This window comes from Chiloscyllium plagiosum, unplaced genomic scaffold (genome assembly GCF_037043375.1).
Source record: "Chiloscyllium plagiosum isolate Xiang-an unplaced genomic scaffold, Cpla_swu_hap1 HiC_scaffold_21, whole genome shotgun sequence".
NCBI lineage: Eukaryota > Metazoa > Chordata > Chondrichthyes > Orectolobiformes > Hemiscylliidae > Chiloscyllium > Chiloscyllium plagiosum.
The window spans coordinates 47,349,545-47,421,633 of NW_028270159.1; the positions used below are offsets into that span (position 1 = coordinate 47,349,545).

A 72,089-nucleotide genomic window follows, 5' to 3' on the forward strand; every position below is an offset into this window, starting at 1 on the left:
ACCCTCCTCTTGCAGCTGCTTGAAGCAAATTGCTGGAATATTGGCAAGTGGCTCCCCCAACTTTAAAATTAAACCATCATTTTATTTTGCTGGCATCATTGCTGAGGGGCTGTAAATCATAGGGTGGTCAGAGAATGAGAGAGAAATGGAGAGACAGAGAGAGCTGCAGAGAGGAGCTGATAGAGTGTGATTTGATGCTTGGGCAATTGGCCTTTAGGGTGAGTTGGTTTGTGGCTCATTCCAGTGGAGAAAATCCGGCTGTAATTTTAGAGTCATAGGGTTGTAGAGCATAGAAACAGACCTTTCAGCCCAACTCGTCCATGCTGACCAGATATCCTAAATTAACCTACTCCCATTTGCCAGCATTTGGCCCATATCCTTCTAGACCCTTTCTATTCATTTACCCATCTAGATGCCTTTTAAATGTTGGGACTGTACCAGCCTCCACCACTTCCTCTGGCAGTTCATTCCCTACACACACCATCCTCTGCATGAAAAAGTTGCCCCTACGTCCCTTTAAAACCTTATCTTTCTCACCTTAAGCATATGCCCTATAGTTTTGGACTCCCCACTCTGGGGAAAAGACCGTGTCTATGTACCCTATCTGTGTCCCTCATGATTTTATAAACCTCTATAAGATCACCCTTCAGCCTCCAATGCTCCATGGAAAACAGCCTCAGCCTATTCAGCCTCTCCCGATAGCTCAAATCCTCCAACCCTGGCAGCATCCTTGTAAACCTTTTCTGAACTCTCACATTTCACAACATCTTTCCTATAGCAGAGAGACCAAACTTGAGCATAGTATTCCAAACGTGGCCTCACAATGTCCTGCACAGCAGCAACATGACCTTCCTATTCCTATACTAATAAAGGTAAGCACACCAAACACCTTCTTCACCACCTTCATTACCTGCAATTCAACTTTCAAGGAACTATTTTTGAGAGCCTGACTGTGTTTAAATTCACTAACCAGGCTGTATGACAGCAATGGGATGTCACAGTGAAAGGTTTTGGATTGAGAGTGGGGCTGGATATCCAGCCATTTACATTATAGTATGGGGTTAATGGAACAATTCATAACCACAGAGGGTACCACATTGACCACAGATTATTTCGATGGTCTCCTTGGTCTGGGAAGCTGGGTTTGCAGGGCACAGATTTGGACCTAGAATTGCAATTGGAGCTCTATTCCTCTGATAGGCCCACTGTTTTCACCTTAAAAGGGGCCTATAAACTGCAACGCCATGAGGGATTCTGGCTGCATTGCAGGGTAACCAGGTGACAAGGTCCCAATACTGAGGCCATTACCATCCTTGCACTGGCAGCTCAGGGGAATGAGAATCAGTCACAGAGAGAGAAAAATATGCAGAATCCCTGACAGACTACCTCACTACCAGCAACGCGTTGGGATTTCAGTCAGTCTCCTTGTCTATGGTCTCATGGTCTATGTTAATAGGGCTGGCCTCTGGTTGAGATTCAGCTTGTCCTGGGGTTTTCCTCTAAATTGCTTGAGAGGCATTTGGAAAGAAATTTGCTGCTGCAGCCTCTTTGATAACATGGGCTTGATGGCTCTCTATGAGGCAGACTGGTCAAAGCAACCGTCTTCAGGCTTAGACTTCAAAGTAACTCATTAATATTGGATGCTGTTATATATGGTGATCATAGACACACTAGGTTCTGATCCACAGTTACATTAGGGAAGGACTAATCAAGCTTCTTGATATGTTCATTTCCATATGCTTGTGCAAGTCTTCCAGAGTGAGAGAGCACTAACTCCACCCAGACTGTATTGTTTATGTTCAGGGATGTGTAGCTCCATGACAGGTTGCTCCAGGGTCCTGAAGGCCTTACTCAACACAGACATTAGGCAAAGCAGAATCAAGGCTGGGTTTAGGCCCTGATTTTGAATCTAATGGATTTCAAGAGTGTGACACTCTTCAAGTTGGATAAATCTAGTGAAAGATGTGAGTATAGTGGGACCAATGGGGTCAGTGAAGTGAGCACTTTGTTTAATAAAGATTTGGTGGTATGCTCAGATAACTGTTGTGTTATAGAAGCATTAGGAGGTTAAGGAGATATGTTCTCTATTAGAATTTGAACCCAGGCCCTTCCTGAGTGACTATTTCTTTGTGCAGACAGATCTCGGATCTAATCTCATTACACCAGGTGAGATGAAGGGCTGGCTTGATGGAGTTGTTAAAATTATGAAAAGAGGGGGCAAATTAGAAGGAGGCTGATTGTTTCCAGTGGTGTAATTTTGTAAAAGAAGTTTGCAGTTTGGAGCTGATTAATGGCTTGAAGCTGTCGGAGATTGGTGTCTGACATGAGTCTTTGAAGGTTTGTGAAGGTTTGTAGCTCAGGTTGAGGTTTAGCATGTAGGTTTGCTCACTGAGCTGTAGGTTTGATATCTAGTCGTTTCATTACCTGGCTAGGTAACATCATCAGTGGCGATCTCCAAGTGAAGCAGAGCTGTTGTCTCCTGTTTTCTATTTATATCTTTCTCCTGGATGGGGTTCCTGGGGTTTGTGGTGATGTCATTTCCTGTTTGTTTTCTGAGGGGTTGATAGATGGTATCTAGATCTATGTGTTTGTTTATGGTGTTGTGGTTGGAGTGCCAGGCCTCTAGGAATTCTCTAGCATGTCTTTGCTTAGCCTGTCCCAGGATAGATATGTTGTCCCAGTCGAAATGGTGGGTTTTTTTTCCTCCGTGTGTAGGGCTACGAGGAGAGAGGGTAGTGTCTTTTTGTGGCTAGCTGGTGTTCGTGTATCCTGGTGGCTTACTTTCTTCCTGTTTGTCCTGCGTAGTGTTTGTGGCAGTCCTTGCATGGAATTTTGTAGATGACGTTAGTTTTGTCCATGGATTGTACTGGGTCTTTTAAGTTTGTTAGTTTTTGTTTGAGAGTGTTGGTGGGTTTGTGTGCTACTAGGATTCCGAGGGGTCTTAGTAGTCTGGCTGTCATTTCTGAAACTTCTTTGATGTATGGTAAGGTGGTTAGGGTTTCTGGCTGTGTTTGGTCTGCTTGTCAGCTAGCCACAAAAAGACACGACCCTCTCTCCCTCGTAGCCCTACACACGGAGGAAAAAAAACATCATTTCGACTGGGACAACACATCTATCCTGGGACAGGCTAAGCAAAGACATGCCAGAGAATTCCTAGAGGCCTGGCACTCCAACCACAATGCTACAAACAAACACATAGATCTAGATACCATCTATCAACCCCTCAGAAAACAAACAGGAAATGACATCACCACAAACCCCAGGAATCCCATCCAGGAGAAAGATATAAATAGAAAGCAGGAAGCAACAGCTCCTCTTCACTTGTAGGTCGTCACTGATGATGTTACCTAGCCAGATAATGAAACGTCTGGATATCAAACCTACAGCTCATTGAGCAAACCTACACCCATGAGTCTTTGATAATGCTGTATGAGCTGAGCTATTGACATATGCAAGAAACAGGGCACAATGACTTCATTTGCTTAGCATTTCCTGGTAACACTTTACATTTAAAGAGGCTGACTCAGGGAATCCTCCCGGTGGATAACACACATCACAGACATTTCCGTAACACACTCACTCAGCAGAGGGCAGCACACAATGAAGGACTGTGATTAACACAGCACCATCTTATCAGTGATCATCCATCATTCTCTTGTTTGTAACTATTTCATCATTACAGTCTCTGACTGCTCAGTACATGCAGACCTCAGGTTGCCCAGTCCTGATGTAATATGAGAATCTCTTATCAACAGATGTATCATTATCACTTGCCATTTCAAATTGGCTGTGATTTTGCAATTCCTTCCATTTATTTTCCTATTCTTTCAACCACACCATCCACCTAATTCTCCTTCCATCTAATCCCTCTACTTAATCCATTCCCCACCCCATCTAAACTTAAAGCCCCACTCCAATTTATCAACCCAAACCTTCTGACCACTACCCTCCTTGCACCTCTCCAATCACCGTATTAAACTGCTATGAGGCTTAATGCTCCCTGGACAGGTACAACATGAGGTTAGATGCAGAATAAAGCTACCTCTTTTAAATTGAAAGTAAATTTCCCTCAATACTGTACCCAACAATCATTCCCAGGGCACATTCTCTACAGGTTTGGATACAATGTGAATCTTCCTCTACACTGTTCCCATCGTATACTCCCAGGACAGGTACAGCACAGTGCTAAATACAAAATAAAGCTTTCTCTACTCTTCTAAACTGAAGACAAAGTTCCCTCTACACTTTCCTACAAAACACACCCAGGTTTATAAAATCATGAGGGATATAGATATGGGTAATGGTAGGTTTCTTTTCACAAGCATGGGGAATTTCAAGACTAGGTGACATATGTTTAAGGTGAGAGGAGAGAAATTTAAAAAATGACCATGAGGGATAAATTTTTCAGGCAAGGACAACTCACATGTGGAATGAACTTCCAAGGAAAGTAGTGGATGCAGACACAGTTACAATGTTTGAAAGACACTTAGATAAGTACATAAAAAGAAAATGTTTGGTGGGATATGGGCCAGTAGCAGGGGAGGTGGGACGAGTTTAGCTTGGGATTATGTTTGGACTGGACTGCTTCATCTGAAGGGTCTGTTTCCATGACTCTGTGGCTCTATGGGTTCATCATGGGGTTAAATACAGTGTAAGGTTCCCTTGACACTGTCACCATGAAACACTCCCAGGACAGGAACAGTACAGAGGTAGATATAGTGTAAAGCTCTCTCTGATGCTCTCAGTATCTTTACTGAGTGACCCAATGAACTGGAGACAGGATGGGACTTGCTTTACCTCATGGAGTCTCCAGACCGAGAATAGAAAGTCCCAATGCCAATTATTCATTGGAATGCAGTGTCCTGGTGTGATTGATGAGGGATTTGCCTGATCATCTACGTCCTGGTCCGAAGTTGTATTGTCACTACCTGCAGCCAGTTCCAGATGCCTGGACAGGAAGATGGAATTCCCCAGCTAGAGTACAAAGCTCTTTTCAGTTCCACATCCTGATAAAAATCTATTGCAATACTTAGCACTGAGAGCCTAGGGGCAAGTTGCAAGATTTATCTCCTAGCTTTCTGTTCATCTGTGAGTTTTCTGTATAGATGAGTGACTTTGAAGCCTCCTCTTGCCAAAAGCAGTGCTTAATGAGCTTGTCTTGTCAATGTCAGTCCCGTGCTTCCCATCTCATTTTAGTCGTGTCTATAATTGTGCACCAAATGTATCTGTGGATGTGGTGATGAGTTGGATTTTGAGCAGGAGTGTCTCTGAATGAAAATAATTTGAATAATAAATAACATTCCATACTCACATTGACCATTCATGACAAGTAATTGGCCTGAATGGGGAAAGGCAAGATACATTGAAGTCAATCTTCAAGAAGGTGGGAAAATGTGACGGACAATTGAAGCAAACTTTGCACATTTGCATGGCAGAGTGTTTGCTCAATAGTTAGTCATGCTTTACAGTAAGAGGCTTACTGGGGAAATGCTCAGTCATCTTCAGATTTTACTGGGACAGAGAAATGAGATAAAGGAAATGGATGATAAGTGACGTGTTCTGAGCTGATGAGAGAAAGTGTTGAAGATGATGTCGAGAACACAGTAGTCACCACCAACGCTCCTGAGATGAATCTTGCCATCCTGACCTCAGGTGGGAGAGTTATGGAAGGTTTGAAGTGTTTATACTCCTACAGAATTGGAGGCCACAATGTAGCACCTGATGGTTTCCCTCATGGTTTATTGGCTCAACAGAATCAGGATGAACTGGAGATCAATCAACCTTCTCTTTAGTTCATGAGAGAATTCTCCCTTCCTTGTTTCCTCCCTCACCTTCTCCCATGAGCTCCTGCAGATCTCCGTAACAGCTGATCATTGTAGCTCTGCTTATTCCTCAGTTCTTTATACAAAGGCAGCTCTCACCTACAACACCATGACCACCTCAGGAGTTCATGTTGCTCTAGCAACGTACGCATTCACAGGCATGTTCCAACCTGGAGCTAATGATTAATGATGGTGGGGGGGGCAATGCCCTGGTGGTATTATCACTGGACTATTCATACAAAATCCCAGGGAATGATCTGGAGACTGAAGTTGGAATCCTGCAATGGCAGATGGTGGAATTTGAATTCAATAAAAATTTGGAATTAAGAGGCTAATATTGAGCATTAAACCAATACCAAATGTGGAAAAACCCATTAATGTCCTTCAGAGGAGGAAATCTGCCAATCTTACTTGGTCTGGTAGCAATGTGGTTCACTCTTAACTGCCCTCTGGGCAATTAGGGATGAGCAATAAATGCCGCAGAGATGCCCACATCCCGTGAATGATTTTTAAAAACTGAGGGTAGAGACCTGAATTTTTTTCCAGTCTAAGGCTGACCAGGGATCTTTTACTGCCTGCTGTGAGCTGGAAGGCTTTACAAGTTGATCCTCATTGGCTGTGTTAGGAACGCATGTTCTCTTGAGCCAATCAGGACCTGCAGTGGGCCAAGAGCTTTGGACTCAGAGTCAGGGACAGTATCTGCTGCTCCACCTGTCTGATTGTCATATGCGGGCAATAAAACTGACCTGCAGTCTTTTCAAAGTAACTAAAGTTTTCTAAACATTATCAGACAAACTTTGAGGCTGGGTCGCAGAAAAAGATATTAGGACATGTAATTGAAAACTTGGTTCCCGATATACATTCTCAGAGGTGGATAAGAAGAAGAAATGGAGATGGGGAGATTAGCTAATGAGGCAGAGGAGATAATAAGGCAATTTCTAGAGCAAAGGGCCAGATAACTAAAGGCATGTCCACCGACAGTGGCCTGATCATAATCAAGAATGATCAAAATACCAGACTGGTGCAATACAGTCAACCAGTTGTAAGACCGGAAGAAAGAGTATGTTGAAAGATTGTGAGTCCAAGAGATTTCAGTGCACTGTGTAATTCTGCCCTATAATATGACAGCATTGTATAATACAGTTTCCGATATTTCTTTTGGTCCATGGCTAAACAGAGACTTTTATAAACACACCAAGTCTGAGTCTTCAATTCACACTGTGATTGAGTCCTTGTGCCTAGTTCCAACGAGTAACTGCTAAGAACTGTTAACTATCTCCTGGATATACATGGGCCCTCATCACAATTTTCAAAGAGAGATTTCAATTGGATCAATGGGTGCAGACCGACATTGTTACGTGGGACATCTTAGAAAAGGGGTGAAAAGTTTGAAGTGAGAAGCTATAAGATACTAAAAGGCCACAAGGGTCAAACACAGAAAATTAAAATTGGACTGAGTTTTAATTAAACTGAAACCCTTGCAGTTTTTTTTCGGTATCCTGAGTAATGATGGTAAATCACAGGAGATTGGGGCCTTTCTGTTATTCCCTGAATAACAGGTCTTAGCAACTTGTCCCATTGTGGCTGTGCATCCTGAGCACACTGTGAGCTATGAAGCAGCAGGTGTTTTACTTGGGCTTTCAGAAGGCTTTCAATGTAGTCCCACATTAGAGATTAGTTTATTAGACTAAAGCACATGGGATTGGGGTAACATGCAGAGAACTAGTAAGTGCAGGAAACAAAGATTGGGATTAAATGGAAATTGCTGGAAAGGCTCAGCAGGTCTGGCAGCACCTGTTACTCTCCTTCAAGATCAGCAAGGCCACCTAGTGTGGAACTGCAGGAGATGGAGGAGATACTCGTCAGGTATTTTGCATCAGTGTTTACTGTGGAGAAGTTTATGGAAGATAGGGAATGTGGGGAAATAAATAACAACATCTTGACAAATGTCCATATTACGGAGAAGGAGGTGCTGTACGTCTAAAAACACATAAAGGTGGATAAATCTCTGAGACCTGATCAGGTGTGCTCTAGGACTATGTGGGAAGCTGGAGAAGTGGTTGCTGGACGCCTTCCTAAGATATTTGTGTCATCGATTGCTACAGGTGAGGTGCCGGAAGATTGGAGGTTGGCTAATGTGGTACCACTATTTAAGAAAGGTGGTAAGGAAAAGCTAGGGAACTATAGACCAGTGAGCCTGACATTGGTGGTGGGCAGTTGTTGGAGTGAATCCTGAGGATGTACATGTATTTGGAAAGGCAGGACTGATTAGGGATAGTCAACATGGCTTTGTATGTGGGAAATCACTAACTTAACTAAGCATTTTGAAGAAATAGTGAAGAGGATTGATGAAAGCAGAGCGGTGGACGTGATCTATTTGGACTTCAGTAAGCATTCAACAAGGTTTCTCTTGGTAGACTGGTTAGCAAGGTTAGATCACATGGAATACAGGGAGAACTAGCCATTTTGATACAGAACTGACTCAAAGGTCGAAGACAGAAGGAGATGGTGAAGGGTTACTTTTCAGACTGGAGGCCTGTGACCAGCGTAATGCCACAAGAATTGGTGCTGGGTCCACTGCTTTTCATAATTTATATAAATGATTTGGATGTGAACGTAAGAGCTATGGTTAGTAAGTTTGCAGAAGACACCAAAATTGGAAGTGTAGTGGATAGCAAAGAAGGTTATCTCAGATTACAACGAGATCTTCATCAGATGGGCCAATGGGCAAAGGAATGACAGATTGCGTTTAATTTAGATAAATGTGAGGTGCTTCATTGTGGAAAGGCTAGTCAGGGCAGGACTTATACACTTTATGGTAAGATCCTGGGCAATGTTACTGAACAAAGAGACCTTGGAGTGCAGGTTCTTAGTTCCTTGAAAGTGGAGACATAGGTAGATAGGATAGTGAAGAAGGCATTTGGTATGCTTGCCTTTATTGGTCAGTACATTAAGTATAGGAGTTGGGAGGTCATGTTGCTGCTGTACAGGACTTTGGTTAGGACACTTTTGGAATACTGCATGCAATTCTGGTCTCACTGCTGTGGAAGGATGTTGTGAAAAATGAAAGGGTTCAGAAAAGATTTACAAGGATGTTGCGAGGGTTGGAGGATTTGAGCTATAGGGAGAGGCTGAACAGGCTGGAGCTGTTTTCCCTGCAGTGTCGGAGGCTGAGGGGTGACCTTATAGAGGTTTATAAAATCATAAAAGGGCTTGGATAGGGTAAATAGACAAGGTCTTTTTCCCAGGGTGGAGGAGTCCAAAACTAGAGGGCATAGGTTAAAGGTGAGAGGCAAAATATTTAAAAGGGACCCAAGTGGCAACTTTTTCAAACAGAGGGTGGTGCATGTATGGAATGAGCTGCCAGAGGAAGTGGTGGAAGCTGGTACAATTACAACATTTAAAAGGCATCTGGATGGGTATATGAGTAGGAAGTGTTTTGTGGGATAGGGGCCAAGTGCTGGCAAATGGGACTAGATTAGGTTAGGATAAATGATTTGGACCGGAGGGTTGTTTCTGTGCTGTACATCTTTATGACTCTATGACCCTCCACAGATGCTGCCAGACCTGCTGAGCTTTTCCAATTATTTCTATTTCTGTTTCTGTTTCTAGTTTACAATCCTTTCGATTTTTATTGGGAATAAATGGGTTTATTTCCAAGTCGCAGGCATGATTAGAGGGGTATGGCAGGGATCAGTGCTTGGACCTCAGCTAATCACAATATATATAATAATTTGGATGTGGGAATTAAATGTAAGGCCTCCAGAAAGGCAGGTAACGCAAAGCTAGGTAGGAGGGTGAGCTGTGAGGAGGGTGCAGAGATGCTTTAGTGTGATTTGGACGAGTTGAGTGATAGTAACTGATGGCAGCTAGTGCTCCGAAAGCTAGTGCTTCCAAATAAACCTGTTGGACTATAACCTGGTGTTGTGTGATTTTTAACAGAATAATATGAGTAAAGTTATCCACTTTGGTCACAAAAACACTGAGACAGATTGGGAAAGGAGAAGATGCAATGAAACCTGGGTTCTTGTACACCAGTGACTGAGAGTGAGCAGGCAGTGAGGAAGGTAAATGGTATGTTGTTTGTTATAGTGAGAGAATTCAAGTACAGGAGCTGGGATGTCTTGCTGCAGTTATACATAGTCTTGGTGAGCGCACCCCTGAAGGATCATGTGCAGTTTTGGTCTCTTTATCTGAGAAGAGATGTTTTGTGTATGGAGAGAATGCAATGAAGGTTTACCAGACTGATTCCTGGCATGGCAGGATTGATGAATGACAGGGTCAATTCAGACTATATTCACTAGAACTTAGAAGAATGAAGAGGGAATCTCATAGAAACCTATAAAATTCTACCAGGGCTAGACAGAGTGAAAACGGGAAAAATGTTCCCAATGACCAGGGAGTCCAGAATCAGGAGCAACACCTTAAGGATGCAGAGTAGGTGATTTCAGGTTAAGAGGAGGAGACATTTCTTCCCCCAGACAGAGAGAAGCCTGTGGACTTTTTTGCCACAGGAAGTGGAGGTTGAGGTTAAAATATTGAATGCTTCAAGGTGGAGATAGATATAGTTCTAAGGGTTAAAGGGTTCAAAGTGTAATGGTGGGGGCAAGTGGAACAGAGGACTGAGTTGGATCAAAACAAAAACTGCTGGATATCACAATGGGTCAGGCAGCACTCATGCAGAGAGAGTCAGCTAATGTTTCGAGTCTAGATGACTCTTCATCAGAGCTGCATGATCAGCCCCGATCATATTGAATGGCAGTCCAGAACAGATGGGCTGAAAGGCCTACTCCTGCTGTTATTTTCTATGATTACTGTTCCCTGTGTTGTTCAAACAGTTCCTTCCTCACTACCAGAGATTGAGAAGATTATTTTCTCAATGTCTAGATAGACAGGGTTTCAATCAAACCATCTGGGTCACCTGATTGATGTTGATTTAATGACAGGTCTCTGTCTAGAACATAGAACATAGAAAAGTACAGTACAGAACAGACCCTTTGGCCCACGATATAGTGCTGAACAATATAATAACTTAACCTATGCACCCCTCAACTCACAAAGTCAATGAAATGCAGTACACATGTGAGACTATCATTTGATTAACTCTTAAGTTGAGAGGTATGAATGAGGGATTCAGCAGCACGTGATTGATTGATTGATTGACAAATCACCACCGCTGAGCAAGAAACTTGGCGTGCCACTTGTGAAAAGCATAAAAGATGGACCCAATTGTTCCTGAAGCAAAATGGGCCTCACTGGATTTCTCGTCTGATTCCATCACTGCCCACATGACTCAGACCCCTAAAATTAAGCAAAGAACTTTTCACATCAGAAATCTGAAGCAAAACCAAAACTTCTGGAGAAACTCAGCAGGTTTGACAGCATCTGTGGAGAGAAAGCAGAGTTAACGTTTCAGGTCCAGTGACCCTTCAGCAGAAGGTTCTGCTCATGGTGTGCACAGGAAGACCAAACTTGGGTTAGTTAATTTGAGAAACCCTAACAAATTGGTTCAATTTGATTAATTAAATCAATCCCTGATTATCCATGTGACTGTTCCCTGGATGATAGGAGAATAGCTGGGACATTAACATGTGGGATACAGCATTAGGTGGAATCTAGAGAACACTGTGTGCATTGTGCTAAGGGACATGTACCATTTGTAATTAACCAGAGATACTATCCATGCTTTTCATACTTGCCGTTCTTCAGCACCATTTGGATTTAATGAGTGCGGTTATTGGATTCTGAAAGGTGTAGACCACTGGCTGCTTTGGGTGTCTGAATCAATTTAAAATAGATTTTGAAAACGCATGCTGTGGAGACATGAGAATGTTAATCTATGAATATCTGCAATCTGAGCTTAAGGAGACTCTTGGATGAGGTTGTGTTAATACTGTACACAACGGTGGTCAAGGAGATTTCTGTTGTAATAGTTATCCAATAATAGCTACGAAGTTTATGACTGGCTGTGGGTTTATTTATAAACAATAGGGGAACTTGCATTTTATTAAAAAATACTTCAATGTGCTTTATAACAGGGATTGATTCTCAAAAGAATGACTTTAGTTGTAAAGAGCTTTGGGACACTGTTAGACATTGCTAAAGAAGAGCGCCTTTTTATAAAAAAAAATTTGTGTTTGTTGACAGTGCTAAAGAAGAGGTTTTGTTACAGTCATCTTTCCCCATTTTCTTTCCTTAAGTCAATGCAAAGGGAGATGGGAATGCAAATAATAGACAGTCAATCACAATCTCTCATTTTACACCATGTGTCAAAGTTCAAATCCACACATTTTGATCTCCTGCTCCTCGGATGCTGCCTGGCCTGCTGTGTTTTCCAGCACCACATTTTTCAACTCTGGTACTCCAGCATCTGCAGTCCTCACTTTCTCCTAGTTGATCTTAACCTACTGCGAATCTTCTTGCAATCGGTGCGCCAAACTACCACCGCGCCTCCCTTGTCTGCTGGTTTGAGGGTGAGGTTGGGGTTGGAGTGGAGGGAGTGGAGGGCTGCGTGTTGTGAGGGTGAGAGGTTGGAGTGGGTGAGAGGGGTGGACAGGTTGAGGCGGTCAATGTCGCGGCGGTAGTTGGATATGAAGAGATTGAGGACAGGTAAGGGACAGCACGGGGTGTCCAAGTGGATGGGGTGTGTTGGAGGCAGGAAAAGGGGTCGTCAGAGGGTGGGCGAGAGTCCTTGTTGAAGAAGTAGGCGTGGATGCGAAGGTGGCGGAAGAAATGCTCGATATCTAGCCGCGTGTCGAACTCATTGATCCGGGAGCGTTGGGGGATGAAGGTGAGGCCTCTGCTGAGGACTGATCGTTCATCCTCAGAGAGGGGGAGGTCTGGAGGGATAGTGAAAATATGGCAGGGCTGGGAGCTAGGACCTGGTGTGGGGCTGGAGCCACACCACTACAAGGATCTCAGTGAGTCCTCCAGGTCATCTCCTCTGCCCTGAAGCTCTTCAGCCACGTCCTGAGACAAACTCGCTACCACAGTCACATCTCCTTCCTCAGCACCTGCCTACGGAACCGACTGACCCCGCATGGACTCCGGATTACATTCAAACCAACACAATTTGGACCCAACCAGGAAAACCTGTACCTGCAACAAATCCGAAGCCTCCAACAACAGCCCTCCCTCTGGATCCTCTGCTCCACGCTTCAAGCCACGCGCTGACACCTACACTCACTGCAGTCAGCCCTGCCCCAGCTCAGGACAACACTCTCCCAGACCTGCAAAGGACCTTTGCTGTTCTTCATCCTCAGAAGGATTCATACACTGAACAAATGTTTGTTTCCTAGCCATATCGAACATCAAAGAAAGTAAATACAAAAAATTTTCATGTACTCACCCCCACACTCCAGATTCCTCGGCCGTTCCAGAACCTTCTCGCGACCTCCGGAACCACTCAGGCGCCATTGCCCACGCGGCCACTGCAGCCACCACCGACGCGGCAAACGGTTTCGTCACTTCCGCCCCCCACCACCGCACGGACAACAGCCACCACCGACCATGCAGCCTCTGCGATCGCCACCCAGACAACTGTCTCCACGATCGCCAGGAAGACCATCGCCGACAGATACGCAGCTGCCACGGGATCCACGGCCACCGGGACCAGCGCCGTTTCTGCCCGGCGCGCCACTTCCGCCCCCGGAGTGGCCATCGCCACAGCCACTTCCGCCCCCAGTGACGTCACTCACCTGCTCAAGGACCACGTCGATCTCTGCCCCCATGACTGACTCTGCCTCCATGACTAACTCCGTCCCCACAACTAACTCCGCCCCCACTCCCAGCTCCAGCCCCACACCAGGTCCCAGCCCTGCCGTATTTTCACTATCCCTCCAGACCTCCCCCTCTCTGAGGATGAATGATCAGTCCTCAGCAGAGGCCTCACCTTCATCCCCCTACGCTCCCAGATCAATGAGTTCGACACGCGGCTAGATATCGAGCATTTCTTCCGCCACCTTCGCCTCCGCGCCTACTTCTTCAACAAGGACTCTCGCCCACCCTCTGACGACCCCTTTTCCTGCCTCCAACATACCCCATCCACCTGGACACCCCGTGCTGGCCTCTTACCCGCCCTCAATCTCTTCATATCCAACTGCCGCCGCGACATTGACCGCCTCAACCTGTCCACCCCTCTCACCCACTCCAACCTCTCACCCTCACAACACAGCAGCCCTCCACTCCCTCCACTCCAATTCCAATCTCACCATCAAACCGGCAGACAAGGGAGGCGCGGTGGTAGTTTGGTGCACCAACCTTTACACTGCTGAAGCTAGACGCCAACTCGCAGACACCTCCCCCTACTGCCCCCTTGACCTTGAGCACACCTCACACCACCAAACCATCATCTCCCAGATCATTCATAACCTCAGCACCTCAGGGGATCTCCCATCCACTGCCTCCAACCTCATAGTCCCACAACCCCGCACCGTTTCTACCTCCTGCCCAAAATCCCCAAACCCGACTGCCCCAGCCGACCCATTGTCTCAGTCTGCTCCTGCCCCACCGAACTCATCTCTGCATATCTTGACACTGTCCTGTCCCCCTTAGTCCATGAGCTCCACACCTACGTTCGGGACACCACCTACGCCCTCCACCTCCTGCATGATTTTCGCTTCCCCGGCCCCCAATGCCTTATCTTCACGATGGACATCCAATCCCTGTACACCTCCATCTCCCATCACGAAGGCCTCCAAGCCCTCCGCTTCTTCCACTCCCGTCGACCCAACCAGTACCCTTCCACTGACACCCTTCTTCGACTGACTGAACTGGTCCTCACTCTTAACAACTTCTCCTTCCAATCCTCCCAATTCCTCCAAACCAAAGGAGTAACCATGGGCACCTGCATGGGCCCCAGCTATGCCTTCATCGGATATGTGGAACAGTCCATCTTCCGCAGCTACATTGGCGCCACCCCCCACCTTTTCCTCCGCTACATCAATGACTGTATCAGCGCTATCTCGTCCTCCCACAAGGAGGTTGAACAGTTCATCCAATTTACTAACACCTTCCACCCCAACCTCAAATTTACCTGGACCATCTCCGACTCCTCCCTCCCCTTCCTAGACCTCTCCATTTCTATCTCGGGAGACCGGCTCAACACAGACATTTACTACAAACTGACCGACTCCCACAGCTACCTAGACTACACCTCCTCCCACCCTGTCCCCTGTAAAAACGCCATCCTATATTCCCAATTCCTCCGCCTCCGCCACATCTGCTCCCAGGAGGACCAATTCCACTACCGAACAACCCAAATGACTTCTTCAAAGACAGCAATTTCCCCTCCGACGTGGTCGACGGCGCTCTCCACTGCATCTTCTCCACTTCCCGCACCTCCGCCCTTGAACCCCGCCCCTCCAATCGCCACCAGGACAGAACCCCACTGGTCCTCACCTTCCACCCCACCAACCTCTGGATGCATCGTATCATCCTCCGTCATTTCCGCCACCTCCAAACAGACCCCACCACCAGGGATATATTTCCCTCTCCTCCCCTATCAGCATTCAGGAGAGACCACTCCCTCCGCAACTGCCTCGTCAGGTCCACACCCCCCACCAATCCAACCTCCACTCCCGGCATCTTCCCCTGCAACCGCAAGAAGTGCAAAACTTGCACCCACACCTCCTCCCTCACCTCCCTCCAAAGCCCCAATGGAACCTTCTATATCCGTCGTAAATTCACCTGCACCTCCACACATATCATTTACTGTATCCGCTGCACCCGATGTGGTCTCCTCTACATTGGGGAGACAGGCTGCCTACTTGCGGAACGTTTCAGGGATCACCTCTGGGACACCCGGACCAACCAATCCAACCGCCCCGTGGCTGAACACGTTAGCTCCCCCTCCCACTCCGCCAATGACATGCAGGTCCTTGGCTTCCTCCATCGCCAGACCCTGACCACACGACCCCTGGAGGAAGAGCGCCTCAACTTCCGCCTAGGAACCCTCCAACCACAAGGGATGAATGTAGATTTCTCCACCTTCCTCATTTCCCCTCCCCCCACCTTATCTCAGTCCCAACCCTCGGATTCAGCACCGCCTTCTTGACCTGCAATCTTCTTCCCGACCTCTCCGCCCCCACCCCCTCTCTGGCCTATCACCCTCACCTTCACCTCCTTCCACCTATCGTATTCCCAGCGCCCCTCTCCCAAATTCCCTCCCCCCTACCCTTTATCTCAGCCCGCTTGGCACACCAGCCTCATTCCTGAAGAAGGGCTTACCCTGAAACGTCGATTCTCCTGCTCCTCGGGTGTTGCCTGGCCTGCTGTGTTTTTCCAGAACCACATTTTTCAACAATAATTAAAATTGCCCCAGTATGCACCAATAGCCTTCTAACATGGTCAGCTTTATAACAACTTGTACTGATAGAGCATGTCCAACATAGGCATCATCCTAAAGTATTTCCCCAGGAATGATGGGAACCAAGTTGAGATGAAGAAGTCAGATGAGATGCCAGGAAACTTCATTTGAAAGGCGAGGTCTGGAGAGATGTGGTAAAATGGAATGTTCACAACAAGTGTCGCAGAGAGTGATTTGGAAATGATTTCATTTGATTTATTATTGTCACATGTACCTGAGTACAGTGAAAAGTTCTGTTTTGTGTGCAGTATGGGCAGACCACACCATACACGGGGCATTAGGGTAATAGAACAGAGCAAGGAATACAATGTTATGACTGCAGAGAAGGCGCAAAAAGAGACCAACATTAAACTTAAAATTTGAGAGGCCCGTTCAGAAGTCTAATAAGAGCAGGGAAGAAGCTGTTCTTGAATCTGTTGGTATGTGTGTCCATACTTCTAAAGATGACAATGCAGGATTTAATGTAAGAGGAACAGTGGAAGAGTGTAGATACAGGATGGGAGGAAGCTGTTTGACAATTCTGCTTTTATAATAAGGAGACTGGTCTTAATAATGTTGAAGTACGGAGACAGGATAAAGATGAAGACAATCATGGTGGAAGAAGCAATAAAAGAAATGTAGACATTAGAGCAGATGAGATACTTCATTGAGTCATAGAATCATAGAGATGTACAACATGGAAACAGACCCTTCGGTCCAACACGTCTATGCTGACCAGATATCCCAACCCAATCTAGTCCCACTGCCAGCACACAGCCCATATCCCTCCAAACCCTTCCTATTCATATACCCATCCAAATGCCTCTTAAATGTTGCAATTGTACCAGCCTCCACCACTTCCACTGGTAGCTCATTCCATACCCGTACCACCCTCTGTGTGAAAAAGTTGCCCCTTAGGGCTCTTATATCTTTTCCCTCTCACCCTAAACCTGTGCCCTCTAGTTCTGGACTCCCTAACCCCAGGGAAAAGACTTTGTCTATTTACCCTATCCATGCCCCTCATAATTTTGTAAACCTCTATAAGGTCACCCCCCGGACTCCAAAGCTCCAGGGCAAACAGCCCCAGCCTGTTCAGCCTCTCCCTATAGCTCAAATCCTCCAATCCTGGCAACATCCTTAGAAATCTTTTCTGAAATCAAACATAGAGAGGAAAAATGCTCTAGTCTGGGTGATAAGAGATAACAAAGAGATTACTATTATATACACTGAAAAAAATCACTGGAAAAGGGAATTGTAAGAGAGAATGAGCAGGTAATTACTGTTATTAAAATGAGCAACAGGAAACCTCTAGAGAAATATTGATTAATCACCCTAATGTCAATGGTAGGAAAGATAATGGAATCCTCAATCAAACAGTTGTAAACTGAAAATATAGCAAAGAATTTTTGGCACAGAAGGGAATATCAGGCTTGACCAAACGTAGTCATGAGAAAGCCAGCCATCAGCCAAGGAGAACCTCCTTTAATCAGAGAGTAGTTAGAATGTGGGATGTGCTTATGGAAATAAATGATGAAGGGAGTGAATGACAAGAGGGGGAGGTGAATAGGAGGATATCCTGATATTGTGAGCTGAAGAGAGTGTTGGCAGATTCCCCTGTGAAATATAAACAGTATCTATCACCAGTTGATCCAAGCAACTTGGTACTATGCTTTAAGCACTTTGGGGATACATCTTTTAAAAATAAAATCAACCTATTCAGAAATGTTATGGCTTACATCTGGAGCAGGTGGGACTTGAATCTAGGTCTCCTGGCTCAAACATGACCACTGTATCACAAGACCTCTTTGTTGGGAACACTTGATAACTCTGTGTGATATCAGCTACAGTATGTCAGTCAAGTGATGGACATAGTTCCTCAAACTCATCACTTTTGACAGACAGGTAGGTGCTACTGCTGGAGCCAAGTTGACACTGAGGGAAAAGCAGAAGTAAGAACTCGAAATGTTGGAAAGATGCAGAATAGTTAATCTGTCAAATCTTATTTATCATTTCACATATGCAAGTTTCCACCTTGAGGGTGTGTGTGTGTGTGTGTGTGTGTGTAGGGTGCATGCGTTTGGGTGTGTGTAAGTGTATTTGGAGGTGTGTGTGTGTTTGAAAGGTGTGCATATCTGAGGGTGTGTGACTGTGAGTGTATTTGGGTATGTGTGTGTGAGTGTAGCACATAGAACATAGAATCAACAGAGCACCCATGGGATCTCTGAAATCAGAGTTCTTAGCAGAGACAGGAATGCAGAAACTCGAACAAACACCATTGCCAACCATCCAACCCAATTTTTGGGTCTGCTACGTGGATGACACCCTCATCATCACTACTTGAAACAAATTAGAGGAAACCTTCAAGGTCATCAATAATAACTTTACTGCCGTAACATTCACTAAAGAGGGGGAAAACAACAACAAACTGCCATTCCTAGATGTTACAGTAGAGCAAACAGCCAATGGGGAACTTTAAACCAGCATCTACAGGAAAACAACACATACAGACCAAATACTTAACTACAGAAGCAATCATCCCAACGTCCACAAACAAAGCTGCATTAAAACATTATTTCAACAAGGCACCACACACTGCAACACAGAGGAACTACGCAGAGCAGAGGAAAATCACCTATCTAGTGTATTCAAAAAGAACGGATACCCAATGAACACAGACCACTGATTTCTCAGCAACAAACCCAAACAAGCAGACAGAACACATCCAGAAACCCTAGCCACTCTCCTCTACATCAAAGACATCTTGAAAATGACTACCAAACTTCTCAGACTTCTTGGCATCATGGTTGCCCACAAATTCACCAAAACACTAAAACTTCAGCGAATGAACTTTAAAGACCCAGTTTAGACAACAAAAAAACTAATGTCATTTACAAAACACCTTGCAAGAACTGTAACAAACACTACATTGGACAAACAGACAGAAAACTAGCCACCAGGATACATGAACATCAACTAGCCATAAAAAGACATGACCCCCTCTCACTAGTATGCTTACATACAGATGAGGAAGGACACCACTTCGACTGGGACAACACATCCATCCTAGAACAAGCCAAACGGAGACACCTTAGAGAATTCCTAGAAGCATGGCATTCCAACCGGAATTCTATTAAAAAACACACTGACTTGGATCCAATTTACCACCCCCTGAGAAAAAGAACAGGAAGTTACATCACCACAGGACATGACATCACCGACCCAAGGAAACCTAAACACATAAATAGAAAGTGGACCATACCACCAACGCTTCACCCGGAGGCTCACTAATGATGTTACCTAGTATGGTGACGAAATGTCTGAAAACGAACATTCCAGCTCAGTGAGCAAACCTATATCCATAGAACACAGTACAGGCCCTGCGGCCCTCAATGTTGTACCGGCATTTTATTTTACTCTAAGATCAGACTAATCTACATACCCTGCATTGTACCATCTTCCATGTGCCTGTCCAAGAATTGCTTAAGTGTCCCTAATGTATCTGACTCTACTACCACTGCTGACAGTGCATTCTACACATCCACTACTCTCTGTGTAAAGAACCAACTTCTGACATCTCCCATAAACTTTCCTCCAATCACCTTAAAATTATGTCCCCTCGTGATAGACATTTCTGTCCTGGGAAAAAGTGTCTGCCTATCCAATCTATCTATGCCTCCCAACATCTTGTAGACTTCTATCAAGTTACTTTTCATCCTTCTTTGCTCCAATGAGAAAAGGCCCAGCTCCCTCAACCTTTCTTCATAGGACATGCCCTCCAGTCCAGGCAGCATCCTGGTAAATTTCCTCTGCACCCTCTTGAAAACCTCCACATCTTTCTGAGAATGGGACAACCAGAACTCAACACAGTATTCCAAGTGTGGTCTTACCAGGGCTCTTTGAGTGTGTGTGTGTGTGTGTGTAGTACGTATGACTGTGATGTAACGACCACTTTTGGAATGTGGACTAAAATGAGAAAAGATGTTTCTTTAAAGCAGGGAAGCTGTGTGAGAAGGTGTTGGAGTTTTAAGAAGTTCTGGAACCCATTCTGAGTCGTCTACATAATGTCGCCCTCTTTGAGTGGCGCGAGGGTTAGTTCCAGAAAAGCTGGCACCACCTGGATGTGTCCAGTCTTTTGATTGGCTTTGCAATTGGCACCAGTTGTGTGGGCTCAGGAGGGCCCAACATAATAACAACCATTTGATTGGTTCCTGGGCAGGTGGCGACAGATTTGTGTGTGAATAATGCAGCAAGAATTCCAGACACGGCCGACTGTCTCTATGGAGTTTGCACATTCTCCCCGTGCCTGCATGGGTTTCCTCCAGGTGCTCTGGTTTCCTCCCACAATCCAAGGATGTGCAGGTTAAGTGAATTGGCCATGCTAAAATGCCCATATGTTCAGGGTTAGGTGCATTAGTTGGGATAAATAGGTTAATACGGTAGGAGAATGGTTCTGGGTGGGTTACTCTTCGGAAGGTCAGTGTGGACTTGTTGGGCCGAAGGGCCTGTTTCCACACTGTAGGGATTCTATGATTCTATGCAGAAAACAAGAGAAGGCATCCAGCTCTCCTCTCCGTTCTATGTAGAGAAACAAAAGAAGATTGCTAGTAGCTAACTACTCTCCCTCAGCTGTTCTCCATAAGCTGTTCTCCCTACAAATCCTTTATAGAAATGGAAATGGGAAAGAAAACACCTTCAGAGGCATTGAACAGGCACATTTTCAACAAGTGAATGGGAGATTGAGAATTGGGGAATCCACAACATCACATCATCAGCACCAAGTCGGAAGACCATCAGGAATAGGAACCAATTTAAGCAATTTGGCATTTGAATCCACTCCAACATTCAATCATGGCTGTTATGTTTCTCAACCTCATTTTCCTGCCTTCTCCCTGTAACCCGGTCCCCTCACTAATCAAAGACCTATCTAAGGATGTCTTAAATACACTCAATGACTTGGCCTCCATAGCCTTCTGCGGTAGTGAATTCCACAGATTCCCCAACCTCTGGCTGAAGAAATTCCTCCTCATCACAGATCTAAAGGGTTTAATTCTAGAGCAATTGAAAGAAATCAAAAGTACACAGACGGCATCTGTGATCTGGACTGGTGCCCAAACTCGGCTTCTCTGATTTTTGTTTTCTTTCCCCACCCAGAATCCTTGTGCCCTGTCTTGTCTATATGCATGTCTGTTGGTATGTGTATGGAAATTTTGAAGAATAGAATGGTCGAGTTTTCGGGTTATAAAGTTCACAATTCATGTTTCTTTTTTGCCATTGGTTAAAAACAGCGTGGATTTAACAAAATAGTTATTTTCTTGTTAATGAAAAATAATGAAAATACATTTTCTTTTAACCCAAATTAAACAGTTAGGCAAAATTGGGCAATTTGATGGTTTAAAGAAATTTATATTTGTGCCAATTTTGTGAATATTGTAGCTTGACTTCCAGCAATTCCTGTAAGGCGTGATAGTGTGAGTGTATGTGAGTACTTTCGTACACATGAGGGTGTACGCTTTTTTTGCAATATGCTTATCAATGCTTTCACAACCTCATTATACCTGTCTAGCTCCAGCACTGCACGGACTGGGCTTTCCCCTATGCAAGAACAAACTTGCACAGATGTTGATTTTGGGATGTTAAAGTGAGCTTAATTTGCCTACATCTGGTTAAAGCAGGAATCCAATTGTACTTGTGTTTAACTCATTGCTATCTTGACTCAGAGATAGATGGTTTATCTCTGAGGCAGATAATTGTAAGTTTAAGACACATGGAAAACTTGAACAAATACTGAGGCCTGATTCAAGAACTGAAAATGCTGGAGTAACTCAGCAGATCTGGCAGCATCTGCGGAGAGAGGTTCAAAGTTAACATTCTGAATCTGAAATAACTCTTCTTCAGGGCCAGACGGAGCTGGAAAATGTTAGTTTTAATATTATTGGCAACAGACAAGTGAACAGTTGGAGTAGGCGTCCAAAGTAAAAGACAAAGGACAACAAGTGATTATAAAGGAGAGATATAGATGCAAATTAGTTGTTAATGGTGGGTGTGAATTGCTGCTCTGAACCACAACAGACCAAGCACCGTAAATCTATCATGAGAAAACATTGAAAATGGTTGCCTGTGTGTTGGTGTGCATAAGTGTCAATATAAATGAGTATGAATGTGAGTACATTAGTATACGTGCGTGTGTGTCTGTATGGGTATTTGTATGTTTATTAATAGATATGAGTGTGTGTGTGTGTGTGTGTGCACTGAATAACTCCTCACATGAAACAATAACCAGTCGAATAGGTATTGTGTATGTACCCAGGAGTAAACATCTTGAAAAGAGGAAAGAAGGCAAGAAAGAGAGCAGTGTTGGAGCTATGCTCTGCTGCTGCCCTGTATTCCTCTTCACATGTTTAGTCCATTCTTCAGTGGCCAGACACCCTATCAGAAAGCAGGCCAGACTCTGTTCTCAACTGTGCCTAAAGCTATGGTAATGCTAAACATTGATATTCAACTTCCATCAACTGATTTTTAAATACCTGAGACCTTCAAGGATTAAAATTCTACATTTTTGAAAAGGTCATTGCTGACCTAAAATAACTGCCACAATCACCTTTCGACAGATTGAAAAGTTTTTGAAATCAAGTTGGGCCATTTGCACAAAATTGTGATTTCATCCAAAGGCAGAGAAACCAGATAAAGAGTCAGCATCAAGGAATTTGTATCCTGTTTAGTTTATACATGCGTGATAAGTTCACACATTGGATAAAAAAGGCTGACTCTGGAATATATAAATGGATCCTATTTCAGCAGCTGGTTTTAAGCAGAAAAGCAGAAAGAATCCTATGCAAATTCACAAACACACACTCACACAAACACACATGCACACATACTCACATGTACACACATAGATAGTTAAATACTTGTACTAACTAAAATGGATTTGTAAGCAAAAACTAGAAGACTCTCTCTCTTCCTGCCTTATAAACAGCAGCAGTATAAAAGCAACATGAAAAAACATCTCATCAAGTTATCATAATCTTGACAGACATTAGATCTGCTCTCTCATTCGAGAAAGACAGCAGGTGGTGATTTAACCTGAGGGTCACCACACCTCAGGTGAGGGGAGAGGTTAAGAAGGAGAGTCCTTCATGGGAACCTCAGCTGGTGATAGGAATTGAACCTCGACTATCAGTATCACACTGCTTTGCAAGTTAACTATCCAGATGAAGGGCTTCGGCCCGAAACGTCGATTCTCCTGCTCCTCGGATGCTACCTGACCTGCTGTGCCTTTCCAGCATCACACTTTTGACTCTGATCGCCAGCATCTGAGGTCCTCACTTTCTCCAAGCTAACTATCCAGCCAACTGAGCTAAACCAAACCCCCAAAAGCAGTGCCTTCACTAAGACTTGAAGATTCTACATCTGCTGCCGATGTGAATCAACAATTAACCAGGTTTAAAATGTACCACCTCAAAGTTGCAAAAGACTTCTCAATTATTTAGCCTTATTTCTCCCTGTCTGTACCAAACAGTATCCTTTTTAATTTTATTGTGTGGTGCACTTCCTATCACAATTTTATTATTTGTTTCAAGGTTAGTAGATAAGAACATTGTTTTTTCCTTTTCCTTTGTAATTGGCTCTATCATTGTATAGTTATCTATATTTCAACTAAAGTGTGAGTTGAAAAAATATAGTAAAATATCAGTTGTAATAAACCGAGAGGGGATTTTTTTTTTACAAAGAGAGAAGCTGATTCTCTCCTCACCTGAAACAATAAATTGCCCACTTTCTGTGGGGGATTTCCTTATGGTCATCAAAGACCACACTGTGGTTCGCTTCTCTCTAACACCAGTCAATCGTGATTTCTTTACAACTTAAAGTACAGTCTGTGGATTGAACCTTGCCCGTTCTGGCTGTGTGAGCACTATGCCACACAGTGGAGCATTATCACTTGATTTGTCTGAGGGCCAGCAATTCAACTGTTTGAGATCAGAAACAAGGAACCGAGCACCAACAGTGTAATCCGGTGACTGGAGTGCAGGAGCAATTTGCTGATGAATCAGGCTATTTCCCTTTTGATGTGTGGAATTTTACAGGCGGGCGACAGACTTGTCATTGGATCGTCTTCCTACTGCGTCATCCAGATGTGAGAAGGACAGAGACAGGTGGCACCCCAGAATGTGTCTGGGAAACCTTACAGCAGCTCCCACCGAAACCCTACCCATCCTGTTGTAAATAGAAGCAAAATAAGAGGGAGCCTCCATTTCTCAGACGTGCTTTCAGGACATCGCAACAGGCTTCACATCCAACAAAGCATTTTTTTTTGTGTGTGTGTGCGAGTGTTGCCATGTAGGATCTGACACGTTCATCCGAATAAATAAATGGGTTTAATGTCTCCTCGTGGGAACAACAAAACCACAAAGGAAGGACAGACCTGAGATTTTGAGCTGAATCTGCTTGCATTTCTAAGACAGATCCAGCCTTTTCATAGAAATTGTCAGAAAACCACAAGAAAATGGTATTAAGCATGCAGTTGTAATACTGAGGCATGTAAGGTTATGGCCAAGTGCTGGAAAGTGGAACTATGTTAGATGGTTATTTTTGATTAGTGTACACTCAATGGCTAAAAGATCTCTTTCCTGTGCTTTAGACCTCTGTGACACTTATGGGCAAACCAGCATTGCTGATTGAGTTACAGGATATAACATAGACATGTTAATGATTTGATACAGGGCAAAATCTCAGCATCATTACTGTAGAATTAAGCAGGTTCCATTTTACAAACGAAGTGATTGGGCAGCATGGTGGCTCAGTGGTGACCACTGACGCCTCACAGTGCTAGGGACCTGAGTTCGATTCACAGCCTTAGGTGACGATCTGTGTGGGTTTTGTCCCACAGTCGAAAGATATGCAGGTTAAGGGAATTGACCATGCTGGGGTAGTCCCTAGTGTTCAGGGGTGTCCAGGCTAGGTGGATTAGCCATGGAAAATGTGAGTTTATGGGATAGAGTGAAGGCCTGGATCTGGGTGAGATGCTCTTTGGATGGTCAGTGTGGACTCAATGGGCTGAAGGGCCTCCTTCCGTACTGTAAGGTTTCTGTGACGTTGCAAATGGTGTCAGAAAAGATGTGGTTGCATGATCATATCAACGTTTCCCAATGCAGTGAGGGCAGCTCAAGAGGAAGTGAGAGAATTTGCAGTAAATGAAATCTATCCTTTTCATCCTCATTTCACTGTCCTCTTCCTTTTCACAACAATTCCATGATGTTATCTGTCAGTAAAAGATGATAATAAAACTGAGAAGAGTCTTTGCTGCTGTGACCTTTTAAATTGCTGCTGCAGCCCTGGGAAACATTACCAGAGTGAGTGTGCCGTTGAGTGGGCTGCTAGTGGTATCAATAATTAGGGCTGAACTTGAAATTCCTGCTCAACAAAAATTGGCATCTTATGCCCCAGGGAAAGAGGGATAAAGCTCCTTGAAAATAAGCAAATAAGGAATGTTAACATACGAGGAAAGTATGACAGATTCCGGGCTCATCAGACTCCAGTTAATTCCTGTTTTGTAAAAGTCATTCTGGGTTTGACCCAGGAAGGGAGACAAGGTTAGACTATTCAATGATAACAAATTCCGCAAGACAAGTATTTAGGAGTTGCAGACAGACTGAAACAAGTGATAATGGCCCCACCTTCTGCCTTTATCAAATAACAAAAAAAAAACAGTTTCGAGTAAAGTTACCTCTTGCCTTGTGTAAACTCGGGCAGCACTGACTGGGGCTCGTGCCAGAATGCTATGCTTTAGGAGATAAAGTTAAAAATCACACAACACCAGGTTATAGTCCAGCAGGTTTATTTGGAAGTACAAGCTTTCAGAGCACTGCTCCTTCATCAGGTAGATAGTGGGGCAGGACCATAAGAGGAGAAAAAGAGGATAGACTCCATCTTGCAGCTTTGGTCTTTCTGCTGCTACAATGAAGGGCTTAGGGATCTGAAGTGGAACCATCAACATGCAGTTTCTGACGTAGTTGCTTACTGTTTAGGGATTTCACACAGAAGCCAGGTCATAGAACAGTAGCAGTGATTGGACAGAGAGAGAGGAAGGTGGTTTCTAAGAAGAAGACTTTCTAAAATCTTAAGATCTGTCTAAATGTGCTTGTCCCTGTTATTTTTCACCAATCCACCTCGGCCCAGCTTTGCTGGTTGATAATTAGTAGAAATGCTTTTTTTGACATCTTAGTGACAAACACAAATCCAGAGAGTTTATGAATGCCCTCCAGTTTGACAGTGTTTCCTATGCCCACAGCCCTTTCTCCCTATCCTATTAATGTGATAACTCTTTTCACTCAATCAGTCACCTCCACTATCATAACCACCCCACTGCCTAACCCCCAAACCTTCCTCCTTATCCCTGCCAGCTCCTTGTAAATAATCACCCCCTCCTGCTCCTTCACCCCCTCTAGTCACTCCTCCCTACCTCTGCTGCTCTGTCTAAATACCCCTCCCTCACTCTCTCCCTCAAATTAGCCCCGCCTGCCGCTCCCTCACTCTAATTACCCTAGTCTTTCTCTCTTTTCAACTAACCCCTTCCTGAAACCACCCCCCATCTCTCTCAATTCACAATGACCAGTCACAGTGTATAATCTGGTGTAAAAAAAAATAATTCACTATCATCTGGAGCTACATTACATTACCCAATATACAGGGCCCATGATAAAAATGATTAACTATGCACAAAAACTGTTTCTTCATCCCAGTTTGCCCTACTTTCACCTGCACATGCAATGCATATAACCTCTTTTGCAGCACAGTGGCTCAGTGATTAGCACTGCTGCCTCACAGCGCCAGACACCTGGGTTCGATTCTAGCCTCGGGCAACTGTCTGTGTGGAGTTTGCACATTTTCCCTGTGTCTGCGTAGGTTTCCTCTGGATGCTGCGATTTCCTCCCACAGTCCAAAGATGTGCAGGTTAGGTGAATTGGGTGTGCTAAATTGCCCATAGTGTTCAGGGATGTGTTAGATAAGTGCATTAGTCAAGGATAAATGTAGAGCAATAGGATCTGGGTGGGTTACCCTTTGGAGGGTCGGTGTGGACTTGTTGGGCTGAAGGGCCTGTTTCCATACTGTAGGAATTCTATTCTTTAAAACATTCTGGCTTCTCATGTTTGCATTGGAGTTGTTATTGGATGATGTTTGCTCCAGTAGAACCTTTATCAGTTTGTACTAATGCTCTGAATGCAAACACAACGAGCTTTCTCTACTGCTCCAAGTCTTGTCTCATTGGTATCTGTCTGGAGGGTGACGTCATCATTGATATCATAGTCCTTTAGCACTGGTGTAATTGCCCCAAGTTATTTAGTGTGAGTGAAAGGTCCTTCTTAGAACATAGAATATGTAATAGTACAACACAGAAGGGGACCTGGGAGAGGGGAAGAATATTATGAGGGGACCCACAGGCAGGGTGGATAAAAAGCAGCTTTTCCCCATAGCTGAAGCATCATTAACAAGAAAGCAGAATTTTAAAGTGAGGAGCAGAAGGTTTAGGAGGATTTGAAGAAACACCTTTTGGCCCAGTGGGTGGTGGAGGGTCTAGAGTTCACTGCCTGGGAGAGTAATTGCAGTGGGAACATCATAATCTTTTAAAAGTACTTGAATGAGCACAGTTGAATGGCCATAACATTCAAGGTTATGGACCTAATATATTATTATATCTTTTTTTGGTGGTACAGATTTGTTGGACCAAACAGCCTTTTCTGTGCTATATGATCCTATCATTCTATGATATTCACCAGGCAGATATCCTAGACCTGTAGAAATGTCTTTGAAATCTTCTGGAATATGCTGTCTGAACAGCAGCTCAGTGGCTCGGAAAACATTTCAAATCTCTTCTGGCATGTCTTGGGTTTCTGAGTTTTACTCACTTCAGCCAAGGTGAGTGGATTTTTTTCTTTATTCATTTGCAGGATGTGGATGTTGCTGGTTAGGGCAGCATTTATTGCCCATCCATTCTTGCTAAGAGGGCAGCTAGCAGTCAACCACATTACTATGGATGTGAAGTCACATGTCGAGCAGACCAGGTAAGGGCAACAGATTTTCTTCCCTTAAGGCCATTGGTATAGAGTGTGTGGTGCTGGAAAAGCACAGCCAGTCAGGCAGCATCCAAGGAGCAGGAGAAGCAATGTTTCAAGCATCAGCCCTTCATCAGGAATGAGGCTTGTGGGCCGGTTGAGATAAATGAGAAGAGAATGGGGCTGGGGGGAAGGTAGCTGAGAATGCAATAGGTAGATGTAGGTGGGGGAGAAGGTCATGCCTAAAATGTCAATTCTCCTGCTCCTCAGATACTGCCTGACCTGCTGTGCTTTTCCAGCACCACACTCTCAACTCTGATCTCCAGCATCTGCAGTCCTCACTTTCTCCTAAAGACCATTGGTGAACGAGATGGACTTTTCTGACAATTGGTCATCATTTGACCCTTAATTCCAAACTTGTTATTGCATTAAAATTCCACCATTTGACACAGCAGCATTTGAACCAGTGTCCCCAGACATTACATGGGTCTCTGGACCGATAGCCTCACGATAATACACTAGACCATCACCTCCACAGAGTTGCTGAATGTCTGCGATCTGGAACTTCAGATCTTTATTCTTCCCATTGCATTGGGCTCTCAGGTTTGTTTGTCCTTTTGGGGACAAACACTGTCCTGTCATTTTGCTTCAACTTTCCCTTTCGATACATTCATTTTGGGGTCACTTAGTGAGCCACTTCACACAGGTTTGAGAAGTTCTGGGTGCTGCAGGAAACATTGATGTTTATCCGTAACTTGATACTTACTTGATGCTCACCTCTGCAGTCATTGTTCCAATAGTCGCAAATCTTTTATCACCTTGAGATCAAATGCTGCCAACCTATTCTATAGTGCAGAGTGATTAATCAGAATTGTCGGCTGATATCTCTTCATATTTTAGGTTTACCTTGCTTCCTTCCAGGGAAAGACTTGTGTATGAAGGTGCCAACCTTTTGCAGTCAGAACACTGTTTTTCCAGCATTACACATGCTTCCTTTTCTATTGTGCATTGTCCTCCACCATATTTACATATGTATTCTGGCATTGATCTTTCTGCTGGTGCATCTGGAAGTATTTCTTCCCTTTTCCCTTTACATTGATCTTATTAGCTTGAATATTCTTCCAGTATACTGTAAAACTGTGTTCGTTCTCCCATTAAAACTCTGGCTAATGATTGACAACTTCAGATCTGCTGTACATTTCAATAGTTCTTTTGGGGAATATGTTTCTCTTCTCTCAGCAGACGTGCTCTAATGGCAGGATCTCCTATTCCTACAACAATTCTACTTCTGATGAGATCATCCTTCACTTGCCCAAACTCTCAAATTTCAGAGACATGTCTCAGTGCAGTCCCATACTGAGCAATATTTACCCTCTGTTCATGTGCTCTGGTGTTAAACACATATGGGTCATAAATAACATTAGTGGTCAGTTCAAAGTTGATCTTCAACTGCCTTGAAATTTCTCCAGTCTGGGTTTATGTCAGCCTGTGCCCAGTATTGATAGCAGTGACAAGTTTCCTATCTAATTTTAGCTATCTCAAAATCTTGCCATGAAGATTGGAAAGTATTCCTATGCTATTTCACATCATTTTTCCTTTCCATGGACGAGGGGCTGGAAAATTCACAGCCATACTGATTCAGTCAGGAATAGAGTTACTGACTGATGTTCCAATCTTCCTTGCAGTAGTTGACTTTCTTACTGTTCTCAAAACGCGTATGGTTTCAGCTGTACATTTCTGACACCATGGTCCAGCTGGCTTGTATCTCAATCAGGAACAGGAAGAGACCAGGTTGGAGGCCATATGAGTGTGTTCAGTCACAGTTACAAGCTGGTAGACAAATGTACTGCTCCAACAATGTCCCTGCCTCCTGTCCAATTAACCCTCCATGCCCTTCTCTTCTCTCTAATCACTCCCTACCCTGTTCCCCTCTCTCAACATGACCCTTTGACCATATGCTTTTTCACTCTGTGTAAGTTCTGCCCAGCTTCCTGTTCAAGATCAGCTTTGAAACAGCCAAGGAAGTCCTGTCCATGGAAGTTGCTATGTGAGTGGTTTATTTGTTGTTTATTGACTGACACAGAATCCACAAACCCTGAGCACTCTTCAGGAACCTGACATGTGGTCATCGCTAAGAATAAGGCGGCAAGTTTTCCCCTGCCAGGGATCAGCATCCTGGTCAGATTCTGGACAATGATTACTATGTGACACCATGTCCTCATAACTGCATGTTCACTGCAGAAGGCTGGACGTAAACAGCTCTCTTAGGATTTATTTTTGACTGGTGCAGTAATTGAATCTGGGAGAGGGAGTCCCATGATAATTTGATACCTCCGTCTCTCTTTGGTAGAGTTGGGACCTATCAGAGAGGAAGGACTTTAAGACATGTATGTGTGGTTCAAGGGGAACCAGGCTGGGATGGGGGAGGGGGGTTGGGGGGGTTGTTGCGTTATCCCTTCCAGAGTCCGTGGATTGAATTTCCAGCACAATTTGATACATCTCTAAACCTGCTCCAGAGAGGGGAATACATAATTTATTGGTCAGTGCATTGAGCATATGAGTTGGGAGATCATGTTGCTGCTGTGCAGGACATTGGAATACTGCTTTCAGTTCTAGTCTTCCTGTTATAGGAAAGTTATTGTGAAACTTGAAAGGATTTAGAATAGATTTACAAGGATGTTGCAAGGGTTGGAGGGTTTGAACTATAGGGAGAAGTTTAACAGGCTGGGGCTGGAACAGTGGAGGCTGAGGTGTGACCTTATAGAGATTTATAAAATCATGAGGGGATCGAATAGGATAAATAGACAAAATCTTTTACCCAGGGTGGGGGAGTCTAAAATTAGAGGGCATAGGTTTTAGGTGAGAGGGACAAGATTTGAAATGGACCTAAGGGGCAATGTTTTCATGCAGAGGGTGGTACATGTATGGAATGAGCTGATAGAGGAAGTAGTAGCGGTTGATATAATTACAGCACTTAAAAGGAATCTGGATGGATAGTTGAATAGGAAGGGTTTAGAGAGATATGGGTCATGCGCTGGCAAATAGGACTAGATTAATTTTAGATATCTGGTCGGCATGGATGAGTTGGACCGAAGCGTCTGTTTGCGTGCTGTACATCTCTATGACTCTATGATATAATCTACACTGACAGTCTCAGTCCTGTGTGTAAGAAGTGTCTTCTCAGGTGAATATCCCATGCCACTGTTAGGAATATAACTGTGAGTTTTCCTCAATATCTCAAAACACAGGATCATCTGGTCATATATTGCTGTTCCTGGAAGATTAGCTGCTACATTTCTTACTTTACAATAGTAACTGGAATTCAAAGGTACTTCGTTAACTACAAAGCGTTCTAAGACATTACGTTGTCATGTAAAGTTCTGCACCTTGCCAAATTCCCCACCATCAACAGCTTGGTAAACACCATTGACCAGAAACTGAACTGGACTGGCCACAGAAATACAACACGTTAAAGGCAAAATGCTGCAGATGCTGGAAATCTGAAATAAAAGCAGAGAGAATGCTGGAGAAACTCAGCGGGTCTGTCAGCGAGGTGGAGAGAGAATCAGAGTTAACGTTTCGAGGTCAGTACACCTCGCCTTCAGAGTTGAAGCAGCCTGGTTGACCCCATTCCCCCAAAATAAACATTCATGGCCTCCAGCAATGGGCACACCTGCATCACAGTGACTTGCTGAGGTATTTTTTCAGCATCACCTTCCAAACCCATGACCAATGCCATCTAGAAGGACAAGGCAGCAGATCCATGTGAACACCACTCCCTGCAAGTTCCCTTCCAAGCCACTCACCATCCTGACTTAGTAATCTATCAGAGATTTGTCATTATTTTTGGGTCAAAATCCTGGAAATTGCGTGCTGAGGGTAACTTACAATGAGGGGATGGCAGTGGTACAAATAGACAGTCCAACAACAACAACATCTCGTGTTTCTGCAGTGTCTCTGACATAGTCAAACACCTCCAGGTATTTCATAGGGTTGTTACCGAATTAAATCTGATGCCAAACCAGATGATATTAACACAGGCAACTGAAAACCTCATCAAAAACATGAGACACTTCCAGGGATCACCTTGTCATCAGAAAGAAAGAGAGAGAGGGTTAGTGAAGGAATTCCTTGACAACTTAAAGACATGGCTACATCGTGGACAACCACTAGGAGGGATATACTGTAGGCTAGAACTAGGGGAGCACTGCAGTCTCAGAGGGTTGCAGGACTGGAAAAGAAAGATTGAGGGGGATGGGGTCATAGAGTTGATGTGCAAACAAGGACTAAGGTTTTAAAATCAGGGTGTTGCAGACAAGGAACCCCAGGGATTTCAATATTAGTTAGATTGTATCATTAATGTTAACTCTTTTCAACAAGTTTCCTTCCCATGTGTAACTAGAGCTGAGTAGTCATTACTTTGCTAATGAATCATAGAATCCCCACAGTGTAGAAGAAAGCCATTCAGCCCATCCAGTCCACACCAGTCCTCTGAAGAGAATCCCACCCAACCTCCCCAACAACCCTGCACTTCTCTAGATAATATAGACAATTTAACATGGCCAATCCACTTAACCTACACATCTTTGGATTATGGGAGGAAACCGGAGCATCTAGAGGAAACGCACGCAGAAACAGTGAGAATGTGCTAACTCCACACAGACAGTCACCTGAGGGTGGAATTAAACCCAGGTCCCTGGCGCTGTGAGGCAGCAGTGCTAACCACTGAGCCACCATGCTGCCCTCAAATTGATGCTCAAATTCTAAGAAGTAATAAATATAAAATTAAGTGATCTAATTTATTTTATCTCTTGCTTTATAGCAAGTCAGAGTAAAATAAACTGGTGTTAATTTGAGTTTGTGTTGTAAAAATAAGACCTTCATTCACTGATGGAAGTGTCTCAGAATGCAATATCCCTCTGTCCGATGCCTTCAGTTCCTTCCCCTCCTGAGGCTGGGGAATGCTGCAGCCTAGGTTGGGCAAGTGATGAAGTTGGGGACCCAGTCTGTTTTTACCAGAAATTGCAGCCACCTCTCCCCACCCCATCCTGTTTTTACACCTGCTGAGTGTACCCCTGAATGTGTACCCCAAAAGGGCAGCCGTTTCATTGTTGCTTGTGCAGTGTGTGCCTATGGGGAAGTTAGGGTGGGAGATGGTGGCTGGAGGGTCATTGTCGGACAGGGTCACTCAAGGGCTAGGCAGTTTGCTCTTAATTTTATGTTATATATATAATTTCATTGCACTAAGAGGCTATTCAACCTAACAGGATCACATTAGTGCTCCAATCCAACACTTTCCATCTTTTTTCATTTATCAAAATCGACATCTTCTATTTATTTCTCTCTTTTGTACTGATGTAACTTCTATTTTAAATATTTTTAAGCTAATTGTCTCAACTTCTCCATGCGGGTGTGAATTCCACTTTCGAAAGATTCTTTAGGTTTAGGAAGGTTCTTTTGAATTCCTTATTGGATTTATTACTGACTATTTTGTACTGATAATTTTAGACTGGACTCTTTCAGAAATGGAAACTTCAGTACCTATCAATCGATCGTAGAACTCATGATCGTAGAATCCTTACAGTATGGAAACAGGTCATTTAGCCCAACAAGTCCACACCAACCCTCTGAAGAGTAATCCAACCAGACCTATTTCCCTATCCTATTACTCTACATTTCCCCTGACTAATGCACCTAATCTACACACTCCTGAACACTATGGACAATTTAGTGTGGCCAATTCACCTAACCTGCATATGTTTGGATTGTGGGAGGAAACCAGAGCACCCGGACGAAATGCATGACTGGAATCAAACCCAGGTCCCTGGCAGCTGTGCTAACCACTGAGCCATCATGTTGCCCTAACTGTTGCGACATAATATGAACAATCTCTGCCATGTTTGAGGGAAGCACACATTTGAGATCTACTAATCCTGGGCACATTCAGGTTGTCTGTCATTTGCGAAGGGTTTCAGAGGGGAGGGTTTTGAAATGTTATAAAATGAGATCAACAATTCTTTCCATTACAGAGCTAATCCCATTGTGGTTACATTGGCACATGGTTCTGAGTACGCCTCAGTCCCATGGCTCCTCTAGGTCCAATGGAGATTGTTCAACTAGATAATGGTTGATTTTCCTAATTCTCTCCAAACATTATTCTGGCAGACAGAGCAAGCAAGGGTCCGAGTTCATGATGAGGCTTTAACATTGGGAAATCTTTGGAGTTTAATTCAAGTCATTCATGACATAGTGGGCGGCATGGTGGCACAGTGGTTAGCACTGCTGCCTCACAGCGCCAGAGACCTGGGTTCAATTCCTGCCTCAGGCGACTGACTGTGTGGAGTTTGCACATTCTCCTCGTGTCTGCATGGGTTTCCTCCGGGTGCTCTGGTTTCCTCCCACACTCCAAAAATGTGCAGGTTAGGTGAATTGGCCACGCTAAATTGCCTGTAGTGTTAGGTGCAGGGGTAAATGTAGGGGAATGGGTCTGGGTCGGTGCGCTTCGGCGGGTCGGTGTGGACTTGTTGGGCCGAAGGGCCTGTTTCCATACTGTAAGTAATCTAATCTAATCTAACAATGTATTAGCACAGGACTAGAAACTGGGAGAGACTGTACAGGGCTGATCCAAACAGAAGAGTGATGAGGGAAGATCAAGAGAGCTTATGTATTTAATGGAAGGGATAATGAGAAGATTTTGCAAGTTTATTATGGGATGTGAGCATTGCTGATACGGCCAGGATTTGTCGCTCAATCTTAAATACCCTTGAATAGAATAGCCATCCCACTGCTGCCAGCCAGGTATTTCACACAGACCAGGTTAGGACAGCAGACTGCCTTCTCTGAATGGACGTTGGTGAACCAGATTTGGTTTCCTTGCACTACACATTAAAGAAATAGGAACGAAGGAGGTACATTTAATTGATGTCAGTTTTCATTAGCTTCATCTAGAATTAGCAAAGGGGTATTCAGTCTCTTTGTGTGATATGAGGCAGCAGCGCTGCCAATGAATAAAGACCAACACAATGGTCTTTACCTCCTATGGCCAATATCATCTCTGTTGTGACCATGTCCTCCCCTGGTCCTCACCTTCCACCCCACCAACCTCCACATAAATCGCATCATCCGCCGACATTTCCACCAAATGGACCCCACCGCCAGGGATATATTTCCCTCCCCACCCCTATCCGCTTTCTGCAAAGACCGTTCCCTCCGTGACTACTTGGTCAGGTCCACATCCCCCAACAACCCACCCTCCCCTCCTGGCACCTTCCCCTGCCACCGCAGGAATTGCAAAACCTGTGCCCACACCTCCTCCCTCACCCCCATCCAAGGCCCCAAAGGAGCTTTTTACATCCATCAAAGTTTCACCTGCACTTCCATACATGTCACTTATTGTATCCAATGCTTCCGAAGCGGTCTACATTGGAGCGCTTTAGAGAACATCTCCAGGACACCAACATCAATCAATGGCCAAACATTGCAGTTTTGGTCGCCATACTATAGGAAGGATGTGGAGGCACTGGAACGGGTGCAGAGGAGGTTTACCAGGATGTTGCCTGGTATGGAAGGAAAATCGTATGAGGAAAGACTGAGGCACTTGGGGCTGTTTTCACTAGAGAAAAGAAGGTTTAGGGGTGACTTGATTGAGGTGTACAAGATGATTAGGGGGTTAGATAGGGTCGACAGTATGAACCTTTTCCCGCGTATTGAGTCGGGTATTACAAGGGGGCATAGCTTTAAATTAAGGGGGGGTAGATATAGGACTGATGTTAGGGGTAGGTTCTTCACTCAGCGAGTCGTTAGTTCATGGAATGCCCTGCCAGTAACAGTGGTGGACTCTCCATCTTTATGGGCATTTAAGAGGGCATTGGATAGGTATATGGAGGATAGTGGGTTAGTGTAGTTTAGGTGGGCTTGGATCGGCGCAACATCGAGGGCCCAAGGGCCTGTACTGCGCTGTATTCTTCTATGTTCTATGTTCTATGTTCTATTTCAACTCCCCCTCCCACTATGCCAAGGATATGCAGGTCTTGGGCCTCCTCCATCACCACTCCCTCACCACCCGATGCCTGGAGGTAGAATGCCTTACCTTCCACCTCGGTACCCTCCAACCTCATCAATGTAGACTTCACCAGTTTCCTCACTTCCCCTTCCCCACCTTACCCCAGTTCCAACCTTCCAGCTCAGCACCACCTTCATGACCTGTCCCACCTGTCAATCTTCCTTCCCACCTATCCACTCCACCCTCCTCTCTGACCTATCACCTTTACCCCCACCTCCATCCACCTTTTGCACACTCAGCTACCTTCTCCCCAGCCCCACACCCCTCCCATTTATCTCTCTGCCCCCAAGGCCCCCAGCCTCATTCCTGAGGAAGGGGTCCTGCCCGAACCGTCGATTCTCCTGCTCCTCGGATGCTGCCTGATCTGCTGTGCTTTTCCAGCAACACACTCTCAACTCTGATCTCAAGCATCTGCAGACCTCACTGTCTCCATGTCCTCCGCCTACCCAGTGGTGGTTCTCCTCAGCGCGTATGTTTCTTTTCTGTGTCCTGGCAGATCGGTCACTGCACTGTTACATCCATAACCATTAGTCTGCCTGACAGAATCATACACACATCCCAAACCCAACCTCGATAACCATAAATCATCATGTTTGCAATGATCAGCTTAGCCAAGTTTATCAATTGTTGTCCTTTATCAACTGTTATTCTACAGTACCAGATACCCATGTAGACTGGTCACAATCTATTTGCTGATTTTTAGGAGTAAATTGTTTATTGCGCAGTAATGGCAATGTTGGAGTTAAGGCATCACAAACTTGCTCTCTAGACCCCCCCCCCCCCCCCCACCCCCACCCCCGCAGTGGCCAAAGCCTCTACTTATATTGTGTGACTGTTGACATCGCAAGTATGTTTGGACAATATTGATTTAGCATTTTGCTACAGTCACTATTGGCACAAAGATTAACCTACACAATATCTCAAACAAATTACAGTCAGAGTAACTAATTACAGCATGAGAAGAAAGATTGGATAAAGAAACACAAGACACATCCTTTATTATAAAATGTTTAAAATATTTATTAAGAAATTAAGTATTTATGTTTCTATAAAGACATCATTCTAATTACAATATGTGCAAAACATCATTATATACAACACTATTTATCTGCAAACTTATATTGAAGTCAGATATTAACAAAAGAGCAGTACAATGCTGTAGCAGGAACCCATAGAGTCCAAATGTGGCTATGTTTATTGTTAGTAAATCAACAGCAAAAGAGGGTTTGGGATGGAGGGATTGAGTTTCCTCATCCCAGCTGTACCTCTAGAATTCAGGTGTGGACTATGTACTGGGTTCTCACAATTATTAGCTTAGTTACGGACAGAGTAACTATCTCGGGTACTTTGCAGTTATTCCCAAAGCATGTTTGGGAACAGCAGGCTGTGAATTCTGTCTGCTTGCTGTGTGCTGATCAGCACCAGCTCATCCACCTCCAGCCCCTGCTTCAGGAGGATTGATATCAATCTGATCCCAACGTTGTAGATTCTTGGCTTACTCCTTACATCTGACTGCCGCGCACAAATGGTTAGTTGGATTTCGTAATGTCCATTGGAAAGCAAATTGAAGTTGAGGATTTCAATAATAGAATGATGCTTTATTCTTCCTGGTGTTATAGTTCACAGGTATTCCTCTGATGTGAGATTGCTAATATTGTTAAACAAAAAAAAAATGTTGGGTGTGTCCTGTCCTCGAGACCGACTATGGCCCTATGACATCAAAAGTGCAATGTCAACCATTGGATAACTGCTCCATCAGAATTTTGTCACTGTTCTTTTAAATCTAATACATTAGGTAGAGGAAGGAGATCTGTAACTCCACTGTTTGGGGGTGATCTTAGAAATGGGAGGATGCTCTGTGAATCACAGTCCATCAGGAGGTGAAATTGTTATTAAATTGAATGGCATCTCACATCATTAAATAATCTTGATCTCTAAAATCCTGCCACCTGCACACACTGCACCAAAGTTACATTCCACTTGGCAATATTACTCTGCTCTACATATCGCTAAATGTTGTTATAGATTGACACACGGGTGCCAGCTGTCACACACATGTAGTCTAACTGATCGTACAGGTCAGATAAAAACACAGCCACGTCTCCAAATTACAGTAATACTGGCAGACACGAAGAAATATATTAAACACATAAAGAAAAAAAAAGTCTTTAAATATACACTCCGAATATTTACTACACATGACCCTCTACAGGTGTCTCATTTGTGCTTCAGAAATGAAGCATTGTTCAGTTCAGATTACTCCACCAGAGTGAAGTTTGTTTTAAGGGGGAAAACGTAAGGAGCACACTTTAAATAGAGTTACTGTAGGAAGGTTCACCTCAGTGCACAGGCATCATCTGCCTGATTCTAAAATATTCACATCTCTTGCTGCACAGTGCACATTCAAGAGTTAATCTCTACTGCCTCAACAGATGGAGAAGGTTATTATTCTAGAATTCCATGGGCTGACATTGTTTGTAATGGTCTGCTCCTAACAGTCCAAGTTCTCTGACTGGTTCCTTCATTTTCTTGGGTGGATTCTGGTCTCATCCTCTGACCCTGGGCTGTAATTAGGGATTTGTCAGAACTGGGGAAATGATTAATTACCCCTCCAAATCCAAAAACTACACCCGCCCTCAGGTGCTCACGGAACCTGACCTCATGACAAAACACACATAGCAGGCTGTTCCGCAGTTCACCCACAAAACTTATTGCAACACCTTCAGCAAAATACTATCTAGTCTTTTCCACAGTGGAAATGTCAGAATTGGCAATTTAAGGAAAACATTTGCCTAACACTCTCTATGAAGACTGATTCTTCCATCCCTACAAATGCTTTTTATGAACAAGAGACCATTCAACCCATCAAGCCCATTCTTTTATACCAGATGTTGGCTAAGTGATGTAACCTTTGATACCCTTTCTAAACAAAAATCTGTGACCCATAACCTTGGAAGGTCCAGTTGATTCGATGCTCACGGCCTGTTATGTCAGGTCTTTCCAGGATTCTGAAGCCTTTTGGGTTTCCCTCCTGAATGGCCTAGCTGTAACTTTAAGATTGTTTCAGTTTATTCTTGATTCCACCACTGGAAGGGATCATTTTCCTGTCTCCATGCCCCATTGAAACCTTTCTGCAGCTTTCATGTAAGCCATCGGCAATGGAGCGGGTGGGGGAACCAACCATGCCACAGTGGGAAAGTCTCAAAAATTACAAGAAACCACTAAATTCATGCACAAGTGATCACTAGGGGTCCTAGTAGTCCCTCAAATTGTCTGGGAGATAAAGCACCATTTGATGTGAAGGTCAAGGTATGCAGTATGCTGATATCCATCCTATAAATGCACACTCCTCTCACAGTAAGTGCTGGAACACAGGCTTATAGGAAGAAGCTTTGAATCAGTGTAGTCATAACTCCTAACTAGCCCAGCAGCTTAGTTACTGTGTTAACGTAATAGGTTGTGCTCAAATCCAATAACTTCAATGCAGCACAAAATGGAGTAAAATGGATTGTTGGTCTGAACCCATTGGGGGTGTGTGAGTGTGTGTATCTGCATGTATGTGTGTGTACACGTATGGGAGTTTGTGCATGTGAATGTGTAGATATGTGTGCATGCATGTGTATGTGTGTGAGAATGTGCACACGTGTGTATGTGTGAGAGTGTGTGTGTGTGTGTGTATATATATGTACATGTGTGAGATTGTGTGCACGTCTGAGAGAGTGTGTGTGTACGTCCGTATGGTCAAACAAGAAGAACCAAAAGATTCATGGACAAATCTACTGTTTTAAAAGAGATATCTAAGTGTTGGAGCTCAGGCTTTCTCACTCTTTCCTTCATTGTCCCAACTGTGCCAATCGTTGGCAGCAGAACATGTCAATTGGAAACTAGTCAGACCCCAGTTCTCCATCTGATACAGTTTCCATTAGCTCATTCAGAAGTGCCATGGCAGAATGTCTTAATAGCTACCAGAAATTGTCAGTGGCATTGGACACAGTTTCAGAAGAAGTTGTAAAATTCAAAATGCAGGTTGAAAGTAAGGCTTCAGTGAGTCAGCCATCTTAAACTGCCTGAGAGCTGGTCATTGAGAGCCTCCTGAGAGACACTCTAATAAAATCGCTTGAAGGCAGCCATCTTAGATCCTCTTAAAGAAGGATCTTTTCAGCCTCCTTGAAGATAATCACTTTTTCAGATGTTTTTGAGACGTTTTTAAGACAGTACCATAGCAGAAACGGAAACAAGCCACAATTCAGGAACTTATTAGTCTGCATTACATTCAGATACCTCAGTCCTTATCCCATTTTCACCTGTGGAAATAAACTATGTCCAAAAGCCTTAAATAACATTAAAATTTCATTTGCAACTATATATATATATATAAAATATAAAACACATTAACTCTGATTAAATTAGATAAGGAAGAATTGTCAATGTGAATTGTTTCTTGTTACAGTTAATTTGATCTGTTCTAAACCAAGCCGGAAAACTGGCATAGAAGAGATACTAGTCATAAACCAACCTGTTCAACTAAAGGTTAAAGATTAACACTGGCTGGATAGATGGAATTTGTCTGCATTCTTTGTCCCACCTTCTTGAACTTAATTTTCAGAGGTGCAAATTTTGAAGTACATCCTGTGAATTGAGAATCACTTTTCTTGGACCCATTTGAAATTATGTAGTCTTTGGGTTTAAAGGTTAGTTGGTTTTCAAGGAAATGATGTGTTGTCAATAGGACCCTTGCAGAGGAGAGTCCAAGAGCTACAGGAGATGTACTGAGTGTGGACAACTGGAAATCAAGGTCAGAAGGCAGACACAGATAGGCATCACCAGCATTTACATCCAGAAGTTCAAATGTGCCCCAACAGCCAATGCTGTGAATGAACAATCAGTCTGGCCTTTGTGGGTGGTGAAGCAGGCCACTGAACTGGAGCTGGTGTGGTTGCCAGTGTAGACATGAACAGTCAGAAAAGTGAACTACTAGGTACAGCAAATGGCCGCCGGTCTCGACGACGCAGAATCTCTGCTTTTCTCACGAGTCCTGCCTCCGCCGCATTTACTCAGAAAACTTGTGGATGTCATTGTGGAGCATGTAGTGAGGGTAGGAGATCTCATTCTGGTACGGGCAGTTGTAGTGGCACCGGCACTTGTTGGTCCACATCATCCTCTTGGTGAAGGTCTCCCCGTCCTCGCAGCGGAAGCGCACGGGGATGGTGCGGGTTTCTGAAGGGACGCAGCAGCGGCTGTCAGTGCAGGTGCCACACCAACGGGGCTTATACTGCCTCACGCTGGTACATCCGGCGTAGGTCAACCGCACGGGCTCCTTGGCCTTCTTCATTCTCAAACATTTCTTGCCTTTCTGCCAAATGAGGAAAAGGATGTAATGGGAGGCCATCTTGTGATAAATGCAAATCACAACAAAGACACCCCGCCTCCTCACGTCCCACCTCCCCTTCCCCACAGCCCCTTGTAACAATACTGCATAGCATGTTACTTGTGTATATTTGACGGATGCGGAATATGGACATTCATGGGACTAATATTAAATAATTCCATTCAATCTCCAAATGCCAACATCGCACAGGCGCTGGGTGTTAAGGATCACTAAGTTGTTCGCACTTTCACCTCTTGGTCATTGAAACACAGAAAATCAGAGCAAGAGTAGGCCATTCACCATTTTGTACCTGCACCATTCTCTTTTATTTAATTCATTCATTGGACATGGGGGTGACTGATGGGGCCAGCAGTTATTATCCGTCCCTAGGGTGCCCCTTGAGCAGGTGGTGGTGAGCCACTGCAGTCCACATGCTGTGGGTTGCAATTCACTATGATTACAGCTGATCATCCAACTCAGTCCCGTTCCTACATTCTCCCCATGCCCTTTGATCCATTTAGCCCTAACCTAAGAGCTGGATCTAACTCCTTCTTGACAACAGTCAATGTTTTGGCCTTTCTGTGATAGAGCATTCTGCAAGCTCACCTGTGTAAAGAGCTTTCTCCTCATGTCTGACCACCACAGATCCTTAAACTGTGACCCCCGCTTCTGCACTTCCTGGTCATTGGGAACATCCTTCCCGTGTTGATACTGTCCAGTCCTGTTAGAAGTCTGTAGCTTTGAGACTCCCCCCCCCCCCCCACCCCCCGCCCTTCCCCATTCTTCTTTATAAGACTGGAGGTTCAAGTCTCACTCTAGAATGTGTGAACACAAAATCTAGACTTATGTTCAAGGGCAGTACTGAGGGAGATCTGCACTGTGAGAGGTGGTGTTCTATGGAGAAGCTGTTAAACTAACTCAATACCTGTCCCCTCAAGTAGACTTCAAAGATGCCAGGAGCTATCCCTGGTGGCCTGGCCAATCTTGATTTTTCCGTCCACATTAACATCTGGTTATATACTACATTGGTGCTTATGGGATCCTGCTGGAGGGCATAAATTTGCTGCTTATTCCATTGATTCATTGAATGGTTACATTACAGAAGAAGGCCCTACGTCCAATTGGGATCATGTTGTCTATCTGAACAATAAGTCAGGTAATATCAGCCTCTTTCTTGGGTTTCTGCATTTTCAAAAGAATGATTGTTTCTCTTTTGCAACCTTCAGCTGCCCCTACCTTGGGGAAGTCTGCACTATGTTATATACTCCTAGTCTCTCTAGGGACAGGTCTACCCTCAGGCAGTGCATTCCTATCCAAACCAATGTGGGGGACATTTCTTTTCCTGCGGACCTTCCACTAACATAGGAATTAGGTGCGGGAGTAGGCAATTCAGTCCCCTTTGCCATTTAACATAAGGGCTGATCTTATTGTGGTCTCAACTCTACCTTCCTGTCTGTTCTCCATTGCCCTTTATCCTGCTTTTCATCAGAAACATATCTATTTCTGTCTTGAATTTGTCGATCAATTCGGTCTCCACTGCAATCTGGACACTGTGCCTCATTTTCCTCAGACGGCCATTTTCATTAGATTAATCTGTGTCATCCTCAATGATGGGAAAACCTTTTAATCTGCTCTTTTTAATTCACTTGTGGGACATGGGCATTGCTGGCTGGCCCAGAATTTATTGATCGTTCCCTGGTTGCTCGAGAAGATGGTGATGAGCTGCCTTCATGAATCACTGCCTACTCTATCCAAACCCCTCCTGCATTGATGCAGTGACTACATTCAATGGTATGGTGGCTCTGTGATTAGCACTGCTGCTTTACAATGCCAGGGACCCGGGTTCAATTCCAGCCTCGGGCGACTGTCTGTATGGAGTTTGCACATTCTCCCCGTGTCTGCGTGGGTTTCCTCCGGGTGCTCTGGTTTCCTCCCTCAGTCCAGAGATGTGCAGGTTAGATGAATTGCCCATAGTGGTCAGGGGTGTATAGGTTAGATGCATTAGTCAGGAGTAAATATAGGGTAGGGGAATGGGTCCATTGTGGGCAGCACTGTAGCTCAGTTGTTAGCACTGCTGCCTCACAGCGTCAGGGACCTGGGTTCGATTCCAGCCTCGGGCAACTGTCTGTGTGGAGTTTGCACATTCTCCCCGTGTTTGCGTGGGTTTCCTCCCACAATCCAAAGATGTGCAGGTTAGGTGAATTAGCAATGCTAAATTGCCGATAGTGTTAGGTGCATCAGTCTGGGGTAAATATAGGGTAGGGGGAAATGGGTCTGGGTGGGTTACTGTTCGGAGGTCGGCGTGGACTTGTTGGCCGAATGGCCTGTTTCCATACTGTCGGGATTCTAGTTTAATCTACAATGTGACTCCCAGCAAACTGTACCTTGAGGTTGGTGTTGAGTGTCAGGTTGCAGGGCCGGAGTTGACAGAGGCGGGTCTCTTTCATCAGTTTGCACTGGGGGTTGTCGCTGGTCACTCTGGTTGAGATGCCGATGCCACAGGTCTTGGAGCATTGTGACCAAGCTGTGGTCTGGACCAGGCACTTTGACTTGGCATTACCATTATGGGCCTGCATCCTCCAGGCTGTAGAAAGAAACAAGCCTTTGTCAACAACAGACTGACCTTCCCTGAGGTGACAATAATAAAGCAAAATCACCTCACAAGTACTTAGGTACAGTGAAAAGTTTTGTTTTGCGTGCAGATCATACCATACAATATAATAGAACAGAGTGAGGAATACAATGTTATAGCTTTAGAGAAGGCGCACAAAGGGAGAAGTCAACATGAAATTTAAAATGTGAGAGGTCCATTCTAATAATGGCGGGGAAGAAGCTGTTTTTGAACCTGTTGATACATTTATTTAAGCTTTTGTATCTTCTGCCTGACAGAAGAGGTTAGAAGAGGTTATAACCGGGGTGGGAGGGGTCTTTGATGATGATGATGATGATGTTGGCTGCTTCCCCGTGGCAGTGGGAAGTGTCGATGGAGTCAGTGGATGGCTTGTGTGATGGACTGGGTGGTGTTCACAACTCTCTGTAGTTTCTTGTGGTCCTGAGCAGAGCAGTTGCTATACTAAGCCGTGATGCATCCGGGAGATGGGTGCCTGCTAGTCACGGTCAGACCAAATTAATATTCTAGCTCATATCCCAGTCGGGCCATTCCCCCAGTCTGGAGAAATCCTGGGAATAAGCAAAATTTACAATGTTTATCCCAGGTTTCCATGGAACCTCTGCCACAGTTATAGCTAAAATCTCAGGAATTCATGTGGAAATTCATCCCCAGAATGACCTTTTTTATATGTAGCCCCCTTAACAGAATACATCCTTCCAAGATATTTCACTGGAGCGCTATGAAACAGTAATGGAGATAAACTACCTCTTTGACCAAGTTTTTGGTTATTAGAGAGTGAGACAACTGGCAGTGGTTTGACCTGAGGGACACCACACACCAGGCAAGGGGAGAGGTTGAGAAGGTGAGACCCTCATGGTGACCTCAACCGGTGTGGGAATTGAACCCACGCTGTCACAAACCAGCCCTCCAGAGGGACAGCTACATCAGAGTCAAGCCTGTTCATAACATTCACACTTATTTCCATCAGATAGAGGATAGAGGAGGTTCATTGATTGATCCCTGGGACAAAAGAGGCTATAGGACAGCCCGGTGGCTCAGTGGTTAGTACTGCTGCCTCACAGCACCAGGGACCCGGCTTAGATACCACCCTCAGGTGACTGAATGTGTGGTGTTTGCACATTCTCCCTGTGTCTGTGTGGGTTTTCGCCAGGTACTCTGTTTTCCTCCCACAATCCAAAGATGTGCAGGTTAGGTGGATTGGCCAATGGGAAAAACAGGGTGACAGGGAGAAGGGTGGGTCTGGACAAGATGCTCTTTGGAGGATCAATGTTAACTTGATAGGCCGAATGACCTGCTTCCAAATTGTAGTAATTCTATGGTTACCTTGTGAGAAAAGGTGGAGTGGCTTGCCCTTTACTCATTATCCCAACACACACAAAAGAAGTAGCATCAAGACACTGTTCAAAAGGGCCACAACACACTGCAGTACACCAGAACTGCAAAAAGAGGAAGAAGAACACCTATACAAGGTATTCGCCAAAAACAGATACCCCCGCAATTTCATCAACAGATGCCTAAGGGAAAGACAACGGAACGAGGACATGCCACAACCCAAAGGACTAGCCACACTCCCATACATCAAGAGCATTTCCGAACTACAGCCAGACTACTGCGACCACTAGGACTCATAACAGCACACAAACCAACAGCCACTCTCAGACAACAACTCACCAGGACGAAGGACCCGATACCCAACATGAGCAAAACCAATGTAGTGTACAAAATCCCATGCAAGGACTACACAAAACACTACATAGGACAAACAGGAAGACAGCTAACGGTCCGCATCCATGAACACCAACTAGCCACGAAACGACACGACCAGCTATCCTTAGTAGCCACACACTCAGATGACAAGCAACATGAGTTCGACTGGGACAACACTACTTTTATAGGACAAGCCAAACAGAACAGCCAGGGAATTCCTAGAGCCATGGCATTCATCCACAGATTCAATGAATAAACACATCGACCTGGACCCAATATACCGGCCACTGCAGTGGACAGCTGGAACTGACAACCGGAAGTGGCAGATACAAATCACTATAAGTGCCGGAGGAAAAATCACAGAAGCGCTTCACAGGAGGCTCCCTGAGGATGTCACCTAGACAGGGGACAAAACGTCTGCAACACAAATTCCCAGCTCGGCAAACAGACCCACAACAACGAGCACCCGAGCTACAAATCTTCTCACAAACTTTGAACTCATTAATGTTTAGAAGAATGAGTGGTGTACTTATTGAAACATATAAAGATTCTGAGGGGATTTGACAGGGTAGATGCTGAGGCAATATCTCCTTTTGTGTGGAAGTTTAAAATGAAGGGGAAGAATTTCAAAAAAGGTGAGGAGGAATTTCCTCTTTCAATTAATCCTTGGAATTCTCTGTCCCAGGGAGCAGTGGAGACTGGGTGGAATAGGGAGGATTAGATAGATTTTTGATCCAAAAGGCAGTCAAGGGTTTTATGAGGCAAGCAGAAAAGCAAACTTTCAGGCCACAACCAGACCAGATCTCACTGAATAGCAGAGCAATGGCCCAGTTCTAGTCTAATTTCTTAGCTCTTTTGTGATCATGTGGTCAGTAGAGGCCATTCTAATTGGTCATCTTCCCTCCCCTAGTAGGGCCCAGTGTAGCATCTGCACTTCCTCCCAGCATGGGGCAAGGGCCCGAAGCCTGATCCCAGGGACTTTCAGCTACAAATAGCCCAGGTCCACACTGGTCAGTAAAAGCAGTAATCAGGAAGTGGCCAGTTTGTCTGTTAAGAGAGAATATCGGAAGGAATGAATTAACTTGTGAATAAATGATCGAACTCGTACCTGGTTCAATTTTCAGGCCACCTCTGACCAAGTCAGTGAGCTCGTTGCTCGAGAGCGGTTCTGCGTCCGGTTGGTCTTCGACCTCTTCGCAGCTCATAGAGTCCTCTCCTTCCTCATTGCTATCACCAGAGTCTTCACCGATATGGTTGGTGTCGCAGGCCCATTCCTCACAGCACTGTCCCGGTATCTTGACCAGCCGAGGCTTGGCGCAATCCATGGGTGGCAGAGAGAGCTCCTGGGGACAGAGGGGCGAACAGCCCACCACTCCATCTATACAGGTACACTGGTGCTTGCAGTTGGGCTGAAAGTTCTCTCCGTTCTGGTAAATGTTCCCACCAAAGTCACAAGGCCTTCCTTCAGATTTGGCTTTGCCATCGAAAAGAGAGAGAGGAAAAAGAAATGAGCAATGTGGAGTCCTCAAGAAGCAACAGAAATGTCTAAATGTACAGGTCTTCAGGAAAAGCCACCAATTTGTTATGGTCTGAATGCACTGCCTGAGAGTGTGGTCTACACCAACAGAACAGAAACTTTGAAAAAGCAGTTGGATCTGTACTTGAAAAGAAAAGATTTACAGGGCTGCGATACAGCAGCTAAGTAAGACTAATTGATATCTTTTTAAAAGAGTTGGTACAGGCATGATGGGCTAAAAGGCCTTTTTCTACACTATATAGTTTGATGCAGGGTGTTGGTTAGCTCAGTTGGCTGGTCAGTTGGTTTGTGATGTCAACAGTGTGGATTCAATTCCTGCATCGGCCTAGGTTCCCATGAAAGCCTTCTCTTCTCAACCTCTCCCCTCACCTGAGGTGTGGCGATCATCAGGTTTAACTATCACCAGTTGTCTCTCTCCCTAATGAGAGAGCAGCCCTATGGTTTTATTGGGATTATGGTGTTCTTTTCCTTTCCTTTGATAGTTCTATGTCCCAGGATTCAAATTCCTCATTTATTTCCCTTTTACATGTTCAGGTTCTTTCTCAATACCCTCCTCCGTACCCCTGCATAATGCTCGGAATGTATAAACAACAGAGTAGTGAGTAATTCTGGGCTATGTGAAGAACGAGGAGCTGGAGGATTACTATTGGACCACATTGGCAAAGAATCAGAATGGGCATGATGGGGTGAATGGTCTCTATCTGTGCTGACCATTACAGAGGTGTAATGATCTCCCCAATGTTGTGCACTGTCAGTGTTGCTATGCAAATAAATCCCAAAAAGTTCTGAGGATTACTGACAATTAAAAATAACCATAAGGCTTATGACAAACTATTAATAACTTGGGGGAGACATGGTGGGAGGGTCTAGTTACTTCTGGTGATGGGGAGTTTTTCTACTAATTACTAATAAGTATAAAGGTTATCTATTCTAGGTTTCCAATAATTACAAGAGTTATTATGGATGATTAAAATCCATGAGGGTTCCTAATGTGAACAAGGTTATTCATGGTCAAAGATTCACCTTTGGATGACTGGGACCACTCATGGCCTCCATTGCCCATGAACAAGAAGATGGCTTTTCCCGCTCAGCCTCCCACCTCTTTGCTGCAATATTCAGCTTACCTCGGCAGATCCCCCGCTTGGCGGTGTCACCGGAGCCAAAGTTACACTCCAGCCCTTTGATGTGGTCGCAGGGCTCCATGGTGCTGCAGTCCTGGTTAAACTGCCGGGCACACACTCTGCAACAGTTACAGCCATCCATCACCAAGCTGTTGCCCGGGTCGCAACGTGGAGGGACATCAGGACAGTGGCATTGTGGCTCACAGCCAATCTCCACCTGGAAAGGGGTAAGATAAATACCAGTCAGTGGGCACCCGGTACGGAGGAGGGAGGGCAGGTCTGAAGACCTCCTCGTTGGTCTACTCCTGGGCCTGGCCAAACTGGCCATAAACAGGTCCAGGCAGCGTGCCGTAGAGGGGATCGTTAGGGCCGACTGCCTGCCCCTCTTCCGCGGTTACGTTAGAGCCCGGGTGTTCCTGGAGAAGGAGCACGCGGTGTCCACCAACACCCTGGAGTTGTTCAGGGAGAGGTGGGCACCGCAGGGAGTGGAGTGCATTATTTCCCCTCCAACTCTATTTTGATTTAACCCCTGTCCTCCCCTTCACTGTTTGATCACACAGCACTGCCCTTTGATGTCAAGGGCACTGCTTGTCACTGGCCACTCGGGTGTTTCCTTTCTTCTTGGTGGTGGAAACTGAATAAAGATTCGTGTACCTTGTGTCTCACTGTGTCTCACACCTGCACACACACACAACATGGGTGCTGGGGAAAGTATAAGCACTACCGCAGTTAGGCAGTAGTGTGGGGGTTTAAAAAGAAAAATAAACAGGAGTGTCAGAGGTTCTGTTAACTCAGAGCTGGAAAAAGAAAAGAAAAAAAAAGAAAAGAAAAAATAAACACCAGTCAGCCCCCTGATACCACCCATCTCCCTCGACTGGCCACCTTGGTGATCATAGCCAAGTAGATCATGAGTTTAGCAGACTGCGTGCTATTCCAATCAGCAGCAGGCTTTCAGCAGGTCAGAAATGTGGAGATGACATTTGGACATTATTGAAGATCTCAGTTGGACTGGGTCCAACTGCAAACCACCCACTGTCTTATTCATTTCAACAAACGCTAGCCCAATCAGCCACACCCACATCTCATCAGTGAATTTTAAAAAAAAAAATCATTATTGGAGAGATTGAGTTACAGATTAGAATCTAATCAAGAGGTTTAGGTGTTTTATATATAGAATAAACAGGGATAATTACAGGCTGGTATCTATTTGAGGAGTTGGGAGAATCTATATCTAGAATGTCAGATACCCAGGAATGAGTTCCAGGCTGGAATCTAATCAAAGCTTTAGATGTGTTCCTAATAGGGCAAGGGCAGGGACAATATGTCCATTACAATATTAGACACCCCTCATTATTTACAGATTAATATTGAAAATAGAAAATTGTGTGTAATAAAACTAAATAATTTACCAAAATACAAAAGTATGCACAATATACTAAGCAACATGTGATTAAAACAGTGCATGCAATTTTTGAGAAGATTTGTAGCTCAGGTTGAGGTTCAGGTTGTAAGTTTGCTCACTGAGCTGGACAATAGAGTAATGTGGGAGATGGGACAGAGTAATTTATCATGCCTACACCTTGAAACAGGGAATTGCGAAACCATCAGTGAAAGTGGATGGTGTGGTATTGCAGTTTAGGGGAGTTTGGTGGTGCATTGCAGAATGAGAGAGTTATCCTCAGCACCTGACACTGTGCAGCAGTGATGTTCTGACATATCAGAATGTGCATGTGAGTGTATATGTGTTTGTACAGAATATACCGGAATGTTTTCAAATATCATCCCTGTCTCCGAAGGAAGCATTCTTTGGACATATTTTGTTGAATGCAGTTTGTGTAAATGATGACACCATTGAAAGTCTTTGAGTGAACCATTGTGAAATAATCTTTTTTTTAAACTGACTGAGGAAGCAAAAGTGGGAAAATAAAGATATTTACCACCCTTGCAATCTCATGTCCTTTACAGAGTCACTGGACAGTGGGGAGTCTCTACAGTGGTCCCAATACCAAGTCGAATTAATTGCTTAGGAGAAAGTGAGGTCTGCAGATGCTGGAGATCAGAGCTGAAAATGTGTTGCTGGTCAGGTTCTCCAGTTTCCTCATCTCCACCTTGTCTCAGTCCCAACCCTCGAACTCAGCACCACCTTCCTAACCTGCAATCTTCTTCCTGACCTCTCCGCCCCCACCCCCACCCTGGCCTATCACCCTCACCTTAACCTCCTTCCACCTATCGCATTTCCAATGCCCCTCCCCCAAGTCCCTCCTCCCTACCTTTTATCTTAACCTGCTGGGCACACTCTCCTCATTCCTGAAGAAGGGCTCATGCCCGAAACGTCGATTCTCCTGCTCCTTGGATGCTGCCTGACCTGCTGTGCTTTTCCAGCAACACATTTTCAGCGAATTAATTGCTTACCCTATCTCTGTCAACCAGGTAGACTGACAGATGAGGGGGATGTGGGAGGGAGGGGAGTATCTGACAGAGCAATGCTTTAAAAGAAACTCCGCAACATCTCAGTGGGTGCCCACAAGGATTCAGTGTGGCCACTTGTTACAGAGCTAGTATTTCTGGGACACTTCATTCTTATGTCGCTTCTCCATCGAGACAGTATAGCGTGCAACTTAATATCCCATCCAGTGGCACAGTGGGAGCGCGTCTAACTCTGAGCACAGAGTCTTGTGTTCAAATCCCATCTGCTCCAGAAATGTGTAAGAATATTTCTGAACAGGTTGATTAAAAATATCCCATCCTGCAGTAAGATCCCAGAAACAGTAATGAGAAATGTGAGTCACTGGTGGTTTAGTGATTGTGGTCATGGGATAAATATTAGTGAGAGACCAGAACACCCCTGTTGTTCTTTGAAGTAACACTGTATGATGTCTGCTCAAAACAATTATCTAAATATTGCCTCTGTTACGGAGTTTGGTCTTGCTATAGGGTGTACCTCTACACCAGGAAATAATATTGCGCAGGGATAGTGGGGGTAACTCTGTCAAATCCTGTCCTTTCCCCCATCCCACCTCCCCTCCCCCCTACCCCCAACATCAAACCCCGATCTCTGAATGGTCTTGACACTGTTTGCGCAGGACAGTCCTTTCAGAGAAGTGGCTCAGCACAGCCCTGAAACAGATTGTTCACTCATGCCAATGTCAATGATCACCAGGCACTTCATTACAACCACTCACAATTACAAGAGGTTTTCTGCTGTGGAGTTGCCCGCAGGTTTTTAACCCCGACAGATCCAGGCAAATGATGCTTTTCAAGCGCTGACTGCATTTTTGCAACATCAGCTCACGGACTGTGAGACTGAATTAGGCATCAATTTTTCATTATGCAAGGATTATACCGAAATGCCAGTTGACAGGGTGGTGCTAAAAAGATGTTTCTGATCATGTGAGAGTCAAGATTAAAGATAGCTGGTTAAAAATAAGGGATTTCCCCATTAGGGTGGAGATGTGGAGAATTCTTTTTTCTCTCAATGAGTCTGTGGAATTCTCTTCCTCAGACAGCAGTGGAGCCGAGAGTCTTTGAATATTTCTAAGGCTCAGTTGGATAGATTTTTGATTGACAAGGAAATAAAGGCTTATAGCAAGCACACAATCTGAGGTTGAGGCTGCAATCAGATCAGCCCTGATCTTACTAAATGATGCAGCTCGCTCAAGGGATCACATGGCCTAAGCTTACCCTTCGTTCCTATGTGTGGATCACTGGAGTGACTCGTCACCCACAAGGATAAAGTCCAATAATACAATTTCAAATTCTTTAAGAAATATTTTCATCATGTTTGGACCGTCATCATCGTCATTCTTTTGTCAATTTCTCTTTAGGTTTATTGCTATTCGTTAAATTTCAATCTAACCTGTGTTCATTTTTTGTAAAAAATCTAACCACATTCTGAATTGAAGAAGTGTACAAGGGACAGATCCAATAGACAAACTGCTTGTTGGGAGAGTTAACTGCAACAGGAAACCTTGCTGCTGTCAGCTGATTACTGACCTTTCACCTCTCCAACTGCTACTTCACCTCGACCCGGGACAATGTGGCAAATATCACCTCCTCTCTGATAGGTGCCAAGATCTCCCACCTTATGTTTCTTGCAGCATTGCGGACTGATGTATACATAGCCTACCCTCTTTTCCAACTAGATTACCAGTCCGGGTAGATAAATTTAGGAAAGCCCATCTTTAAGAGCTATCCCAAATCTCCTTGTGAAACTGGGACTGAAAGTATTTACGGTGAACATAGGTCATTTGTGACATTAACACTAGCCTGCAAGAATACCATATCATGATTTACCATCGCCACCAATACATACTGCTCCTTACCATGGTCAGTCAGGATGAACTGGTGAAAAATACAGACAACCTCGTGTATCAATCATACTTTGGCAGAGTGCAGTCTCACCTCCAATTCTGAAATAGTTTCAATTCTCAACCCAGGCACAAAAGCCCACAATGCTGTCTGACACATTAATAAAGTACTGAGGGAATGCTTCACTGTCATATGTTCGGCCTTTTGAATTAGAGGTAAAACAGAAAGTTCCTGTCTGCTCTTTCAGGATAGAGTTCGTCCCAAACCTCTAACCCTAAATGTGGTTTATTTGGTCTCTCTTCGTCTGAGGTAGTCCCTCAGGATTGACGAGAGCTTCCTTCCACTCTAGACTCATGGGCCTTGAGGTAAAGGAATAGTCCAATGCTGGATCCACACCCTTTCCCCTACGTGGGGTAAGTGGTGCTTGTTGAAGTGGGTGCTTGGGTATTTCTGCAGTTCACACTGGGTCTGGGTCTGTCAGAGACTCTCAAAATGACTGGCATCTTGGCAGATGTTTCTTCCTCAGGTTTGGATAGACTCAGGGCTAGAGATCACCATGGGGATATTGCATTTCCTTTCAGGAAAGGTTTTGAGGATATCCTTGAAGCTTTTCTTCTAGTTTCCTGGTAACTACTTTCCGTGATGAAGCTCAGAGTGAGAGAGCTGGTGTCGGGAGGCCAGTGCCAGGCATGTGATGGCGTGTCCTGTCCAACAGCTGATTGATTGTAACCAGGGCCTTGACACTGGGGGTATGGGCCTGACAATGACACTGATATCAGAGCATCTATCCTCTCAGTGCATCTGCAAGCATTTAGTAGAGAGGTACCACTGGTGATATTTCTCAGGAAGGTTCGAAGGGTCTACTGTATGTTGTTCATGTCTTTGACACAGAACACCATTAACACTGTCAATTCTCTCATTACTGTCTGCATGATCCTTTTGTGTTCCCTACTAAAAATGACTGCACTTTGAAAGTACAGGCTGTGAGACAGCCTGGGGTTATGCAAGAACGCTCTATTTCTTCACCCAAACTCATACTAATTCCTCAACGATTCCTGCTCCTGTTTGTAACATGGACTTGCAGCTTCTGATCAAACTAGGATGTTTTGTGTTCTTGATTACAAAGCAGTCAGACTGAAACTGTGGAACCTGAGATGTTTTTGAGATGGTGGAGATACTGAACTGGTCACTACAGCCTGCAGCCAATAGTGGAACTGACCCGTTTAAGACTGCAAAATGTTGCAGACTGTATTTTTCACTGTAACTTTGACAGTAAGAGTGCAGTGATGTGAGGGGGGACTGTTAGTCTTGAGTTGCCAGCTGCAAATCTCCAAGGTGCCCGGGCAAAGGATGCCAGGATCTTCTTGAAACACAACAACCTGAGGTTGGCAAAGTGACTCAGTGGTTACATTGCTGCCTCACAATACCAGGGACCCTGGTTTGATTCCACTCTCGGGTGACTGTTTGCATGGAGTTTGCACACTCTCCCTATCTCTGCACGGTGGTTTCCTCACACAGTCCAGAAATGTGCAGCATTAGGTGGATTGGCCATGCTAGATTGCCCCATAGTGTCCAGGGGTATGCAGGCTAGATGGATTAACCATGGTAAATACAGAGTTGCACAGATAGGTGATGGGTCTGGGTGGGACGCTCTCTGTAGAGTCAGTGTGGACTCGATGGGCCGAATGGCCTGATTCCACACTAGGAGTTCTATGAAAGCTATGGGCACACTCAAAGGTCAGCAATGCTCCTCTTTTCTTGAAAAGAAACAGGAAAGCATTCACCCCTAGGAGTCAGTGGGTTAATGACATTAGTTTGCTGATGTGGTTCCCAAGGCTGGCATCCCTCTGTCTATTGCACTGCCCACTTTGTGCCACTTTGAGCCAGGTGTGAAGACTGACATGGAAGCAACCACCCTCTGCCTCAGTTTGTGATTATTAAGGCCCAGTGGAAGTCCCACGATAAACTGTGCCATTCAGTCAGTGTGTGCTCAGTGACTTAGAGCGCGGAAGCTCAGCTCCTGCCCAGGACCAGTTACTTTGCCTCACTTTACCCCTAGGAGTGTGGAGTAAAGGGGGCACAATTCTCTTGCTATCCTCATTCCTGTCTTCAGTGCCCAGGCAGTAATCTTTCCTCCCTGACCTCTCTCTTCCCCTTTATATCATTCACCAAAACCAAAAACATTGACCAATTTTTCGATCAGCTGTCTCTCATATCTCACCATGTGGCACCAGTCCAATTTAATTCATTGATATGTCGGTGAGACACCTTCGCTGCTTTCACACCATTAACTGCGGCATAAATGCAGTTAGTGGAGTTCTTTAATCTTTCAGGGGATGTGGGGCATCATTTTCTTTTGCCTATCTCCATTTGCCCTTGAACTGAATGCTGGGCAACTTCAGAGGGTAGCTAAGAGTCACCCAGAGTCCGTGGGTATGGACTCAGACTAGGCAAGAACTCAATAGGATCTTCCGACAACAGTAGATAGTTGTCATGGTTACCATCACTGAGACTAGCTTTAAATTCCAGATTTGTTAATTCCACCAGCTGCTGCAGTCGGATTTGAACCTGTGTCCTCCATAGAATAGCCAGAGCCTCTGGCTTCCTAGCCTAATGGCATTAGCACTATGACACTGCCTATTCCTACACTGGATGGCTGATTCTATATGGGGAGGAGGCTTTGTGGCTCATACTGCCTCCTATAGTGGCCAAGGGTTGGGGACAGTGGGTGACATACACCCACAAGGCAGGAGGATCTATGGATAGAGATCCTAAGTTCAGAGCTAATGTCCCGAGAGCTGGGGACTGAGCTCCGAGTCTCCTGTCTTGCAGAGGGAACACTGAACTGAAGGTTTGTCCCCTCCCAGGTTTTTCAGATGTTGTGATTCCCTCCTCCCCCCAGAAAGGGGATATTGGTTGATGTGAGGAGAGCTAGGGTGGGGGAAGTGTGCCTGACTGGCCAAGCTAACTAAAGGTAAGCTTGTTGGAGCCTGCATTTTGGCAGGCTTTGTGAAAGCCAGCTGTCGCTGAATGAATGGCTCTCCCGGTGAGTTCCAGGGAGTTGTGTGTAAAATCCAGGCTGACAGTTGGCACATACTGAGGAAGATCTCTCTAGTGACTGGGCCAATCCTGCAGTCCACATCACCAATGCAGATAATCTGATCGTTATTACATTGCTGTTTGTATTGAGCTAACTCATGAATTTCCCACATTACGGACACTCCATGAACCACGTCATTGACTGTGGAAGCACCACTGGATTCCCTGAGGTTGTCAAAAGGTACTATAGAAATGCAAGTACCCTCCTTACTAATGGGGTTCTGCAGCAAGGTGGCAGGGAGTCTGGTGCGTTAGTGGAGCCCACCTCCCTCCATCCTCATTCCCATCTGTCCTGTCCTCAGGGTTATCCCCGTGCCTTGGGCTCAGCCAATCAGCCAATTCCTGAAGAAGGGCTTATGCCCAAAACATCGATTCTCCTGTTCCTTGGATGCTGCCTGACCTGCTGCGCTTTTCCAGCAACACATTTTCAGCTCAGCTAATCAGCACAATGTCCCCCACCACAACGTCCCCCAGTGGCTGACTCCTTCAGAAGGCAGGAATCAGAGCAGCAGGGCAGTGGGCAGGTTGGGGGGGGGGCAAATATCTCTGGGGGAAAGAGGAGCGATGAAGTATGGAAATGCTACTGATTTTCCAAGATCACAAGGAGATGAGATGAATCCCCAGTGATAAGTACAAAAGTTGTACATGCACAGTATCCCAGTGACTTATGGCCATCCTTGTTATGAAAAGACAGACTTCTACAGTGCTGTTCACAACCTGAGACAGATCAACCAACCCAGGAATTCAAAGTGTAGATGTAGCAAGTGGGACAGCAAGCTCCCACACATGGCCATCGCATAACTACCAGATAAAGTGCTTCCCCTGAGGGTGGTTCAATGATAGGAGAAAGTGATCGGATGCTGGAGATCGGAGTTGAAAGTGTGGTGCTGGAAAAGCACAGCCTGTCAGGCAGCATCCGAGGAACAGAAGAGTCAACGTTTCGGGTATAAGCCCTTCACATTCCTGATGAAGAGCTTATACTCAAATCATCAATTCTCCTATTCCTCGGATGCTGCCTGACCAGTGGTTCAATGATTAAACACTGACCAGGAACACGAGGGGAAGTTGGCAGTGAGATAGTGCAGTGAGATCTTTAACATCCACCTGACAGTTTCACGTCTGATCAGATACACAGCATCTCCTCTGGGGCAACTGTAGTATCAGTGCAGGAATGTCTGTGGAGTGGGTCTTGCCACCCGTTAGAGTAGTGCCCACTGTGACAAAGGTGAAAAGCCTGCAAATCACTAACATCCCCCTTCCCAGTTTAAAACCGTCGAAAGTCTGAAAATGTACTTTAAGCAAGTTCTTTGTGACCATCTCAAGATGACCAGGGTTGGCAAAGGAAAACTTGGAGGCAAATATTTTAACACAACTGTAACCAAACTAAAACTGCAAAGAAGGTTTAAGCCAGTTGGCAGATTCATGAGCCGCATGTAGATCACAGGATCTGCTCCCTCAGTGATAATCAGGAACATTTAAAGCATCCACACACAGAAAAATAATTACATTCGAATACACATCAGTTGTAGCAAAGAATGAAAGAAAACACTTAATAACACTTACCCCAGCCACAGTGCAGAATAAAATGGTCAGACACACAAGTATTTCCATCTTCTTTAACAAAATAAAACAGTCAACAACAAAAACTCCCTTTCCTGCTTTCTATTTACTTTAAAACTTTTTAAACATAAACAAACTCTAAATGTACAATATAAAAACGGTCGTCTAAGACGTGTCACCGAGCGGTCTGTTTAATTTCAGGTCAATTTCAGCGGCGTCAGATTCCACTTCGTTGCTGGAGGAAAGTTTGGAGAGGTGGGGGGGAAGAAAATGTTTTTATTTCTCACCCCTGTCGGTTCGGATCTACTACAGTGCGCACCAGTCGAGATCTGCACAGGGACAGTGCAATATATCTGTCTGTCAAAGTGCAGTTTTCTCGCTGATGCACTTGTCTCTCTCAGTTAGTGACAAGCTGCTAATGCCGCGGCTCGCAGTTCATTCAACGACAGGAGCCTCCAGCCTGGGTTTTATTGGGAGACTGAGGGATCTCCTCCCCTCTTCCACACCCACCGCTCTCGCGTCACTGCTTGGCTCCTCTCCCTGCACAGATGCCCGGCGCCACAGCCAAACACCTACCGCCCGTGGAAACGCGGCCAAGAAAAAGGAAATTTAAAAAAAAAACACCGTCCAGGGGAAAAAGAGGGAGAAAACAAGCTGGCTGTCGATAAACAGTTCCATGTATTAAACTCTCAGCAAAACAGCTGATATAAAAGCCATGTGCTGTTTGAATTTTCAACTGTAATCTTTCCGAAAAAAAGTAATTTGTGTTAAATATTCTCCATTCCCCAGAAAAGACCGAGGTGTTTTATTTAGGTCTGATGAGGAGGTGTTCTTGTTGAAGTGGGGTGGACAAAGTTAGAAATCACACAACATCAGTAGCGTACTTCCAACTGAACCTGCTGGAGTATAACCTGGTAGTGTGTGATTTTTAACTTTTATTTAGATGTCATTTTATTTTCAGCCCCTACGGTTCAAACTTTGCCTGAATTGTATCATTTCTTACATTACCGATGTAATTGTTGCAATTATAAAAACATTATCCAGCCTGTGCAAGAATTCGGTTTAAATCAAAATCAAATGCTCCTTATTTAAATTAATTTTTTGGAGTGAAAGAGCATTTTATTGGGGTGGGGTGCCACCAGTTGAATATCTGGATGAGGTGAAAATCCAGGTGAAATTCTCAGCTTTTGTTTCCCCTTTTACCTGCATGTTCCTAACTTGCACTTTTAACCAAAGTGCCTGTCTAACCATTAGAACTGGTGAAAGCGGCATTGGGTTTAGAATTGGAAAACAACAAAATAAAATCAGAGGAATCGCTCAATATTTACATTTCCATTATTGCTCGTCTCCGAAGCAACTGAGTGTGTTTTGTAGATAACACGAATTCCATTCATTCCAGGCACAGGAGCCAGCGGCTCTGTTCTGACTGAATACTCCTCTCGGAGGCAACTTCCCAGGTACCTGCCATACTGAAGGCTGCAGCTGGGCGGCGCTCGTTCCACACGACTCCAGGCCAGAAATAAACCATGAAGCAATTCAGTGTTGTGATCCCCAGAGTGCTCTGACACCGCTTTTATCCTGGGAGTTTATTCAATTTTATTTTACTTATTATTTTTGCATTTCGCATCCCCTACCATTTAGATGTATCCAGTGCTCAAGAGCGGCAGATTTTGCCGATGTATGGAACACATTGCCTAAGGGACATGCAGGTGACAGACCAATCTATACCCCACACCCCACACTGTGATACTCTGATATAACCCACGCCCCACACCCCTCACTGTAACACTCTGATATACCCCACACCCCTCATTGTAACGCTCTGATATAACCCTCACCACTCACTATAGCACTCTGATATAACCCACACCCCTGACTGTAACACTCTGATATAACCCACAGCCTTAACTAACACTCTGATATAACCCACACCCCTCACTGTCACTCTTTGATATAACCCACACATACTGTAACACTCTGATATAACCCACAGCCTTGACTGTAACACTCTGATATAACCCACACCCCTCACTGTCACTCTTTGATATAACCCACACTCATACTGTAACACTCTGATATATCCCACAGCCCTCACTGTCACTCTTTGATATATCCCACACTCACACTGTAACACTCTGATATATCCCACACCCCACACTGTAACATTCTGATATAACCCACACCCCACACTGTAACACTCTGATATAACCCATACCCCTCACTGTAACACTGTGATATAACCCACACCCCTCACTGTAACATTGTAATATGGGTGGCACGGTGGCACAGTGGTTAGCACTGCTGCCTCACAGTGCCAGAGACCCGGGTTCAATTCCCGCCTCAGGCGACTGTGTGGAGTTTGCACAATCTCCCTATGTCTGCGTGGGTTTCCTCCCACAGTCCAAAGATATGCAGGTCAGGTGAATTGGCCATGCTAAATTGCCCGTAGTGTTAGGTAAATGTTAGGTATGGGTGGGTTGCGCTTCGGCGGGTTGGTGTGGACTTGTTGGCCCGAAGGGCCTGTTTCCACACTGTAAGTAAGCTAAAAAAATCTGATATAACCTGCACCCTCACTGTAACACTCTAATATAACCCACACCCCATACTGTAATGCTCTGTTATTACCCACACCCTATACTGTTTTGTTCTGTTATTACCCACACCTGACACTGTAACACTGATATAACCCACTCCCCACACTGTAGCACTCTGATATAACCCACACTCCTCACTGTAACATTCTGATATTATCCACACCCCCCACTGTAACACTCTGTTATAACCCACACACCCCACTGTAACACTCTAATATAACCCATACCCCTCACTGTAGCACTCTAATATAACCTACTCCCCTCACTGTAACACTCTGATATATCCCATATCCCTCACGTAACAGTCTGATATAAACTACATCCCTCACTGTAACACTCTGATATATCCCATATCCCTCACGTAACAGTCTGATATAAACTACATCCCTCACTGTAACACTCTGATATATCCCGCATCCATCACTGTGACACTCTGATATAACCCACACCCTTGATTGTAACACTCTGATATAACCCCATACTGTAACGCTCTGTTATTACCCACACCCCTCACTGTAACATTCTGATATAACCCACACCCCATATCGTAGCACTCTGATATAACCCACACTCCTCACTGTAACATTCTGATATTATCCACACCCCTCACTGTGACACGCTAATATAACCCACAACCCTCACTGTAACACTCTGATATATCCCACATCCTTCACTGTGACACTCTGATGTACCCCACGCCCCTTACTGTATTCTCTGATATAACCCACAACCCACACTGTAACGCTCTGATATTCCCCATATCCCTCACTGTAATGCTCTGATATAATCACACACCTCACTGAAACACTCTGATATACTCCACATCCCTCACTGTGACACTCTGATATAATCCACACCCCTCATTGTATCACTCTGATATAATCCATACCCCTCACTTGAACACTCTGATATATCCCACACCCCTCACTGTAATACTGATATATCCAACGCAACTCACTGTAACAGTCTGATATAACCCACAGCCCTCACTGTAACACTTTGATATACCCAACACCCCTCACTGTAACACTCTGATATACCCCACACAGCTCACAATAACACTGTGATATAACCCTCACCCTCACTGTAACACTCTGATATAACGCGCACCCCTGACAGAAACACTTTGCATACCTCACACCACTCACTGTAACACTCTGATATAACCCATACATCACACTGTAATGCTCTGATATAAGCCACACCCCTAATGTAAAGCTCTGTTATAACTTACACCCCACACTGTAACATTCTGATATAACCACATCCCATACTGTAACACTCTGTAATAACCCACAGCCCTCACTGTAACTCTCTGATATACCCAACACCCCTCACTGTAACACTCTGATATACACCACACCTCTCACTGTAACACTCTGATATACCCCACAAAGCTCACAATAACACTGATATAACCCGCACCCTCACTGTTACACACTGATATACTCCACACCCCTTCCTGTAACACTCTGATATAACGCGCACACCACACCATAACACTCTGAAATATCCCACACCCTTCACTGTCACTCTCTGATATAACCCACAACCCTCATTGTAACACTGATCTAACCCACATCACTCACTGTAACATTCTAACTGAACCCACACCCCACACAGTAACGCACTGATATAACCCCCACCCCACACCGTAACACTCTGACGTATCTCAAACCCCTCACTGTAACACTCTAATATAACCCACACCCCTCATTGGAACACTCTGATATATCCCATGCCCCTCACTGTAACGGTTTGATATAAACCACACCCCTCATTGTAACACTGATATATTTCACATCCCTCACTGTGACACTCTGATATATCCCACACCCCTCACTTTAACACACTATTATACCCCACACCCCTAACTGTTACACTCTGATGTACTCCAGGCCCCTCACTATAACACTCTGATATACCCCATACCCCTCACTGTAATTCTCTGATATAACTCACACCCCTCACTGTAACTCTCTGATATAATCCACATCCCTCACTGTAACACTCGGATCTAACCCACACATCCCCACTGTACCACTCTGATCTAACCCACACATCCCACTGTAACACCCTGATCTAACCCACACTCCTCACTGTAACACTCTAATATAACCCACACCGCCCACTGTAACACTGATATAATCCACACCCCACACTGTAACACTTTGATATAACCCACACCCCACACTGTAACACTCAGATATAACCCACACCCCTCACTGTAACTCTCTGATATAACCCACACCCCTCACTGTAATGCACTGTTCTAATCCACACCCTTCACTGTAGTGCTCTGATATGACCCACACCCTTCACTGTAACACTCTGATCTAACCCACACTCCTCACTCTAACACTCTGATCTAACCCACACCTCTCACTGTAACGCTCTGATATAACTCACACTCCTCACTGTAACGCACTGTTATAATCCACGCCCTTCACTGTAACTCTCTGATATAACCCACACCCCACACTGTAAAGCTTTGATATAAATCACACCCCTCACTGTAACACTCTGATCTAATCCACACCCCTCACTGTAACATTTTGAAATATTCCACACCATTCTCTGTAACACTCTGATCTAACCCACACCCCTCCCTGTAACACTCTGATATAACCCACACCCCTCACTGTAACACTCTGATATAATCCACACCCCCCACTCTAACACTCTGATCTAACCCACATCCCACACTGTAACACTCTGATCTAACCCACACCCCACACTGTAAAATTCTGATCTAACCCACACCCCTCCATGTAACACTCTGATATAACCCACACCCCTCACTGTAACACTCTGATATAATCCACACCCCCCACTCTAACACTCTGATCTAACCCACACCCCTCCATGTAACACTCTGATATAACCCACACCGCTCACTGTAATGTACTATTATAATCCACAACCTTCACTGTAACACTCTGATATAACCCACACCCCTCACTGTAACACTCTGATATAACTCACACCCGTCACTGTACACTCTGATGTAACCCACACGCGTCACTGTAACACTCTGATAAAACCCACACCCCCCACTGTAACACTCTGATCTAACCCACACCCCTCCATGTAACATTCTGATATAATCCACACCCCTCACTGTAACACTCGGATCTAACCCACACACCCCCACTGTAACACTCTGATTTAACCCATACCCACCCACTGTACCACTCTGTTATAACCCACACTCCTCACTGTAACACTCTAATATAACGCACACCCCCCACTGTAACACTGATATAACACACACCCCTCATTGTAACACTCCAATATAACCCACACCCCACACTGTAACACTTTGATATAACCCATACCCCACACTGTAACACTCTGATATAACCCACACCCCTCACTGTAACTCTCTGATATAACCCACACACCTCACTGTAATGCACTGTTCTAATCCACACACTTCATCGTAGTGCTCTGATATAACCCACACCCTTCACTGTAACACTCTGATCTAACCCACACCCCTCACTGTAACACTCTGATATAACTCATACCCCTCACTCTAACACTCTGATCTAACCTACACCCCTCACTGTAACACTCTGATATAACTCATAACCCTCACTCTAACACTCTGATCTAACCCACACCTTTCACCGTAATGCTCTGATATAACTCACACTCCTCACTGTAACGCACTGTTATAATCCACGCCCTTCACTGTAACTCTCTCATATAACCCACACCCCTCCCTGTAACACTCTGATCTAACCCACACCCCTCCCTGTAACACTCTGATATAACCCACACCCCACACTGTAACACTCTGATATAACCCACACCTGTCACTGTAATACTCTGTTACAACCCTCACCCCTCACTCTAACACTCTGATATAACCCTCACCCCTCACTGTAACACTGTGATATAACCCACACCCCTCACTGTAACACTGTGATCTAACCCACACCTCTCACTGTAACATTTTGTAATATTCCACACCATTCTCTGTAACACTCTGTTATAATCCACACCCCCCACTGTAACTCTCTGATCTAACCCACACCCCTCCCTGTAACACTCTGATATAACCCACACCCCACACTGTAACACTCTGATATAACCCACACCTGTCACTGTAATACTCTGTTACAACCCTCACCCCTCACTGTAACACTGTGATATAACCCTCACCCCTCACTGTAACACTGTGATATAACCCACACCCCTCACTGTAACACTCTGATATAACCCACACCCCACACTGTAACACTCTGATATAACCCACACCCCTCACTGTAACACTGATCTAACCCACAACCCTCACTGTAACGCTCTGATATAACTCACACACCCCACTATAACGCTTTGATATAATTCATACCCCTCACTCTAACACTCTGATCTAACCCACACCTCTCACTGTAACGCTCTGATAGAAATCATACCCCTCACTGTAATGCTCTGATATAACTCACACTACTCACTGTAACACTCTGATCTAACCCACACACCCCTACTGTAATACACTGGTAGAACCCACACCCCTCACTGTAACACTCTGATATAACCCTCACCCCTCACTGTAACACTCTAATATAACCCACACCCCACACTGTAACACTCTGATATAACCCACACCCATCACTGTAACACTCTGATATAACCCACATCCCACACTGTAACATTCTGATATAACCCACACCCCTCACTGTAACATTCTGATATAACTCACACGCGTCACTGTAACACTGTTGTAACCCACACCCCCCACTGTAACACTCTGATCTAACCCACACCCCTCCCTGTAACACTCTGATCTAACCCACACCCCTCACTGTAACTCTCTGATATAACTCACACCCGTCACTGTACACTCTGATCTAGCCCACACCCCCCACTGTAACACTCTGATCTAACCCACACCCCTCCATGTAACACTCTGATATAATCCACACCCTTCACTGTAACACTCGGATATAACCCACACACCCCCACTGTACCACTCTGATCTAACCCACACATCCCACTGTAACACTCTGATCTAACCCACACTCCTCACTGTAACACTCTAATATAACCCACACCCCCCACTGTAACACTAATATAACCCACACCCCTCACTGTAACACTCTAATATAACCCACACCCCACACTGTAACACTTTGATATAACCCACACCCCACACTGTAACACTCTGGTATAACCCACACTCCTCACTGTAACTCTCTGATATAACCCACACCCCTCACTGTAATGCACTGTTCTAATCCGCACCCTTCACTGTAGTGCTCTGATATAACCCACACCCTTCACTGTAACACTCTGATCTAACCCACACTCCTCACTCTAACACTCTGATCTAACCTACACCCCTCACTGTAACGCTCTGATATAACTCATACCCCTCACTCTAACACTCTGATCTAACCCACACCTCTCACTCTAACACTCTGATATAACTCGCACTCCTCACTGTAACGCACTATTATAATCCACGCCCTTCACTCTAACTCTCTGATATAACCCACACCCCACACTGTAATGCTCTGATATAATTCACACCCCTCACTGTAACACTCTGATCTAACCCACAGCCCTCCCTGTAACATTTTGAAATATTCCACACCATTCTCTGTAACACTCTGTTATAACCCACACACCCCATTGTAACACTCTGTTATAATCCACACCACCCACTGTGACTCTCTGATCTAATCCACACCCCTCCCTGTAACACTCTGATATAACCCACACCTGTCACTGTAACACTCTGTTATAACCCACACTCCCCACTCTAACACTCTGATCTAACCCACACCCCTCACTGTAACACTCTGATATAACCCACACCCCACAGTGTAACACTCTGATATAACCCACACCTGTCATTGTAATACTCTGTTACAACCCACACCCCTCCCTGTAACACTCTGATCTAACCCACACCCCTCCCTGTAACACTCTGATATAACCCACACCCCACACTGTAACACTCTGATATAACCCACACCTGTCATTGTAATACTCTGTTACAACCCTCACCCCTCACTGTAACACTCTGATATAACCCACACCCTTCACTGTAACACTGTGATATAACCCACACCATTCTCTGTAACACTCTGATATAACCCAAACCTCACACTGTAACGGTCTGATATAACCCCCACCCCCACTGTAACACTCTGATATAACCCACACCCCTCACTGTAACACTGATCTAACCCACACCCCTCACTGTAACGCTCTGATAGAACTCATACCCCTCACTGTAATGCTCTGATATAACTCACACTCCTCACTGTAACGCACTGTTATAATCCACGCCCTTCACTGTAACTCTCTGATATAACCCACAACCCTCACTGTAATGCTCTGATATAACTCACACCCCTCACTGTAACACTCTGGTCTAACCCACACACCCCTACTGTAATACTCTGGTATAACCCACACCACTCACTGTAACACCGTGAAATATCCCACACCCTTCACTGTAACACTCTGATATAACCCACACCCCACACTGTAACACTCGGATCTAACCCACACATCCCACTGTAACACTCTGATCTAACCCACACCCCCCACTGTAACACTCTGATCTAACCCACACCCCTCCATGTAACACTCTGATATAATCCACACCTGTCACTGTAATACTCTGTTACAACCCTCACCCCTCACTGTAACACTGTGATATAACCCTCACCCCTCACTCTAATACTGTGATATAACCCACACCCCTCACTGTAACACTCTGATATAACCCACACCCCACACTGTAACACTCTTATATAACCCACACCCCTCACTGTAACACTGATCTAACCCACACCCCTCACTGTAACGCTCTGATATAACCCACACACCCCACTGTAACGCTTTGATATAATTCATACCCCTCACTCTAACACTCTGATCTAACCCACACCTCTCACTGTAACGCTCTGATAGAACTCATACCCCTCACTGTAATGCTCTGATATAACTCACACTACTCACTGTAACGCACTGTTATAATCCACGCCCTTCACTCTAACTCTCTGATATAACCCACACCCCTCACCGTAATGCTCTGATATAACTCACACCCCTCACTGTAACACTCTGATCTAACCCACACACCCCTACTGTAATACACTGGTATAACCCACACCCCTCACTGTAACACTCTGATATAACCCTCACCCCTCACTGTAACACTCTAATATAACCCACACCCCACACTGTAACACTCTGATATAACCCACACCCATCACTGTAACACTCTGATATAACCCACATCCCACACTGTAACATTCTGATATAACCCACACCCCTCACTGTAACATTCTGATATAACTCACACGCGTCACTGTAACACTGTTGTAACCCACACCCCCCACTGTAACACTCTGATCTAACCCACACCCCTCCCTGTAACACTCTGATCTAACCCACACCCCACACTGTAACACTCTGATATAACTCACACCCCTCACTGTAACTCTCTGATATAACTCACACCCGTCACTGGACACTCTGATCTAACCCACACCCCCCACTGTAACACTCTGATCTAACCCACACCCCTCCATGTAACACTCTGATATAATCCACACCCCTCACTGTAACACTCTAATATAACCCACACCCCCCACTGTAACACTAATATAACCCACACCCCTCACTGTAACACTCTAATATAACCCACACCCCACACTGTAACACTTTGATATAACCCACACCCCACACTGTAACACTCTGGTATAACCCACCCCCCTCACTGTAACTCTCTGATATAACCCACACCCCTCACTGTAATGCACTGTTCTAATCCGCACCCTTCACTGTAGTGCTCTGATATAACCCACACCCTTCACTGTAACACTCTGATCTAACCCACACCCCACACTGTAACACTCTGATATAACTCACACCCCTCACTGTAACTCTCTGATATAACTCACACCCGTCACTGGACACTCTGATCTAACCCACACCCCCCACTGTAACACTCTGATCTAACCCACACCCCTCCATGTAACACTCTGATCTAACCCACACTCCTCACTGTAACACTCTAATATAACCCACACCCCCCACTGTAACACTAATATAACCCACACCCCTCACTGTAACACTCTAATATAACCCACACCCCACACTGTAACACTTTGATATAACCCACACCCCACACTGTAACACTCTGGTATAACCCACTCCCCTCACTGTAACTCTCTGATATAACCCACACCCCTCACTGTAATGCACTGTTCTAATCCGCACCCTTCACTGTAGTGCTCTGATATAACCCACACCCTTCACTGTAACACTCTGATCTAACCCACACTTCTCACTCTAACACTCTGATCTAACCTACACCCCTCACTGTAACGCTCTGATATAACTCATACCCCTCACTCTAACACTCTGATCTAACCCACACCTCTCACTCTAACACTCTGATATAACTCACACTCCTCACTGTAACGCACTATTGTAATCCACGCCCTTCACTCTAACGCTCTGATATAACCCACACCCCACACTGTAATGCTCTGATATAACTCACACCCCTCACTGTAACACTCTGATCTAACCCACAGCCCTCCCTGTAACACTCTGATATAACCCACACCTGTCACTGTAACACTCTGTTATAACCCACACTCCCCACTCTAACACTCTGATCTAACCCACACCCCTCCCTGTAACACTCTGATATAACCCACACCCCTCACTGTAACACTCTGATATAACCCACACCCCACAGTGTAACACTCTGATATAACCCACACCTGTCACTGTAATACTCTGTTACAACCCTCACCCCTCACTGTAACACTCTGATATAACCCACACCTGTCACTGTAATACTCTGTTACAACCCTCACCCCTCACTGTAACACTCTGATATAACCCTCACCCCTCACTGTAACACTGTGATATAACCCACACCATTCTCTGTAACACTCTGATATAACCCACACCTCACACTGTAATGGTCTGATATAACCCCCACCCCCACTGTAACACTCTGATATAACCCACACCCCTCACTGTAACACTGATCTAACCCACACCCCTCACTGTAACGCTCTGATATAACCCACACACCCCACTGTAACGCTTTGATATAATTCATACCCCTCACTCTAACACTCTGATCTAACCCACACCTCTCACTGTAACGCTCTGATAGAACTCATACCCCTCACTGTAATGCTCTGATATAACTCACACTCTTCACTGTAACGCACTGTTATAATCCACGCCCTTCACTGTAACTCTCTGATATAACCCACAACCCTCACTGTAATGCTCTGATATAACTCACATCCCTCACTGTAACACTCTGGTCTAACCCACACACCCCTACTGTAATACTCTGGTATAACCCACACCACTCACTGTAACACCGTGAAATATCCCACACCCCTCACTGTAACACTCTGATATAACTCACACCCATCACTGTACACTCTGAACTAACCCACACGCGTCACTGTAACACTCTGATCTAACCCACACCCCCCACTGTAACACTCTGATCTAACCCACACCCCTCCATGTAACACTCTGATATAACTCACACCCCTCACTGTAACACTCTGATATAACTCACACCCATCACTGTACACTCCGAACTAACCCACACGCGTCACTGTAACACTCTGACCTAACCCACACCCCCCACTGTAACACTCTGATCTAACCCACACCCCTCCATTTAACACTCTGATATAATCCACACCCCACACTGTAACACTCGGATCTAACCCACACATCCCACTGTAACACTCTGATCTAATCCACACCCCCCACTGTAACACTCTGATATAATCCACACCCCTCACTGTAACACTCTGATCTAACCCACATCCCACACTGTAACACTCTGATCTAACCCACACCCCACACTGTAAAATTCTGATCTAACCCACACCCCCCACTGTAACACTCTGACATAACTCACACCCCTCAGTGTAACACTCTGATAGAACTCACACCCGTCACTGTACACTCTGATCTAACCCACACCCCTCACTGTAACACTCTGATTTAACCCACACCCCCCACTGTAACACTCTAAACCACACCCCTCCATGTAACACTCTAATATAACCCACACCCCCCACTGTAACACTGATATAACCCACACCCCTCACTGTAACACTCTAATATAACCCACACCCCAAACTGTAACACTTTGTAATAACCCACACCCCACACTGTAACACTCTGATATAACCCACACCCCTCACTGTAACTCTCTGATATAACCCACACCCCTCACTGTAATGCACTGTTCTAATCCACACCCTTCACTGTAGTGCTCTGATATAACCCACACCCTTCACTCTAACACTCTGATCTAACCCACACTCCTCACTCTAACACTCTGATCTAACCTACACCCCTCACTGTAACGCTCTGATATAACTCATAACCCTCACTCTAACACTCTGATCTAACCCACACCTCTCACTGTAACGCTCTGATAAAACTCACACTCCTCACTGTAACGCACTATTATAATCCACGCCCTTCACTGTAACTCTCTGATCTAACCCACACCCCACACTGTAATGCTCTGATATAACTCACACCTCTCACTGTAAGACTTTGATCTAACCCACAGCCCTCCCTGTAACATTTTGAAATATTCCACACCATTCTCTGTAACACTCTGTTATAACCCACACACCCCATTGTAAAACTCTGTTATAATCCACACCACCCACTGTAACTCTCTGATCAAATCCACACCCCTCCCTGTAACACTCTGATATAACCCACACCTGTCACTGTAACACTCTGTTATAACCCACACTCCCCACTCTAACACTCTGATCTAACCCACACCCCTCCCTGTAACACTCTGATATAACCCACACCCCTCACTGTAACACTCTGATATAATCCACACCCCCCACTCTAACACTCTGATCTAACCCACATCCCACACTGTAACACTCTGATCTAACCCACACCCCACACTGTAAAATTCTGATCTAACCCACACCCCCCACTGTAACACTCTGACATAACTCACACCCCTCAGTGTAACACTCTGATAGAACTCACACCCGTCACTGTACACTCTGATCTAACCCACACCCCTCACTGTAACACTCTGATTTAACCCACACCCCCCACTGTAACACTCTAAACCACACCCCTCCATGTAACACTCTGATATAATCCACACCCCTCACTGTACCACTCTGATCTCACCCACACTCCTCACTGTAACACTCTAATATAACCCACACCCCCCACTGTAACACTTATATAACACACACCCCTCACTGTAACACTCTAATATAACCCACACCCCACACTGTAACACTTTGATATAACCCACACCCCACACTGTCACTCTCTGATATAACCCACACCCCTCACTGTAATGCACTGTTCTAATCCACACCCTTCACTGTAGTGCTCTGATATGACCCACACCCTTCACTGTAACACTCTGATCTAACCCACACTCCTCACTCTAACACTCTGATCTAACCTACACCCCTCACTGTCACACTCTGATATAACTCATACCCCTCACTCTAACACTCTGATCTAACCCACACCTCTCACTTTAACACTCTGATCTAACCCACACCCCTCCCTGTGACACTCTGATCTAACCCACACCCCACACTGTAACACTCTGATATAACTTACACCCCTCACTGTAACTCTCTGATATAACTCACACCCGTCACTGTACACTCTGATCTAACCCACACCCCCCACTGTAACACTCTGATCTAACCCACACCCTTCACTGTAACACTCGGATCTAACCCACACACCCCCACTGTACCACTCTGATCTAACCCATACATCCCACTGTAACATTCTGATCTAACCCACACTCCTCACTGTAACACTCTAATATAACCCACACCCCCCA

At 44.9% G+C, this 72,089-nt stretch overlaps 1 protein-coding gene across 1 annotated transcript; it reads right to left on the minus strand.

Moving 5' to 3' along the window:
• Nucleotides 1–37,274: 37,274 nt before the first annotated feature.
• On the minus strand, nucleotides 37,275–58,029 carry ccn1l1 (cellular communication network factor 1, like 1). Its single transcript, XM_043719892.2, has 5 exons — nucleotides 57,615–58,029; nucleotides 48,648–48,861; nucleotides 47,095–47,460; nucleotides 44,032–44,231; nucleotides 37,275–41,632 (listed from the first exon to the last, which is right to left on the minus strand). The coding sequence occupies exons 1-5, from the start codon at nucleotides 57,660–57,662 to the stop codon at nucleotides 41,330–41,332; spliced, it is 1,131 nt and encodes a 376-aa protein (XP_043575827.2). The 5' UTR covers nucleotides 57,663–58,029; the 3' UTR covers nucleotides 37,275–41,329.
• Nucleotides 58,030–72,089: the final 14,060 nt, after the last annotated feature.

Excerpts from the sequence above, each read along its gene's own strand:
- ccn1l1 (XM_043719892.2), bottom strand. The coding sequence starts at position 57,662 with ATGGAAATACTTGTGTGTCTGACCATTTTATTCTGCACTGTGGCTGGG. Across the intron at positions 44,232-47,094 it reads TGGCCTGAAAATTGAACCAG|CCTGGAGGATGCAGGCCCAT; the intron begins GTACGAGTTCGA and ends TTCTTTCTACAG. Across the intron at positions 41,633-44,031 it reads CACTCAACACCAACCTCAAG|AAAGGCAAGAAATGTTTGAG; the intron begins GTACAGTTTGCT and ends CTCATTTGGCAG.